The following is a 72,089-nucleotide window of genomic DNA, read 5'->3' as shown; positions in this document are numbered from 1 at the left end:
GATATTCTACCGACGCAGGGCTTCGCCTAAGCACCGCTACGATATTATCAAGGTGTAATATGGTGGAGGGGGCACCACACACGGCTAAGAGATCAATGATCAATTGTTGTGTCTTTGGGGTGCCCTCCTGCCCCCGTATATAAAGGAGCAAGGGGGAGGCCGCCGGCCTAGGAGGAGGACGCGCCAAGGGGGGAGTCCTACTCCCACCGGGAGTAGGACTCCTTCTTTCCTTGTTGGAGTAGGAGAGAAGGAAAGAGGGGGAGAGGGAGAAGGAAAAGGGAGTTGCACCCCTTGTCCAATTCGGACCAGAGGGGGGGTGCGCGCCTCCTTCCTTTTGGCCTCTCTCCTCTATTCCCGTATGGCCCAATAAGGCCCAATACTTCTCCCCGGCGAATTCCCGTAACTCTCCGGTACTCCAATAAATACCCGAATCACTCGGAACCTTTCCGAAGTCCGAATATAGTCGTCCAATATATCGATCTTTATGCCTCGGCCATTTCGAGACTCCTTGTCATGTCCCTGATCTCATCCGGGACTCCGAACTACCTTCGGTACATCAAAACACATAAACTCATAATATAACCGTCATCGAACTTTAAGCGTGCGGACCCTACGGGTTCGAGAACTATGTAGACATGACCGAGACACGTCTCCGGTCAATAACCAATAGCGGGACCTGGATGCTCATATTGGCTCCCACATATTCTACGAAGATCTTTATCGGTCAAACCGCATAACAACATACGTTGTTCCCTTTGTCATCGGTATGTTACTTGCCCGAGATTCGATCGTCGGTATCTCAATACCTAGTTCAATCTCGTTACCGGCAAGTCTCTTTACTCATTCCGTAATACATCATCCCGCAACTAGCTCATTAGTTGCAATGCTTGCAAGGCTTATAGTGATGTGCATTACCGAGTGGGCCCAGAGATACCTCTCCGACAATCGGAGTGACAAATCCTAATCTTGAAATACGCCAACCCAACAAGTACCTTCGGAGACACCTGTAGAGCACCTTTATAATCACCCAGTTACGTTGTGATGTTTGGTAGCACACAAAGTGTTCCTCCGGTAAACGGGACTTGCATAATCTCATAGTCATAGGTGAAGGAAATATGCCCTAGAGGCAATAATAAAGTTATTATTTATTTCCTTGTATCATGATAAATGTTTATTATTCATGCTAGAATTGTATTAACCGGAAACATGATACATGTGTGAATACATAGACAAACAGAGTGTCACTAGTATGTCTCTACTAGACGAGCTCGTTGTTCAAAGATGGTTATGTTTCCTAGCCATAGACATGAGTTGTCATTTGATTAACGGGATCACATCATTAGGAGAATGATGTGATTGACTTGACCCGTTCCGTTAGCTTAGCACTTGATCGTTTAGTATGTTGCTACTGCTTTCTTCATGACTTATACATGTTCCTATGACTATGAGATTATACAACTCCCGTTTACCGGAGGAACACTTTGTGTGCTACCAAACGTCACAACGTAACTGGGTGATTATAAAGGTACTCTACAGGTGTCTCCGAAGGTACTTGTTGGGTTGGCGTATTTCGAGATTAGGATTTGTCACTCCGATTGTCGGAAAGGTATCTCTGGGCCCTCTCGGTAATACACATCACTTAAGCAATGCAAGCATTGCAACTAATGAGTTTGTTGCGGGATGATGTATTACGGAACGAGTAAAGAGACTTGCCGGTAACGAGATTGAACTAGGTATTGAGATACCGATGATCAAATCTCGGGCAAGTAACATACCGATAACAAAGGGAACAACGTATGTTGTTATGCGGTCTGACCGATAAAGATCTTCGTAGAATATGTGGGAGCCAATATGAGCATCCAGGTTCCGCTATTGGTTATTGTTATGTACGACTACATCAACCGTGTTGTGTTAACGCTTCCGCTTTCGGTCTACGAGGGTACGTCGACAACACTCTCCCCTCTTGTTGCTATGCATCACCATGATCTTGTGTGTGCGTAGGAAATTTTTTGAAATTACTATGTTCCCCAACAGTGGCATCCGAGCCTGGTTTTATGCGTTGATGTTATATGCACGAGTAGAACACAAGTGAGTTGTGGGCGATATAAGTCATACTTCTTACCAGCATGTCATACTTTGGTTCGCCGGTATTGTTGGATGAAGCGGCCCGGACCGACATTACGCGTACGCTTACGCGAGACTGGTTCTTCCGACGTGCTTTGCACAGAGGTGGCTGGCGGGTGTCAGTTTCTCCAACTTTAGTTGAACCGAGTGTGGCTACGCCCGGTCCTTGCGAAGGTTAAAACAGCACCAACTTGACAAACTATCGTTGTGGTTTTGATGCGTAGGTAAGAACGGTTCTTGCTAAGCCCAGTAGCAGCCACGTAAAACTTGCAACAACAAAGTTGAGGACGTCTAACTTGTTTTTGCAGGGCATGTTGTGATGTGATATGGTCAAGACATGATGCTAAATTTTATTGTATGAGATGATCATGTTTTGTAACCGAGTTATCGGCAACTGGCAGGAGCCATATGGTTGTCGCTTTATTGTATGCAATGCAATCGCCCTGTAATGCTTTACTTTATCACTAAGCGGTAGCGATAGTCGTAGAAGCATAAGATTGGCGAGACGACAACGATGCTACAATGGAGATCAAGGTGTCGCGCCGATGACGATCGTGATCATGACGGTGATTCGGAGATGGAGATCACAAGCACAAGATGATGATGGCCATATCATATCACTTATATTGATTGCATGTGATGTTTATCTTTTATGCATCTTATCTTGCTTTGATTGACGGTAGCATTATAAGATGATCCCTCACTAAATTATCAAAGTATAAGTGTTCTCCCTGAGTATGCACCGTTGCGAAAGTTCTTCGTGCTGAGACACCACGTAATGATCGGGTGTCATAGGCTCTACATTCAAATACAACGGGTGCAAAACAGTTGCACACGCGGAATACTCAGGTTAAACTTGACGAGCCTAGCATATAACAGATATGGCCTCGGAACACGGAGACCGAAAAGTCGAGCGTGAATCATATAGTGGATATGATCAACATAGTGATGTTCACCATTGAAACTACTCCATCTCACGTGATGATCGGACATGGTTTAGTTGATATGGATCACGTGATCACTTAGAGGATTAGAGGGGTGTCTATCTAAGTGGGAGTTCTTAAGTAATATGATTAATTGAACTTAAATTTATCATGAACTTAGTCCTGATAGTATTTTGCAAATTATGTTGTAGATCAATAGCTCGCGTTGTTGCTTCCCTGTGTTTATTTTGATATATTCCTAGAGAAAAATTATGTTGAAAGATGTTAGTAGCAATGATGCTGATTAGATCCGTGATCTGAGGATTATCCTCATTGCTGCATAGAAGAATTATGTCCTTGATGCACCGCTAGGTGACAGACCTATTGCAGGAGCAGATGCAGACGTTATGAACGTTTGGCTAGCTCAATATGATGACTACTTGATAGTTTAGTGCACCATGCTTAACGGCTTAGAATCGGGACTTCAAAGACGTTTTGAACGTCATGGACCATATGAGATGTTCCAGGAGTTGAAGTTAATATTTCAAGCAAACATCCGAGTTGAGAGATATGAAGTCTCCAACAAGTTCTATAGCTAAAAGATGGAGGAGAATAGCTCAAGCAGTGAGCATGTGCTCAGATTGTCTGGGTACTACAATCGCTTGAATCAAGTGGGAGTTAATCTTCCAGATAAAATAGTGATTGACAGAATTCTCTAGTCACCATCACCAAGTTAGTAGAACTTCGTGATGAACTATAGTATGCAAGGGATGACGAAAGTAATTCCCGAGCTCTTCGCGATGCTGAAATCGACGAAGGTAGAAATCAAGAAAGAGCATCAAGTGTTGATGGTTAACAAGACCACTAGTTTCAAGAAAAGGGCAAAGGGATAGAAGGGGAACTTCAAGAAGAACGGCAAGCAAGTTGCTGCTCAAGTGAAGAAGCCCAAGTCTGGACCTAAGCCTGAGACTAAGTGCTTCTACTGCAAAGGTACTGGTCACTGGAAGCGGAACTGCCCCAAGTATTTGGTGGATAAGAAGGATGGCAAAGTGAACAAAGGTATATTTGATATACAGATTATTGATGTGTATTTTACTAGTGTTCGTAGCAACCCCTCGGTATTTGATACTGGTTCAGTTGCTAAAGAGTAGTAACTCGAAACAGGAGTTGCATAATGAACAGAAACTAGTTAAGGATGAAGTGACGATGTGTATTGGAAGTGGTTCCAAGATTGATATGATCATCATCGCACACTCCCTATACTTTTGGGATTAGTGTTGAACCTAAATAAGTGTTATTTGGTGTTTGCGTTGAGCATGAATATGATTTGATCATGTTTATTGCAATACTGTTATTCATTTAAGTTAGAGAATAATTGTTGTTCTGTTTACATAAAACCTTATATGGTTACACACCCAATGAAAATGGTTCGTTGGATCTCGATCGTAGTGATACACATATTCATAATATTGAAGCCAAAAGATGCAAAGTTAATAATGATAGTGCAACTTATTTGTGGCACTGCCGTTTAGGTCATATTGGTGTAAAGCGCATGAAGAAACTCCATGCTGATGGGCTTTTGAATCACTTGATTATGAATCACTTGATGCTAGCAAACCATGCCATATGGGCAAGATGACTAAGACTCCGTTCTCCGGAACAATGGAGCGAGCAACTGACTTATTGGAAATAATACATACTGATGTATGCGATCCGATGAGTGTTGAGGCTCACGGCGGGTATCGTTATTTTCTGACCTTCATAGATGATTTGAGCAGATATGGGTATATCTACTTGATGAAACATAAGTCTGAAGCATTTGAAAAGTTTAAAGAATTTCAGAGTGAAGTGGAAAATCATCATGACAAGAAAATAAGGTTTCTACGATCTGATCGCGGAGACAAATATTTGAGTTACGAGTTTGGTCTTCAATTAAAAAAATGTGGAATAGATTCACAAATTCGTGCCACCTAGAACACCACAGCATAATGGTGTGTCCGAACGTCATAACCGTAATTTATTGGATATAGTGCAATCTATGATGTTTCTTACCGATTTACCACTATAGTTTTGGGGTTATGCATTAGAGACAGTTGCATTCACGTAAAAAAGGGCACCATCTAAATCCGTTTGAGACGACACCGTATGAACTGTGGTTTGGCAAGAAACCAAAGTTGTCGTTTCTTAAAGTGTGGGGTTGCGATGCTTATAAGAAAAAGTTTCATCCTGATAAGCTCAAACCCAAATCGGAGAAATGTGTCTTCATGGGATACCCAAAGGAGACAATTGGGTACACCTTCTATCACAGATCCGAAGGCAAGATATTCGTTGCTAAGAATGGATCTTTTCTAGAGAAGGAGTTTCTCTCGAAAGAAGTGAGTGGGAGGAAAGTAGAACTTGATGAGGTAACTGTACCTTCTCCCGAATTAGAAAGTAGTTCATCACTGAAATCAGTTCCAGTGATGCTTACACGAATTAGTGAGGAAGTTAATGATGATGATCATGAAGCTTCGGATCAAGTTACTACCGAACCTCGTAGGTCAACCAGAGTGAGATCCGCACCAGAGTGGTACGGTAATCCTGTTCTGGAGGTCATGTTACTTGACCATGACGAACCTACGAACTATGAGGAAGCGATGGTGAGCCTAGATTCCGCAAAATGGCTTGAGGCCATGAAATCTGAGATGGGATCCATGAATGAGAACAAAGTGTGGACTTTGATTGACTTGCCCGATGATCGGCAAGCCATAGAAAATAAATGGATCTTCAAGAGGAAGACGGACGCTGATAGTAGTGTTACTATCTACAAAGCTAGAATTGTCGCAAAAAGGTTTTCGACAAGTTCAAGGTGTTGACTACGATGAGAGTTTCTCACTCGTATCTATGCTTAAGTCTGTCCGAATCATGTTAGCAATTGCCGCATTTTATGAAATCTGGCAAATGGATAAAAAAAATGTATTCCTTAATGGATTTATTAAAGAAGAGTTGTATATGATGCAACCAGAAGGTTTTGTCAATCCTAAAGGTGCTAACAAAATATGCAAGCTCCAGCGATCCATCTATGGACTGGTGCAAGCATCTCGGAGTTGGAATATACGCTTTGATAAGTTGATCAAAGGATATAGTTTTATACAGACTTGCGGTGAAGCCTGTATTTACAAGAAAGTGAGTGGGAGCACTACAGCATTTCTGATAAGTATATGTGAATGACATATTGTTGATCGGAAATAATGTAGAATTATTCTGCAAAGCATAAAGGAGTGTTTGAAAGGAGTTTTTTTAAAGAAAGACCTCGGTGAAGCTGCTTACATATTGAGCATCAAGATCTATACAGATAGATCAAGACGTTTGATAAGTTTTTCAATGAGTACATACCTTGACAAGATTTTGAAGTGGTTCAAAATGGAAAAGTCAAAGAAAGAGTTCTTGCCTGTGTTACAAGGTGTGAAATTGAGTAAGACTCAAAGCCCGACCACGGCAGAAGATAAAAAGAGAATGAAAGTCATTCCCTATGCCTTGGCCATAGGTTCTATAAAGTATGCCATGCTGTGTACCAGATCTATTGTATACCCTACACTGATTTTGGCAAGGGAGTACAATAGTGATCTAGGAGTAGATCACTGGACATCGGTCAAAATTATCCTTAATGGAATAAGGAAATATTTCTCGGTTATGGAGGTGACAAAAGGTTCGTCGTAAAGGGTTACGTCGATGCAAGTTTTTACACTAATCTAGATGACTCTAAGTCTCGGTCTAGATACATATTGAAAGTGAGAGCAATTAGCTAGAGTAGCTCCGTGCACAGCATTGTAGACATAGAAATTTGCAAAATACTTACGGATCTGAATGTGACTGACCCATTGACTAAAATTATCTCACAAGCAAAACATGATCACACCTTACTACTCTTTGGGTGTTAATCACATAGCGATGTGAACTAGATTACTGAATCTAGTAAACCCTTTGGGTGTTGGTCACATGTCGATGTGAACTATGGGTGTTAACCACATAAAGATGTGAACTATTAATGTTAAATCACATGGCGATGTGAACTATATTATTGACTCTAGTGCAAGTGGGAGACTGAAGGAAATATGCCCTAGAGGCAATAATAAAGTTATTATTTATTTCCTTATATCATGATAAATGTTTATTATTCATGCTAGAATTGTATTAACCGGAAACATGATACATGTGTGAATACATAGACAAACAGAGTGTCACTAGTATGCCTCTACTAGACTAGCTCGTTGATCAAAGATGGTTATGTTTCCTAGCCATAGACATGAGTTGTCATTTGATTAACGGGATAACATCATTAGGAGAATGATGTGATTGACTTGACCCATTCCGTTAGCTTAGCACTTGATCGTTTAGTATGTTGCTACTGCTTTCTTCATGACTTATACATGTTCCTATGACTATGAGATTATGCAACTCCCGTTTACTGGAGGAACACTTTGTGTGCTACCAGACGTCACAACGTAACTGGGTGATTATAAAGGTACTCTACAGGTGTCTCCGAAGGTACTTGTTGGGTTGGCGTATTTCGAGATTAGGATTTGTCACTCCGATTGTCGGAGAGGTATCTCAGGGCCCTCTCGGTAGTACACATCACTTAAGCCTTGCAAGCATTGCAACTAATGAGTTTGTTGCGGGATGATGTATTACGGAACGAGTAAAGAGACTTGCCGGTAACGAGATTGAACTAGGTATTGAGATACCGACGATCGAATCTCGGGCAAGTAACATACCGATAACAAAGGGAACAACGTATGTTGTTATGCGGTCTGACCGATAAAGATCTTCGTAGAATATGTGGGAGCCAATATGAGCATCCAGGTTCCGCTATTGGTTATTGACCGGAGACGTGTCTCGGTCATGTCTACATAGTTCTCGAACCCGTAGGGTCCGCACGCTTAAAGTTCGATGACGGTTATATTATGAGTTTATGTGTTTAGATGTACCAAAGGTTGTTCGGAGTCCCGGATGTGATCACGGACATGACGAGGAGTCTCGAAATGGTTGAGACATAAAGATTGATATATTGGAAGCCTATGTTTGGATATCGGAAGTGTTCCGGGTGAAATCGGGATTTTACCGGAGTACCGGGAGGTTACCGGAACCCCCCAGCAACATAATGGGCCTTAGTGGGCCTAGGTGGAAGAGAGGAGAGGCGGCTAGGACTGGGCCGTGCGCCCCTCCCCCCTAGTCCGAATAGGACAAGGAGAAGGGGGCGGCGCCCCCCTTCCTTCTTCTCCCTCTCCTCTTTCCCCCCTCCCAAGTCCTAATCCAACTAGAAAAAGGGGGGGAGTCCTACTCCCGGTGGGAGTAGGACTCCTCCTAGCGCGCCCCAAGCCTGGCCGCACCTCCCCCCCCTTTTGATCCTTTATATACGGGGGCAGGGGGCATCCCATAGACACAACAATTGATCATTGATCTCTTAGCCGTGTGCGGTGCTCCCCTCCACCATATTACACCTCGATAATATCGTAGTGGTGCTTAGGCGAAGCCCTGCGTCGGTAGAACATCATCATCGTCACCACGCCATCGTGCTGACGAAACTCTCCCTCAACACTCGGCTGGATTGGAGTTCGAGGGACGTCATCGAGCTGAACGTGTGCTGAACTCGGAGGTGTCGTGCGTTCGGTACTTGATCGGTCGGATCGTGAAGATGTACGACTACATCAACCGCGTTGTGTTAACGCTTCCGCTTTCGGTCTACGAGGGTACGTGGACAACACTCTCCCCTCTCGTTGCTATGCATCACCATGATCTTGCGTGTGCGTAGGAAATTTTTTGAAATTACTACGTTCCCCAACAATAGGAACATGTATAAGTCATGAAGAAAGCAATAGCAACATACTAAATGATCGAGTGCTAAGCTAACGGAATGGGTCAAGTCAATCACATCATTCTCCTAATGATGTGATCCCGTTAATCAAATGACAGCTCATGTGTATGGCTAGGAAACTTAACCATCTTTGATCAACGAGCTAGTCAAGTAGAGGCATACTAGTGACACTATGTTTGTCTATGTATTCACACATGTATTATGTTTCCGGTTAATACAATTCTAGCATGAATAATAAACATTTATCATGATATAAGGAAATAAATAATAACTTTATTATTGCCTCTAGGGCATATTTCCTTCAATGTGGGCCCTCACAGTTGTGATTCGACCCTCGACTTCCAACTAGGGCAATTACGAAACAACACACAAAACACAGCTGGTTTGCAAGTGTAGGGTTGACTTGCAAGTGACATCGAGTAAACACCCCAGTTGCAAGTTGATGGTCTACTTGCAAGTGATATGCGGGCCCTCACAGTTGTGAGTCGTCCTTGGACTTGCAACTAAGGCAATTATGAAACATCACAGAAAAAATAGACCAGTTGCGAGTCCAGGGTTGAGTTGCAAGTGGCATCAAGTAAACGCTCCCGGTTGCAAGTCGATGGTCGAGTTGCAAGTGGCATGTGGGCCCCACAGTTGCGAGACGATGGTGGACTTGCAACTGGAGCAATTACGAAAATAACACGCACAAAATAAACCACTTGCAAGTCCATGGTGGAGTCAACGGTCAACAACAACATGGTCTAATTGCAAGCGACATGCGGTCCTCACGTTTGCGAGTCGATGGTGGACTTGCAACTGAGGCAATTATGAAACACACACACACACACACACACACACACAACAACAACAACCTAGTTGCAAGTCCAGGGTTGGGTTTGCAAGTGAATTCGAGTAAACACCCCCACTTGCAAGTCGATGGTGGACTTGCAACTAGGGCAACAATAAGAACAACACACAAGAACAGTTGCAAGTCGATGGTCTACTTCCAAATGACATGCGGGCCCTCGCAGTTGCGAGTCGATGGTAGACTTGCAATTGGGGCAATTATGAAACATCACACAAAAAACTGCCTAGTTGCAAGTGACATCGAGTTGTTGTCGACATGCAACTGGCCCGACAACCCTTGCTTGACATCAGTTGCAGTATCTTTGTGTCCATGCAGTTGTTGTCGGGTTACAACACTTGCAAATGCATGTCTAGTGATGGACATCCAACTGGCCCTGGCAACCCCCCTCTCGACCCGAGTTGCATTGGCATTGTGCTCATGCGGTTGCAATCGGGTTATAACGCTTGCGGTTACGTGTCTTGCATTACGCTTTTTATTGCATGTGTGGTACGACGCTAGACAAAAGAACTTTTTAATAGATGAAGAAGAAAGAACGTCAATAAGAAAAATGAGAAAGGGAAGCACGAGTAAAAATATGAACTTGCAAAAAAAAGAACAACAAAACCCCAAAAATTTCAATGAAAAAAAGAAACTAGAACCACTACTCTTCCCTTGTACTGTAGTTGGAGGATATAAAGCAAATCATGGGAACCATAATTTCTTTCACGCTCTCTTCTATTCTTGAATGAATCTTGCTGTCATCTTCTTTGTGAGTCAAAAATGTGAATAATGATAAGCATAAAAAAGAAAACACAAATGAGAGAAAAAACTGGGAACACAAAAAAAGTACTATAAAGTATCTTCTAGTAAAATTCAAAAATTAACCAAATCTTATCTGCGTAGAAATTAGTCAAAAATATTTTTACGTGTTCTCTCCCAACCCAAAAATGAAAACCAAAAAAGTGAAGAAAAAAAAGATAAAAGAAAGGTAAAATTGAAAGTTAAATAGAAATAATGGATAAAAACTAAAACAGCAAAGAAAAACGAAATGCAGAAAAGGGCGTCACTTGTTCCCTGCACCCTGTAGGACAAAAAGTAAAAAAGAACAGACCCAATGTTACAGGCCCACACAAGCCCAGGGGACAAAATCCCATCACAGGCGTGCGACAAAACAAATGGGCCGCGCCTTGTCGCTACAAGCGTTCCGCGTGGACAAAACATGAATCGTGACGTGATTGGATTTAATGGTGGAAAAAGTGAATGAGACCAAAAAGTTTCTCAGCTGAATGAGTTTTAGCAAAACCGAACAACAAATACAATTTCGCCGTCGGGGTGGGCGCACCATCGGTCTTGCGAGCGAAACGCATAACCAATCCCTGGACTCGGACGACGTCATCAGTTTCGGCGTCAGGAAGGCTTCAGCAGTGGCGCTGCTATTCACGGAGGCGATCCACTCTAAGGCATTTAGTGATCACCAAATTCTTCTTATGCATGTACAGAACAAAAATGTACTCATCTTATTGTTATGTAACTCAGGAAATATGCAAATGTGTGATATCTAAAATGTGGCCAAGATTGTAACATCTTATGTGAACATCTAATTGGTTGAGATGATATTACGGAATTGAAACCTTTTAGCCTAACCTCAGGTATGAACATGAGAGGTTAGTTGTTAATAGTTACTCTTTGTTGGGTTTTTTTTAGAAAAGGAGGATGACCCCCGGCCTCTGCATCTGGGAGATGCATACGGCCACTTTATTAATTATTCTCGAGGACCTTACAAAGTATTGCAAACAATATACCTGAATCCACCATCTTGGCAACATATGCCGCTACTCTTATCCGTATGATGAAGGGATGCTAGCTGGGCCACTACCCAAACCACTCACCTAAACCTAACATCAAAAGCCGGAAGCCCCAGCCGAGCCACATACCGGGTCTGGGGCACAATCCGGTCAGACGCACTCTTGTGTCGTCGCCGCCATCTTCCACAGGTCCGTCTTCAGATTATAATGAGTCTTCTACCTTGTGAAGGCCACTTCTGCCATCGACTTCACCATGACGCCAGACAGCTACCTCCTCCTGCGCGAGTCCATCTCCGCGCATCGGACGCCGAGCCTCCACAGCACCATGCCGCCGAACTCCGCCGCCATCAATGAGTGAGATGAAGTAGCGCTCCACCACGGCAAGTACAAGGTGAGGAAGGGCGAGGTCGCCGTCGGAGACACGGCCGGAAGATAAGCACCGCAGTCACGAGACATGCCCGGAGCTGCGACGCGGTAGATCAGACGGGCCGCCACCAGGATCCAGACAATCTCGCCATGCACGCCCAGCATCCCCATGCCCAAGTCGGCGCCTTCAAGAAGGTGACGACGCTGTGGCGCCGCCGCCGCTTAACCACCGGGGCTAGGGTTTTCACCCGGGCGCAGGGGAAGGGGGAGGCAGGGGAGGTTTAGCCTCGGCGCCGCCACCAAGGAGGGAATGGCGTCCGGGACGCCATCGACGCCGTGACCGCCACCGGCGGCCAAGGGTTTCCCCCGGCCAAGCACCCTGCCGCCACCTCCGAACCAGCCACAACGTCAGCAGGCGCGTGCACGCCGGAGATCCAGGCCGGCCGGAGGTCATACATCACGAGCGGACCAGATCGCCTCCGATCTGACGAGGGGAGCCCGGGGCCTCCCCGCGCCATGACCAGTGCCCACCGGGACCTCGCTGCCCGCGCGGCCGAGGGGATCCGGCCTACCTCATCGACGAGCACTCCCCGCCGCCGGAGGAGCGCCGTCCGCACCAGCGAGGCCGCCGCCTCAGATCCGCCGCGAAGAACGCCGCGCCGCCACCGGCCCGCGCGCTCCAGTGACGTGCCGCCCCGGCCAGCAGGCCGCACCGCCCCGCACACTAGCACGCGCCACCCGATGCGCCGGCCGCCGAGCTCCGCCGCCACGCCCGAAGAAGCAGCCCCCCGCGGCCCCTGTTCTAGGCGAGGAAACGAGATCCCGCCGCCGCCGGCACCGCGCAGGCTTTGCCCGGCGGCGCCCGCCGGCGGCGGCGGGAGGAGAGGAAGGAGGTGGGGGCTGGGTTCGGCGGCAGCTAGGGTTGGGCGCCCGGGTCGCCCGCGGGGGGGCGACACGGGGCTGGTTAGAGGTCAGTTATGGATCCCCAAGATGCATCTATGGATCCTCTGATACCACTGTTGGGAATCGTAGCATAATTTTAAAATTTTCCTATGCTCACCAAGATGCATCTATGGAGTATACTAGCAACGAGGGGAAAGGAGTGCATCTACATACCCTTGTAGATCGCGAGCGGAAGCGTTCCAATGAACGTGGATGACGGAGTCGTACTCGCCGTGATTCAAATCACCGATGACCGAGTGCCGAACGGACGGCACCTCCGCGTTCAACACACGTACGGTGCAGCGACGTCTCCTCCTTCTTGATCCAGCAAGGGGGAAGGAGAGGTTGATGGAGATCCAGCAGCACGACGGCGTGGTGGTGGATGTAGCGGGTCTCGGCAGGGCTTCGCCGAGCTTCTGCGAGAGGGAGAGGTGTAGCAGGGGAGGAGGGAGGCGCCCAAGGCTGTAATATTGCTGCCCTCCCTCCCCCCCTTTATATAGGCCCCCTGGGAGGGGGCGCCGGCCAAGATCCCATCAAGGGAGGGGGCGGCGGCCAAGGGGGGATACTTGCCCCCCAAGGCAAGTGGGGCGCCCCCCCACCCTAGGGTTTCCAACCCTAGGCGCAGGGGGAAGGCCCATGAAGGGGCGCCCCAGCCCACTAAGGGCTGGTTTCCCTCCCACTTCAGCCCATGGGGCCCTCCGGGATAGGTGGCCCCACCCGGTGGACCCCCTGGACCCTTCCGGTGGTCCTGGTACAATACCGATAACCCCCGAAACTTTCCCGGTGGCCGAAACTGGACTTCCTATATATAATTCTTCACCTCCGGACCATTCCAGAACTCCTCGTGACATCCGGGATCTCATCCGGGACTCCGAACAACTTTCGGGTTTCCGCATACTCATATCTCTACAACCCTAGCGTCACCGAACCTTAAGTGTGTAGACCCTACGGGTTCGGGAGACATGCAGACATGACCGAGACGCCTCTCCGGTCAATAACCAACAGCGGGATCTGGATACCCATGTTGGCTCCCACATGTTCCACGATGATCTCATCGGATGAACCACGATGTCGAGGATTCAATCAATCCCGTATGCAATTCCCTTTGTCAATCGGTATGTTACTTGCCCGAGATTCGATCGTCGGTATCCCAATACCTTGTTCAATCTCGTTACCGGCAAGTCTCTTTACTCGTACCGCAATGCATGATCCCGTGACTAACGCCTTAGTCACATTGAGCTCATTATGATGATGCATTACCGAGTGGGCCCAGAGATACCTCTCCGTCACACGGAGTGACAAATCCCAGTCTCGATGCGTGCCAACCCAACAGACACTTTCGGAGATACCCGTAGTGCACCTTTATAGTCACCCAGTTACGTTGTGACGTTTGGCACACCCAAAGCACTCCTACGGTATCCGGGAGTTGCACGATCTCATGGTCTAAGGAAAAGATACTTGACATTGGAAAAGCTCTAGCAAACGAAACTACACGATCTTTTATGCTATGCTTAGGATTGGGTCTTGTCAATCACATCATTCTCCTAATGATGTGATCCCGTTATCAATGACATCCAATGTCCATAGTCAGGAAACCATGACTATCTGTTGATCAACGAGCTAGTCAACTAGAGGCTTACTAGGGACACGTTGTGGTCTATGTATTCACACATGTATTACGATTTCCGGATAACACAATTATAGCATGAACAATAGACAATTATCATGAACAAAGAAATATAATAATAACCATTTATTATTGCCTCTAGGGCATATTTCCAACAGTCTCCCACTTGCACTAGAGTCAATAATCTAGTTACATTGTGATGAATCGAACACCCATTGCGTCCTGGTGTTGATCATGTTTTGCCCTAGGGAGAGGTTTAGTCAACGGATCTGCTACATTCAGGTCCGTATGTACTTTACAAATATCCATGTCTCCATTTTGAACACTTCCACGAATGGAGTTGAAGCGACGCTTGATATGCCTGGTCTTCCTGTGAAACCTGGGCTCCTTCGCAAGGGCAATAGCTCCAGTGTTGTCACAGAAGAGAGTCATCGGGCCCGACGCATTGGGAATCACCCCTAGGTCGGTAATGAACTCCTTCATCCAGACTGCTTCCTGTGTTGCCTCCGAGGCCGCCATGTACTCCGCTTCACATGTAGATCCCGCCACGACGCTTTGCTTGCAACTGCACCAGCTTACTGCTCCTCCATTCAAAATATACACGTATCCGGTTTGTGACTTTGAGTCATCCAGATCTGTGTCGAAGCTAGCGTCGACGTAACCCTTTACGACGAGCTCTTCGTCACCTCCATAAACGAGAAACATATCCTTAGTCCTCTTCAGGTACTTCAGGATATTCTTGACCGCTGTCCAGTGTTCCATGCCGGGATTACTTTGGTACCTTCCTACCAAACTCACGGCAAGGTTTACATCAGGTCTGGTACCCAACAGTGGCATCATGAGCCAGGCCTATGCGTAGTTACTATGCACGAGTAGAACACAAAGTAGTTGTGGGCGTTGATGTTGCCAATTCTTCTTGCCGCTACTAGTCTTATCTTGTTTCGGCGGCATTGTGGGATGAAGCGGCCCGGACCGACCTTACACGTACGCTTACGTGAGACAGGTTCCACCGACTGACATGCACTAGTTGCATAAGGTGGCTAGCGGGTGTCTGTCTCTCCTACTTTAGTCGGAACGGATTCGATGAAAAGGGTCCTTATGAAGGGTAAATAGAAATTGGCAAATCACGTTGTGGTCATACGTAGGTAAGAAACGTTCTTGCTAGAAACCTACAAACCACGTAAAAACTTGCAACAACAATTAGAGGACGTCTAACTTGTTTTTGCAGCATGTGCTATGTGATGTGATATGGCCAGAAGATGTGATGAATGATATATGTGATGTATGAGATTGATCATATTCTTGTAATAGGAATCACGACTTGCATGTCGATGAGTATGACAACCGGCAGGAGCCATAGGAGTTGTCTTTATTATTTTGTATGACCTGCGTGTCATTGAATAACGCCATGTAAATTACTTTACTTTATTGCTAAACGCGTTAGCCATAGAAGTAGAAGTAACCGTTGGCGTGACAATTTCATGAAGACACAATGATGGAGATCATGATGATGGAGATCATGGTGTCATGCCGGTGACGAAGATGATCATGGTGCCCCGAAGATGGAGATCAAAGGAGCAAAATGATATTGGCCATATCATGTCACTATTTGATTGCATGTGATGTTTATCATGTTTTTGCATCTTATTTGCTTAGAACGACGGTAGTAAGTAAGATGATCCCTTATGATAATTTCAAGAAAGTGTTCCCCCTAACTGTGCACCGTTGCGAAGGTTCGTTGTTTCGAAGCACCACGTGATGATCGGGTGTGATAGATTCTAACGTTCGCATACAACGGGTGTTGACGAGCCTAGCATGTACAGACATGGCCTTGGAACACACGCAATACAATTAGGTTAACTTGACGAGCCTAGCATGTACAGACATGGCCTCGGAACACGGAGGACCGAAAGGTCGAGCATGAGTCGTATAGAAGAAACGATCAACATGGAGATGTTCACCGATCTTGACTAGTCCGTTTCACGTGATGATCGGACACGGCCTAGTTAACTCGGATCATGTTTCACTTAGATGACTAGAGGGATGTCTATCTGAGTGGGAGTTCATTGAGTAATTTGACTAGATGAACTTAATTATCATGAACTTAGTCTAAAACCTTTACACTATGTCTTGTAGATCAAATGGCCCACGTTGTCCTCAATTTCAACGCGTTCCTAGAGAAAACCAAGCTGAAAGATGATGGCAGCAACTATACGGACTGGGTCCGGAACCTGAGGATCATCCTCATAGCTGCCAAGAAAGAGTATGTCCTAGAAGCACCGCTAGGTGAAGCACCAATTACTCTTTGTTGGGTGACTTGAATTTTTTTCCTCAATGGTCGAAACGACATTTGGTGTGCTGATAATGCATACATGACACTTCCACATTAGTACATTATTTGCTATCACATAAGTATAATATAGTTGGTCTTTGTTTCCTTCAAATTAATTGCTATAAATTCCCGCCGCAATGTGCGGGGTATCATCTAGTTCTCTCAAAGCTCGGTCAAGAAGAAAAATCAAACGAAACCACACATATGGATTCCAAACCGCTGTCGGACTACATACCTAGATGGCTTGCACAGGGCACAACAACTGCCGGAGAGGGAAGTCAGAACCAAAAAGAAATGCATATAGACCTCTCCAACCCACTAGCCACATCATCCACTAGCAAGTTAACAAAAAAATGTGCTTTGTCTACCAAAAAAAACATTAATCAGACAACATATATAAAGTCATCTGCACTGAAAAACTGGAAGTACATGACACATATATGATGCTTCTAACATCCTTACATTTTGTCCGGTAATAAGTAGAGTGCTCTTACAAATAACACATGCGCACGGTTTGGGACCTTCCAGATGTGAGCACGATGCATCTTGAAGGCCATGAGTGGCCCCTTATGCTCCTTCGTGAACTAAATGAGGTACAACGCCTGATGGTACTGATGTTACTCTGGCATATATGGCATGTGCGGAATGAGCTAACACATGAGAAACTGATAGCCCCAGTGGATGCTTCAAAAACTTTCCTATCTAGCTATGCTGATACCCTGCTCGCAATTAAACAAAACCCACACCTCGACAATATAAAGGGGAAGCAAGTTATCTCTTATTCTGGCGGGACAAAGCGAATGCGAGATTCTGGAAGGAAGGTAACCAAGCTGCAGTGGAAGTCACCTGATGATGGTTATGTTAAGTTAAACATCGACGGTTCCTATATTGCTACGGATGGCTCGGCTGGAGCTGGCATGATTCTCTGGGGCTCTGAAGGAAAGGTCATTTTCGTGGCATGTCGTTGGTTACGACAATGCTCTGATTCGTTGGAGACAGAGCAGGTTGCATGCGATGAGGTGCTCCGGCTAGCGCTCCACTGGTCTCAGCTCCTGATTGTGATGGAGTCCGACTGTACTGTGGCTATTACACTGCTGAATGGTGCTCTTCCGGATAAGTCAAGGTATGTACATGTAGTGAATGAAGTCAAGGCCCTCATGGAAGAACGGCCGGTGAACCTTGTTAAGATTAGCCGTACTCAAAATCGTGCTAGATATGGTATGGCAGCAATAGGTAGAGGTCAACAGCGCACAGCCTGTTGGCTGGGAAATGTTCTATTGGCAGTTAGGCAGGCTATCCAGTACGATTGTAATCCTGTAATCCGTTAATGAAATCCTAATTTCCCCGCAAAAAAAAACACATGCGAGAAATTAGGCAGATCCTATTTGGCGCTTCAGGCGTCCGTTATAGGCCATTTTGCTAACGGGCGCCTGAAGCACACCCCCATCCTACGAGTTGGGCCGGCCCATTTAACTTTTTTCTCTTTTAGGTTAGAAGAAAAAAAAGACCGGGCATTGGAGTCGAACTCAGAACCTCTTCTTTCATTTCATGGCTATACCCAAATACTTTTCTTTCTGTTTTTCATCTTTCTACTGTTCAATAATCATTTACTCATTTTTTTTTCTTTTCGTTTTTTCTAATATTGAACCTTTTAAAATTCACAAAATTTTTCTTGAAAATTCGATGTACTTATTTTTTTTAATTGATTACTTTTTCCAGATTTCTGAACTTTTTTTTTAATTCAATGAACTTCTTAAAATTCAGTGAACTATTTTTCAAAATTGATAAACCTTTTTCAAATTCGATGAACTATTTTTTTAAATAAAATCATTTTTTAAATTTGATAAACATTTTTAAAAGTCAATGAACTTTTTCAATTTTGATGATCTTTTGGTAAATTTTATGAACTCTTTTCCAAATTTGATGAACTTTTTTTCAAGTACAAGAACTTTTTTCAAACTCATGATTATTTTTCATTTTTGTGAATTATTTTCTTAAATTATTGAACTGTTTTTCTATTTCATGAACTTATTTGAATACATGAACTTTTTTCTAATTCATGAACTTTTTTGCATTGGCCTACTTTTTTATGCATGTTCATGAAATTTCAAATTTTGTTTGCATTTTTTTCCAAAAATCACGTTTTTCATAATATTTTCAATTAATTCAAAAATCTGAGCAAGGGACACTGCACAATGAATAGCACGGCTATGCTGATTCTTAAAACAATTTTACGCTGAAGTGGTTCACAAGCATTCAGTAGTTGCAGTGTTTGGTCATAGTTGACCACTCCGCGAGTGTAAGGACGCTAGGTCGATTCCTGGAGTGCGCCATTTTTTGATGGTTTTTCGCAATATAATAGAATTCTCTGCGCTCATGCTCGTGGGCCAGACCTTCTGCGGCGCGGAATAGGCGCTCCGGAGAAATTAAGCTTCTTTTTAAAGTGGTCGTTGTATTGGACAAACTCTTGCAAATAAATCATGGCATTTACTTTTTAAACTTTAGAATACAACAATAAGAAAGGTAGTGGTACAAGATAGTAGATAAGGACAAGCAGTGACACTTCTGGGGAAGCGACTTTTTGGTGGACAGGGGCATTGGCTCCCATTTTTTGAAATGATTCAAAAATCATATTCCAAGTTTCAAAAAAATCAAAAAATACTGTGAAACTTATACATATTCACGATGGATCTGTGAATTTTTTCGTTCAAAAATATTATGATTTACAAGATGCACAAAAAAATCCCAGCCCAACAATAAAAAAAAAGATTGGCCCATTTTCATGTACATATTTTTTTTGTCTACACCACATATGAAAGTATATTGTTGTGAAAATTTTATTGAACGTGTTATATGTGTATTTGTGTATGTAGAATGTTTTTTATTTTTTTGCATTGTGGAAAAATGTTTCTTTGTAAGTCCACATAGTGCCCGTCCACTGTTGGGCATTTCCACTTCCTTGTGTCCTTTATCTGAGCCAGGTTTGCTCTGTTACAGCGGCTCACATGACCTGGGAGAATGACAGCACATGATGTGGTCGAAATTCTCAGAAAAAAACACGATGTGGTCGTGACGCTGAAGAAGATCAAAGCCGAGTACACCAGGAAACAAACAGCAACGGTGTCATGCGCAGCACAGTGATCGATCTCCTTCATACTCATATCCCATAATGTGTTTGAACTTGAAATTCCGCATGAGAATAGAACATCACTCTCTTAACATCCCCTATTTTTTTGAGATTTTTTTTAAACTTCAAAACATCATATTTATGTGGTTTTCATCAAATGTTGGTTTCCGTATGATATTTTCCCACATAAATATGTATGGATGCATCTGTTCTTCTGCAGTTAGAACAGACACATGCCTTATGCTTCTAGGACGGGGAGGACTGAATCAGACTATACACTGGGCCTGTTAGATTTTTGATTCTGATTTTCTTCTCTCCAACTGAAGAGTAGCGTTCTTTTTATACTACTCCCTCCGTTCCTAAATATATGTCTTTGTAGAGATTTCACTATGGACCACATACGGATATATCTAGATGCATTTTAGAGTATAGATTCACTCATTTTGCTCCGTATGTGGTTCATAGTGAAATCTCTCCAAAGACTTATATTTAGGAACGGAGGGAGTAGATGTTAAAGCACACCAAACAACACCTTAATCATGTCTCCTAGGATCTATATAACTTGGAAGCAAAGCAAAGTAAATCTGTGCAGATGCAACGGTGTGTCTTGCTGACATCACCTGTGTTACATATACTCGATACAGTTTCCGACAATGTCGAGCTTGGCCTCTCCAACCTCATTGCTCACAGTTGCAAGATTATTTTCCAAGAATGAATAGAATAGTACTACCAGTCTACAAGGGAGCAGACTGAGATACAGTGCTCTGTTTTGCGAGAACAGGGGTGCCCTGCTGTTGTTGAAGGGCGGAAGAATGGACATGCTGGACGCGCTCGAGATACAGCGGGGTCTGCATTTCTACGAGCCGAGATATCTGTGAACCAACAGTGTGGGTGGACAGTTAAAACCAGAAACATCATACAGCAGGCCCAGACAGTAATGTCAGTGATTCGAAATAATTACACGCAGTGAAAGTTTAACATTATAAGAAAGTAAAACCCAGAATTTAGCAAAATGAGTTGTCTCGAGCGAGCAACAAATAGTATGTAGGTACAAGAGGTGCTATATTAGTTACTTACCGCCCTTTGGAACGCGAACATCTCTTCTTGACCAGACAGCATTGACACTAGACCTCTAGTAGAGGGCCCTGCACCAACATTGCCTTCTGCGGAAACATCCCTCCTTAACTTTGACCCTTCGGCTTCAGTTTCAAACTGGAAACTGCATAATAACCTCTCATGTTAGTAATAAATTCCTGTTCCCGATTCTTTAGATTCAAATGCTTTGCATTAAAAAATATTACAGATGGATAAAAACATAATTCACAACAAAGCTCGCCAAGCCAAGACATTTTTATTCAGGAATTTTTTTTTCTTTTGGAAATCGGTAGCCCCTGACTAAATTTTGATTCAGAATACAGGATTGTTGTTATTCCTCTGGTTTCGTACAAGATGATGCCACAAGTAGCAATGCCTAAGATTATTAAGTACCACATTCAAAAGTTTGACCCTGCAAAGATGAAGATTTCAGAAGACCTACATGGTAGCTATCATATTACCACTGAATATAAAAGTACAACCTGCACATGTCGCATTGAAATATGCACAATTACAACTTCGATAATTTTGGGTCCGAAGAGGACTGCCCCCCCCCCCCCCCAGCCCCCGCGTCGCTCCCAAGGGCGACTCGGGAGGCGAAACCCTAGCCGATCGCCCAGGCTCCCTCCTTCCCTCGCTGTCGCCGGGAGGATGCCCGGCGGGCAAAGCCCCACACGGTGGACGGCGGCGGCGGGCCCTCGTTCGTGTGCTCGCGCGCTGCTGCTGGGCGCGCTGGAGCGGCGGGAGCGCGCGGTGGCGCGGCGGGCGGCCGTCTGCTCGCAGGGAGGTCGAGATGGCGTGGACTGTGTGCGCGGTGGCGCTGCCATGGCGGCCGCCGGCCGCTGATGCATGCGGCAGAGTTGAGGGCGCCCAGATCTGGGCCGCACGAGCCCGCCCAGGCCCGCGACAATCACTCTGCCCCCACCCACCCTTCTCCCTCCTCCCACCCCTCCCGGCCGCCGCCGGCGGTTGCCGCTGGGTTAGTAAGCACGCGCGCGGCGACCCTGACGGTTGCTGCTCTGCTGTGCCCCGGCGGATCCTGGCGGCGGAGGCTGCGGGCCAGCGCGGCAGCGGCGCGGTGCAGGTGGCTGCAGCCGCCTGCTGGACGCGCTCCCGGCGGTGGCCGGCCTGCTGGAGCTGCGCTGGTCGGTGCCCACTCCTGTGACGACAACGTTTCTAGGCTTCCCCCATGTGTGTTGGTCTTCTCCAACGATTCTTCGCCATGCCCGGTCTGCCACTGCATCTGAGGTCCTTCGTTCTTGGGTTGGGGCGAAATCCCCGCGCAGCGACGGCCTGCGCTGTCAGCAGCGACGCCCGAGGGTGCCGTCACCTCCTTGGAGGCGTTGGCATGACCCTGACCGGACCTCCTCCTCGAGCACCGGGAGAAATCCTAGGTCCGGCCTCCCGGACCGGGCAGCGGCGGCGTCTCAACGCCGGTCCCCTCTTGATGGCGCTGCTTTGGCTGCAAGTGGAGTACTTGATGCGGCAGATGGTGGTTGGCGATGCATCGCTCTGGCGTAGACTGCTACACAAGGAGCAGGTCACAACGTTTGCCTGCGCCGGCGCTCCCCAATGAATGCTACAACAGTTCCAATCAGGCCCTTCCTTTCACCCGCCGACTCTCTAGGCACATGGGTGCGAGGTACGTCGGCCTGGGCAGTCCTGAAGCTGCATTCGTTCCTGGAAGTGCCTGGCAATGGCAGTGATGCTGCCCTGTTGCCCCGAGTCTCGGTGCTTCGCCATTTTGGCTGGAGGCAAGGCTGGGCGAGGCCTAATGTCGTTGCGTGTCTGTAGTTGAGGGCACCTCCTCACCTAGCTGTAGTCACTTGGTGAGGACGGTCGGGTGTGTGTGTGTGTGTGTGTCCCTCCTTTCTGGAGGTTGTACCCCCGAAATCTTCCTGTTCAATGCAATGAAACGCAACTCTTTTGCGTTTTCTCGAAAAAAGAAAATTTTAACTGCAGTTCACTAATGTGGTTAGAGGATCATGCATCCAACTATCCAAGTATAAACGTAGATGTTCTCTGAAAATCATCAACACTTTACATGATCAGGTAAGCGCTCTGCAGTTCACCAATGAGTTAAGAGGGTCACGAGTATAAATGCAAATGTTACCTCTCTAAATCAAAAAGAGGCCCTTCCTCAGTTCCTTGAAATAGATTGTCAATGGGTAAGGTAGCTAAACATATAAGGCGGCAGTGATGATTGTACATCTCATCAATAAGGGTGATGAATCTTCTTGCCTAAATGAGGAATAATATTAGAAAAAACATAACACTTCATTTGGCATCAAAGAATTATTAAGTACTTGATAAAGTCAGAGGATAACGAAAAGCAACAGATGAAGGAGTACCTTGTCACGGATCTTCATACTCATAGCTGGAAGGTCTGATATGAAAATTGTATGGTAGTTCCTGGCTATTGCTATATAGTCTGCAGCTCCGACCTAAGTATTGGAATAAGGAATACAAGTAAATAAATAATATAACCAAAGCAAGTCTTATGGTTCATTTAAAACATCTTTCACTGCATAGAATTAGAATTCAGTTCCAAATTCATACAGTTAAAGGAAGCAAGATACTACTCCATATATATTTTCTTCAAGCCAACAGTGCCATGATCATGAATAACATCTTGATTATCGAGAAATGTAAATTCAAAGAGTGGGATATTACTGGGCGTCCACATAAATACTCGAAGTCAAACCTTGCCACACCACTACAACTTTGAGGAATCTCAATAGACCTGTTCATGTAATATTAAAGTTAATACAGTTCAAGCTTATGTATATTGGTATAGAGATGATTTTAGGACACACCTTCCAAACATTACAGGAATAGTAACTGCAGTAATGTTTCCTCCTGTCTGGTTAGTTATGTCATGCCACATAGCCTCAAACATACTCCTTGTGTCAGGATTGGTAGGCCAATAATAGTGAATCTGCATACAAATATGCAAATTAGTTGTTACATGAAAAAATACCAGATAACGCATATGACATCCAAGAATAAGGTAATAAATACAGGCAGAATAAATATCAAATTTCCAAGCAAAACGAGAGTAAGCATGCAGTGTATTCACAAAAGGATACACCTTACTGGTTTCATATTAGAGTTATCATAGGGATCAAAAAATGTAACTTAAGGTATATTTGACTTGACATGTACAAGTAGATGCTTGAATCTCTGTCCTAACAACCAAATTGATAACTACAACTTTATTGAGTGTCACCAAAGATGAATATATTTTTACAGGCCCTGTTAATTTATTAACCTCAAGGTAGTAAAGGGAGTTGATGTTTTCTTGTTTATGCAATAGCCTGAATAACTACACGACAAACCCCTATCAAACTTCAACAATGAGATTAAGTCTATGTAACTACAGTGGATCAAGGCAGAAGATTTCAAGAGAATGCCGAGTGGGAGATTTTGCAAATTAAATTAAGATCTTCAAATAATGTGATTTAATCACCTGAACTTGTCAGTCCAGTAACTGATTTCTAGACAGTTTAAGCATCTGTACACAGTGAATCACAATATCATGGGGAACTACTTATTTTCAACCTGCTAACACTGCTATCATCTAGTAAGCACCATGTTTATCTCCAGAACATGTAACGCAGATGTTTTATGCGGTCCTAAGACCAAGTGTCATAAATTCCCTATGTCATTACAAGTCAACCTGAGTTGAGCCATCTGTTGGAATAAGGCGGCGATAATCCGTTTCAGTTCCAACAAGAATCTTATTGCAGGTCTCGTCTAGCTTAGATAATAACTCAAGGAAGATTTCTCGTTGCATCCCATCCTACAAAACCAACGGAGAAGGGTGAAAAGATCAAAACAAGTACAGAGTTATTTTAACTCAAAGGTACCTATTATCAATTCAGGTAATAATGTATGCTGTCATTCTTATGTCATATAAAAAATCCGGAAGACAAAAAACTAAGCTTCAGAAAGTCTCTTGTCATTTCTTGTAGATGGATGATGTGCTTCTGAATAGTTAAACTACAAGAAACCCAGGTGCAAATAAGTAGTCCACAGCCATTAGCCATGTATCCTTTTTCAATGAATTTTCTGTATCTAGGATAAGGAAAAAGAGCAATAAGCTCTAGTTTAGCTCCCCTACACATTCTCCACATTGTTATTCATCCATAACATGATAGCAACCTGGTGTTTTACCACTTTAGCTTCTTTCAAATTGTATGTTCAAATGGTGAGAAGTCGTTCCTGTTTGTGGGAACAAAGTTCTAGCCTTCTAGGTAGTGTACTTCAAAATGAATATTCCCAGCAGGTCAGAATGTGGTTATGCCTTTCACTCCGATCTTCTTTTGGTGAAATGTAAGTGTTTATTATATTTAAAAAAGAAAGAAAAGAGAAATAATCACAAAAGGGTGTACCTGATTCAGATCTTCCGGTGCTTTATTGCTGGTAGCAACAAGCACAGTCCCAGTGCTTAATAGTCTGCTGAGAATACCAGACAGGGCAACAATAGCGAATACATCAATAGTCTGCACAGATGCAGTTTCTTAGTACATTTCAAAACTATAGGCTGCAGAGTTTATTGTATTTACACTTTTACAGTGACAGCTAAATATTTCTTAGTAACAGCAAGCATACCATGGTAGACAGAGTGAAGTAGCACGAGGTGTTTATAAGAGTTTTTTTTTAAGTGCATATCTCACATTAAGGCACAAGGTTGACATTGTCTGTCAGCTGTATTAGCCTCATGGAATCTTACTCAGAAGTTAAGTTAAAATTATGCTAAGTCATGTGCGTACCTGTGTCTAATCCAATTTACTATCAATAATATTAACTGTCACTTTTTTTTTACAAATGTACTGTATACGGTAATAACTATTGAAGGCATGAGCTGAATAGGGAAAATAAATTTCAGAACAATTTCCTACAAAACTATACTTGATGTAATCGCATTGGATTAATAAACTACGGCAGTAATCTGATAAGCATGATGTCAAGTGTGATATAGAAATGGCAGTTTCCTCCAATAAGTTGGAAATGCACACCATAGAAGTGTTAATTACATGTACCTGTATCTCGTCAAAGCATAGAATGCTTGCACCACATTTATTTGCTTGTCTATCGACAAGGAACTTGTCAGCGACAGCTAGCAGGATATGTTTTTGATGTTTATCTTGTTTATACTTTTCCTCCCCGATCAGCCATTCCTTAATTTTTGCATCAAAAGGGAGGCCTGATATCCAACTGAAAGCACTTGATTCCATAGACTTGCCATCATCACGTCTCTTCCACACATCATGCATATGGTCGTGTATTTCAAGCATAGCCTGCATGAGAAGGTGTAATTCAATTTTATTCAAATGCTAGACAACAGGATCCTGACTGAAATATGATAGTCAACAAGTTAATTAACAGAACTCTTGTCAAGCCACACATACACTCTGTTTTCTCAGCTTGCCAAGCCACACGTACATGAGTTTTGCATAATTTACCTCATGAAAGTGAAACCTCCTCCTGTGTTTGATGACACCTTCTGTGGCCCCATAAAACATGTCCATCAACATTGTCTTGCCTGTGTTACAAGTTGCTCCCTAAAGTTAGCATAATAATTGCAGATAGCTAGATAATATTATCATCATCTCATTATCATTAAACAAATGTATCATCACAAACAGCACATGACTATTTTGAAAGAACAGCGTAATGAACCAAGTGAAGTATTTAGTTACTACTGTATGTAGATACTGTTAAGACATAATTCATTAGCTTACCACTTCCAACATTCCCGTAAAGGTATAATCCTTTTGGAGCAACAGGTGCAACTGGTTTCTGGCCAACCAAATTATCTAGTTTTCTCTCTCTATTCAAATATGAAACCCATCTTCCAACTCCAGGTTCTATATTAGCTCTTCTTTTCCTGGTTTAATCGGCAACAGACAAGTCAAACAGCAACTTTCAATGCAGTGCAACACGACAGTTAAACAGACTTATAGGTCGCTGATCTGCTTAGTTGCACAATTCTTGGAAAAGGAGATTTCCCATATCTAAACAAAAAAAATCTACAGAGCATGCAAAAATTTCCACATAATTTCTAATATTCTTTTACCTTCAACTAAGTTATCCAAATGTTCTTGATGGAGATGGTAGCCAAGAACGAACTTGGTAAATAAATGATGAGAACTTCATCTATTTGCACGAACACCTTACTAAAGAGTTATCAGTAGGAAAAATTTACATCATTTGGCAGAGGATATATAGTCATATATGAACAGCAGCACTGGAAGTTAGAATACAAAACTATTGGTATCAATTATTTGATGGTTTTACACCGAACGTACCCAGTCAGGAGAAGAAATATTACCGTGAAATCAACTTATCGAGAAATCCCCTTTTCTCATCTATCCACACCCCATCGTGCTGCTTATCCTCGGCTTCTTCAAGGAGAAGCCTCCGCCGTTCGTTCTCCCGGGTACTGTCCCACATAGACAGCTTTGTCTGCACTTCACGCAAAGGCACTCACTCAGACGCCACGAAACAATCTCCCTGAATAACAAAAAATGCACCTAGTGCTACTCAGAGCAAGCTGTCTAACTCGGAGCCGTCGGCAACTTACATGGTAATCCTCCATCTCCATCTCGTACCGCTCGAGCCTCCCGAGCAGGCTGTCTAACTCGGAGGCAACGTTTTCCTGGTACACGTCATGCCGGAGCTTCCCTTGGCTCACCAGGTCCCTGTAGAGCGTAAGAGGACCCCCTTCAGGTGCAGAACAGAACAGAACAGCATGAGAAATTACCAAGAGTAAACTGTCATGAAATTTTCAAAAAAATACGGGCATCAGCAGCTCGGAGAGCAGATATAGATGATCAGCTTTCCATGAGATTTCAGAAAGTATCAGATGAAATTTCTGCATCACTCGGTCGGTGGCGAACAGAGGGGGGCGGTGGAATTAAAATCATGGAGTGATCGGCAGAGGCGCGGAGCATTGAGCTACGGAAGTGCTACTGCGCGGCCACTCTAGATTCATGGGGGTGGTGGTTAAGGGGGAGATCACGCCAGTACCTGGTTTCGGGCGGTGATCGGCGGCGTCGTGGAGGCGACGGGGGAGGGGGAGCGGCGGGCGCGCGGGAGGATCGGCGCGGGGGGCGGCCGCGAGGAGGGCCGCGGACCGGCGGGTGACGCCGACGCGTAGCCGGAGCAGCATCGCCGGGGAAGTGCGGTGGTGGGGCGAGGCGGACGGCGAGGTGGTGGTGGCTTAACTCCCCGCCGCGCCCATGTCGGGGTGACGCGGCCGCTCTTCTCACCGCACGCCGTGGGCTCGAGCGCTTTTCGCCGGGCTACCTACCACCGAGCTGGGCCGGGCCGTTGGCACGCCAGCACGCGTGCTAAACAGGTCGTGCCCGGCACGGGGCACGCCAGGGGGCCGTGCTTGGGCTACTAAGCTGGGCACGCGGGCCGGCATGGCACGGCCCGTTTATATTTTATATTTTTTTATTTTTTAGATAAATATGGCCTACCAGCCTAGTAGGTAAAAAGTTGCCCAAAAAACACCTAGCAGGCCAAACTGCACGTGAGCCGTCGTGCCTGGCGTGTCGGCGGGCCGACCTGCATAGCATCTGGGCGTGCCTGGGCTGGCGGCTGAAGCACGCGGGCTGGCATGGTACGACCCGTCTATCAAGTGTGTCACAGGTCGCGCCATGCCAGGAACGATTAAGGCGGGTCGGGCTGTATTGTGCCGTGCAGGCCAGTTTGGCCAGCTCTGGCACCGAGAGGCGAGAAAGCCCATGCGGGCCAGGCACATTTTTCCTTGATAAAGTCAGGCCCATTCAAATGATAGGCCATCACATGTGGGCTGACATAGTGCACAAATGCTATGTCTCGCCCGTACTGATTTCTATTAGTAGAAATCGCCTACGGGCGGACTAGCATCGGGCCGGCCATTTACCTGTTATTCATTCGTTCCAATCCTCATCCTCACTCGATCGATAGGTTCGGTTTGGTTTCTTCGTCTTTTTTGTTTTCGTTCTCTTTTGTTCTTCTTTTATTCTTTCTGTTTTTTCATCGGTTGTTTGGTTTTCTTTTTTCCTTCTTTTATGCTTGTGTTTCCTTTTTCTAGAATATTTTTCCGTTCTTCTTTATGCTTTGGTTTTATTATGATTCTATTTTGTTTTCTTGGGTTTTTTTGGTTTCTTTGCTTTCCTTTTTGTTTCTCTTGTCGGTTTTCATTGGGTTGTTTTTTCAATACATGTCTAGTTTCTTTCATACATGTTTCTACATTTTTCTTACATATTTCAAACACTGTTTCATACCCATCAAACATTTTTCAAATAAACATTTAACATTTTATACAAAAATATGTTTTGAATATTATTTCAAATGCATGTTAATTTTTTTTCAAATACATGTCGAGATCTTTTCCAAATGATAAAAACATTTGTTTGAACTATGCAAACATTTTTGTACATTGTAAAAACTTTTTTAGAAAATATTTTGAACACATTTTTTAAACATGTGTAGATGTTTTTTAAAAATGTAACATATATTTTTTAATGTAAACATTATTTTTATTTAATTACAATAAGTTTTCTACATTTTCAAAACTTTTTTGTAAAATTCCATCAATTTATTTTGAAATGTTTCACATTTTATAATTGTCAAAAACATTTTTCAAACATACGATTAACATTATTTCTGTATGTGATTATCATCTTCTAATTAATGCATTCGCATTTATACATTTTTCTTGTATAACAGAAACATTTTTCTATATATGTTTAACATTTTGTAAATTCAAGATTAACATTTTTCAAAATTTTATGTCTAGAGTTTTTGTAATATATATTTAAAATATTTCAAAACATAAGCAAAAGTAAAAAAAATTGAAGAAATAAAAACCAAAAACATGCATGATGTTATCATGACTTCAGCAATGACATCAGCACAATGCGTTAGTTGGTTACTAGGTCGGCCCAGTAATTGCTCCCTGCAGGCGAGCCGAAACTGGGGATCGCAGCGAGCGGCACATAGCCGCGCCCGACTTAGTTGTTTGTGAACTTTTTGCCCTTGGTTCCGATACTACTCACTGTTTGTGATTCATCTTCCCTTCTGTCTGTTCTTTAGTTATTGTTTTCCTTTGGTTTTTTTATAGCAGCATCGATGAGACGATGGCGGTGATGACATTGAAATAAGTTTAAAAAATGTAAGTTAGATTTGTGAACACCTGTTTCAAAAATGGCATTGTGAACACCTGTTTCAAGAATGGCATTATAAAGACCAGATTGGCCCCCTTGAAAAAGAAAGAGAAATAAGTTTTCTTTGACCTCTTTTTACCTTGACGACGACCAATCTGGCGGGAACAAAGGGTTTGTGAAGGTACGTGTCGTTAGATTTGTTGCCTCTCTTCATATCTTGGTGGTTGATGTGTCTATTAAGGAAAACAGTTGGCTGGATCTTGGTATGACGATTTTGACTTATTCTTTCAAGTTGTTATGTGACATGGCTTGGTTTCTCCAACCCTCTAGACAAGTGATGAAGGATTACAAGCCTGTATTTGCATGAGGTGGTGTCCCAACCAATACTTCTTCAACGGCTACTATATCGCATTTCTAGTGGCGAGTGACTATTGTGGTCTTCAAAGTCTACAATGGTAAGGGCATTTGTAGGTGTCTGTTTCCCTTATTGTTGGTTCAGTGCATTTTTAAAACTTTGTCGACATGTATACAATTGAAAAAAGAAGATGGTCATTATGGTTTTCGGATGTAATTTTTTTGCTGATCATTTTGTGTTTCATTATCCATGTATTGTATTGTCCATTGTTTTCCTTGATAAGTGTCAGCTATAAAATTTCTTTTGGTTTCTCAAAAAAAATAGCAGCCATGCTAGAGTTTTTTAATATTCTGTTCTCCACACACCTTGGGAACCATGAGTTACCCGAGATTTGGTCATCAATGTATATCTAGACTTGTTTTGTAGAATTTGTTCTTCATGTGACCACATGATATGTTGTTGATGTTTAAGTTATTAAGTTGTGGTGAGCACTCTAATCTCTAGATTGTGATAGGACGGCAATTGATAAATTGCTTTATGCTCTACGTGCAAAGGTTTGGACTTTACATTGATTGATAGGATGAAGATTAATATGAAGATATAATTTCAAGAAATACTAGAAAGAATATTCTTTTCAGTATAGCATGAGGTCACTTTAGCACATTAGTATTACCTTTAGTCTTTTAGCTTTAATATTTGATACATTTCAAAATATTGTTTGAAATCATATCGTTGAATGAGAGTATGTTTTATTTATATTAGTTCATAATAATTATTTGAGTTTTCTAAACTTAGAGGCCAACTTCGCAATTCTTCCCGGGGCCTCAACGGAGACAGCCTCGCTCGATGTCGGCACACCGGAGGCTGCCCAGACAGCCACCTCCTTCAACCATGCTACATACATACTAGACTGTAAGTCAAGTTTCATTCATCAGCTGGTGTGAGCCAAGTGGGCGAACTGTAAATGCCCGGTTTCTAATGGATGAATTTACTAATATCTTCATCTCTCTCTTATTCGAATTGGCATCTTTATCTTTGTATAGGAGCAAAAAGAATCGGTCAGAGTGCATTTTAGTCTTCTTGCATAAGAAAAAATAGAGTGCATTTTAGTCTTTATGCTAGAAACGTCGTAAAAACATCTACGGATGAAATCTCTACCTAATAATAAAGGGACTATTGCTTCTGGCGGCACATCACTGGGATTGCCCCTAAAGTCCCAATAATTACCCCCGAGCCACCGGTAAGTGAAGAAAACGATTTGAATTTTCTTTGTCAAAGTCGCCGCCTGATTCGGTTCTTATAGGGTGAGACTTTGAAATATCACAAACGCATGTGAATCGTAGTGGCTAAAGTCCAATGCCCGGTTCTTTTTAGCTTTTCATTCTCTAGAATCAGCTTTTGGGAAACCTCCCACAGAAACAGCCAGAATCAGCCATCGAGTTCTTTTCTAAGATTGTGATTTGAGATTATGGGATGGGTTGTTGAAGGAAATATGCCCTAGAGGCAATAATAAAGATATTATTTATTTCCTTATTTCATGATAAATGTTTATTATTCATGCTAGAATTGTATTAACCGGAAACTTGATACATGTGTGAATGCATAGACAAAACAAAGTGTCCCTAGTATGCCTCTACTTGACTAGCTCGTTAATCAAAGATGGTTAAGTTTCCTGACCATAGACATGTGTTGTCATTTGATGAACGGGATCACATCATTAGAGAATGATGTGATGGACAAGACCCATCCGTTAGCTTAGCATTATGATCGTTAAGTTTTATTGCTATTGCCTTCTTCATGACTTATACATGTTCCTCTGACTATGAGATTATGCAACTCCCGAATACCGGAGGAACACCTTGTGTGCTTTCAAACGTCACAACGTAACTGGGCGATTATAAAGATGCTCTACAGGTGTCTCCAAAGGTGTTTGTTGGGTTGGCATAGATCGAGATTATGATTTGTCACTCCGTGTATTGGAGAGGTATCTCTGGGCCCTCTCGGTAATGCACATCACTATAAGCCTTGCAAGCAATGTGACTAATGAGTTAGTTGCGGGATGATGCATTACGGAACGAGTAAAGAGACTTGCCGGTAACGAGATTGAACTAGGTATATGATACCGACGATCGAATCTCAGGCAAGTAACATACCGATGGCAAAGGGAACAACGTATGTTGTTATGCGGTTTGACCGATAAAGATCTTCGTAGAATATGTGGGAGCCAATATGAGCATCCAGGTTCCGCTATTGGTTATTGACCGGAGATGAGTCTCGGTCATGTCTACATAGTTCTTGAACCCGTAGGGTCCGCACGCTTAACGTTCGATGATGATCGGTATTATGAGTTTATGTGTTTTGATGTACCAAAGGTTGTTCGGAGTCCCGGATGAGATCAAAGACATGACGAGGAGTCTCGGAATGGTCGGGACATAAAGATTCATATATAGGACGATAGTATTTGGACACCGGGAGTGTTCTGGGGGTACCGGGAACGTATCGCCTCACCGGAAAGGGGTTCCGGGCACCCCGGGCCAAGATATGGGCCTTATTGGGCCTAGGGCGGGACAGACCAGCCCCTAGTGCGCTGGTGGGGAAAGGAAAGGGAGAGGAGAGAAAGGAAGGGGCAATTCGGCCTCCCCTTTCCTTCTCTCCCCCTCCTCTTTCCTTCTCCCTCCGGAAAACATGGAAAGAGGGGAGGCCGAACAGGATTAGGCCCCAAGTAGGATTCCTCCTACTTGGGGCGCGCCTCCTGCTGCTCCCTCCCCCTCCCACCTATATATATATGTGGGAGGGCACTGCTAGAACACACAACAGACAATCTCTTAGCCGTGTGCAGTGCCCCCCTCCACAGTTATACACCTTGGTCATATCGTCATAGTGCTTAGGTGAAGCCCTGCGCCAGTAACTTCATCATCACCGTCGCCACGCCGTCGTGCTGACGAAACTCTCCCTCGGCCTCAACTATATCAAGAGTACGAGGGACGTCATCGAGCTGACCGTGTGCTGAACACGGAGGTGCCGTACGTTCGGTGCTAGGATCGGTCGGATCGTGAAGACGTACGACTACATCAACCGCGTTGATAAAACGCTTCCGCTTTCGGTCTACGAGGGTACGTGGACACACTCTCCCCGCTCGTTGCTATGCTTCTCCTAGATAGATCTTGTGTGATCGTAGGAAATTTTTTGAAATTACTGCGTTCCCCAACAGTTGTGTGCTGAAATGTCTATAATGTCCCTGAGCCGAAGAATGACTATGGTTGAATGTTGCATGTCTCCCTTCATAGTTCCATTGATGATAGCATTCACATTAAAAATAGCATTCAAATTTGCACCTAGCAGCAGCAAAAAAATACCGTTCACAGTTGCTAAGAGCAATCAAAGCAAACTTTTTTAACCAAACCATCTTCCCTTCACAGTAACATTAAGCATTCATAGTAGCCAGAAAAATTACATGATTGGTCCATTAATCCATCCATCTACGAAATACCTAGCACCATTCATCCATCCATCAAGGAAATCATGTACTAAGCATCTACATACATACATCTTATCCAACTTCCATCGTTCCATGTACAGGACAGAAAAGAAATAGATGAACAACCACCGAAGGAGGAGAGGCTCACCAGGCAGCAGTGGAAGGAGAGTTGCGGCCAGCAGGATGGGCTCGTTGGGGACGGCGGACGAAGGAGGCGGCCGGCGGGATGGGCTCGTCGGGGCCGGGGGAGGACTTGTGGCCGTCGGTTTAGGATTGGGGCGTAGGAGGCGGGGAGTATGACTCCTTCGGCCGACGGGATGGTGCGTGGGGGACGTGCTCGCCGGCTCCTGTAGGGCGGCGGGGAGGACGCCGGTAGATGGAGGGAGGAGGAGAGGTACGGGCGACGGGGCCTGTTACCTGGCGGCGGCCCAGCATTGGGCTGCAAGGCAGTTTGTGGAAGGGCATTTTGCTTGTAAATTTGTGCTGAAACAGGGGTATTTCTTAAAATCGAAACATTTTCTTTTGAGGGAGCTCCAGAATCGCTAGAATCGACCCAAAACGTTCCTTCTGTGTTACACTAGCGATTATGCTTCGATTTTGACAGTTCTACATAATCAAATCCAGTTTTTTCTAGTTTCTGATTTTCCACACACAAATTCTTCATAATCGGGTTAAAAGAACTGGGCCCAAGTCCTCCACGCAGGAGACCTAGGTTTGGTCCCTGGTTCCCACAAAATTTTCACCCCTTTTTCTCTCTTTACAGCAGCAAGGCACCTCCTCCTCCCAACACGGGTTCATGGGCCGGCCCATGTGCCCCTGTTCTTTTATTTCAAATTTTTTGCCTTCTCTTTTCTCATTTCAATTTTTGTTTTCCTTTCTTTACATTAACTCGGGATTTCCCAAAATTCCAAATTTAAAAATTAGTGAGTTTTGGAAAAAAATGTTTGTGAAATCATAAAATGTTCGAGAATTCAAAAAAATGTTTGGAAAATCATAAAATGTTCATGGACTGAAAAAATGTTGGTGATTTCAAAAAATTGTTCGCATATTATTAAAGAATTCATGATTTAGAAAAATATATTTGGAAAATAAAAATGTTCATGATTTTGAAAATGATCATGTATTCAAAACATATTCATGAATTCAAAGAAAATGTCTATGAAATTTTAAAAATGTTCAAAAAACTCAAAAAATCCTGAATTTCAAAACTTGTTCCCCAATTTCAAAAATCGTTTCAAAATTGTTCACCGAGTAAAAAACTGTCATGCATTTCACAAAATGTTCGTCTAAACAAAACAAATATTCGTGAATTTTAAAAATTGTTCCCAAATTTCAGGAATATGTTTGTCGATTCAAAAGTTTCCAAAAAAATTCACAAATTCGAAAAATAGTTGTGTTTTCATAAAATGTTTGGGACTTTGTAAAAAATCATGAATTTGAAAAATGTTTGCTATTTCAAAAAACATTCATGATTTCGAAAACAATTGTGGATCTAAAAAATGGTGAGAATTTCAAATATTATTCAAGAATTTATAAGATGTTCACAAAATGAAAAGAAAGAAAAAAAGGAAATGTAAATAAAAGAAAAGACATGAAAAAACTTGAAAAAAGAAAAGATAAACTAAAAATTAAATTAAAAGAAAAAGGGAAACCGGAAAGAAAAGGTAAAAACGTAAAATAATAAAAATAAAAACCAGGCAAAAAATGGTTCATTTCCCGAAAGCAGTGTACACTAAACTAATAATATGAGGTTTATGTAAACCTGTGGCTTAATGTTGATTTCCATATTGTTTGAAATTGTGTTCATAATGATTTTTTAATACTATCATGTGGTCTATTTGAGTAGTTCTAAATAGCTCAAGACTTTGAGCGACTAAGTATTTTATGTCTAGGTTTTAATTATTTTTTGGAAAGTATTTATATGTCTAGGGTTGGGAGTAGTTCGTGGTCGACGAGATTAGTTGTTAAAGTTTTAAACATTCTCTTGCACTACACAATGACAAGTGTGGCGTGGAGTGGCAGGCTCGTAGCCTTGGGATTTACCACGTCGAATGCATTGTGATCACATGGGCACCGGAGCCCTCATTAGCAAGGGTGGAAAAAAAGATAAGTGGCAACATGGCGGGGCACCGTGTTAAATAGAACAATAGAGGACGCTCATATGTCAAGGATATTGAGCCATACTTATTTGGCTAGCGCGTAATATTTTTGTCTCCCGAGCATATTTGCTAGTGTATTCTATGTATGTTGCCTGCGTTTCCTCCCTTAGTTGAGCTATGTGGGCCGTTCATGTCACAAAAAAGAAAAATAATAAGCTATGGGCCGTTGCAATGGCCACGAGTCCGTGTTTATTTCTTCAAGGGCCTGCGTTATTTTTCTTGTGGATGTCGATGGAGTCCCGTCCCGGTTTCAACCGTCAGCATCACACACACACGGTGGTCGCTCGTCCTCCACGCGTGTGTTTTTTTTTTTTTGCGGGGTCTCCACGCGTGTGTATACATCAGCAGTTCAGCACCCAGACTTTGTTTGTGGCCGACTTTGCTTGACCCATTCCAATAATAATGGTACAAAAAGCGCTATCATCAAAGTAGTAATAACTTTGGTATTCTCAGTTCATCGGAATTCAAGTCCTGGTGCTCGCATTATTTCTGAAATTATTTTAGAATTTCCGGCGATGCGCTTTCAGTGGGAGAGGACGTTCCCGTCGACGATGAGGCGCCTACGGTGACTTCATAAATACCAATATGATATGCCGTCTCAGTCTCTTGAAGGTCCTCATATAGGGGTAGGGTGTGTGTGTTTATATAGGTGACGCGCATACGTATGAATGCTTGCGTCTGTACTATGTTAAAAAATAGTACATGTAAACTGAGCGTCACTCGAACGGCTAGATTCTCTATGGTCAAATTAGTTCATTGGGGTCAAGTCCTAGGCATACTAGTAGAATGCCCGTGTGTTGCTACGAGCAAAAACCGAATACCTATACTTTGCCATGGAATATAAAAATATGGACACATAGATCAAATTTTTTTAAATTGAAATATACACATTAAGCATTGTGTCTTCCTATTTTCATCATACTCTTTCACATTTTTCCTTCTCGGCAATCTCCCTATCTTCTTAACATGCCAAATCGCTCACCATCCAAGAACTTATAACTTGATATATACCACCCATGATTAAATAGCATAGTAGAATGCCCGGTAGCGTGAGCTACAATACATATAAATGACTTAAACAAATGATTAAGGTCGTCTTCATGGTCGAAACTCATTTCTCCTTCGTATGTTTGGGCAGGTTCAAACATCAAATGGGCGCCCAGTGGGCTCCCCAAAATTCAACCGTCTAGATAGTCAAGGCTTTCTCAAATCTAGCTCATGTGGGGGTGAAATGTGGTTTCCCGGTATATCCCAACACACACAAAAAACCACCCCGCAACGCACCCTTCCCTTTCCCTGCCGAACCGTCTCCTTTCTACTCGGTTTTCCGCCATAGCACGGCATTTCTCGCTGAAGCCCTCTCCTTTAAAATCAGATGACGCCCATCTTCGTCATGGCACCCTCTCTCCATCACACCATAACTAAACAAACCAACTTCAACCCTTATTCCGGTCATTCTCAACCCTCACTCTTATCACAAAATCCACTAATTCGTGGTCTAATTGAGCCAGCGATCGACGTCGTCGTGGCAGGCCAACAACAAGGGACATGGGCGGCAACCGCCTCCCCATCTTAGTGCTAGGAGGTGAGCTAGAGCACCCAATGCCCTCCCCTCGCCGGCCAGCAAAAAACAGAGCACTGTGGAGTGCTCTGCTCGCCGGCGATGGGGCATATATAGGCAACTCATTGGTCTCGGTTCGTGGCTGGAACCGGGACTAAAGGGCATCCTTCTGTCCCGGTTCCTGCCACGAACCGAGACCAATGGTTGTGGGCCAGGTGCGAGGCCCATTGGTCGCGGTTCGTGCCAAGAACCGGGACAAATGGGCCCAGACGAACCGGGACCAATGCCCACGAGGCCCCGGCGGGCCCCCTGGCCTCACGAACCGGGACAAATGCCTCCATTGGTCCCGGTTTGTGGCAGAACCGGGACTAATGGGCTGGCCAAGCCCGAACGAAAGCCCCTTTTTCTACTTGTGTCGCCCACACAGCTAGCCAGCCGTTGGCCGTTTGCCGCATCATCATACCCCCAAGCTATCAAACAATATTGCTGACACTGCATATTTGGCTTCACGCAAAACTTTAGATCTCGTGTTGAATCTAACCTCATAGATTGAGTATGAAAACATTTACAAATATGTTGATACTAATGATAATAATATAATATATGATTCTGTCTACACCCGAGCATCTTCTCTAGCAGAATGCTCGGGTGTTGCCATAGAACAATATAAGAGAAATGCATCCAACTAAGTGTTTCATCTTAATATTAACAGGTATAATGCAAGGGAGGGTGATATGCCCCAATACCAACATGTGTCATTGATTGGTTGATGTGTGAAGTGTGATACTCTTGTTCTTATCTATGTCTTCAATAATGTGGATCGAGGTCCTTGCTTCCTCCTTCTATGTGCTTCACATCTCTTTGTCCTCATGGGTTTACTCTTCTATGTCCATCACATCTCTTTCACCTCATTGTGTCTCCTACATCATCACCTCATAAGGTGACTCGTGCTTGTGTCCTAGTTTTTTTAATTTTCGCAAACCCCTTGGTGTGTACTTTCATATATTCGTAGTAAAATTAAGGGATAGTGTACGAATGGCGAAAAACAACTCATAATTGCCACAAATGATTGTTGAGTAAAATAAGAAACAACACATAGTTGCATGAGACCAAGAAAATATCAAGTCTGTATGATTTATTAACTATTTAAAAATATTCCTAGATGAAATGACAAATGTTTTTGTAGTGCCAAATTAATTTTGATAAAATTGTAGAACCAGATCCTGTTTTACGAATTAGTCATTCGATTCCAGAGAGGGCATCACAACTTACATGTTTTGAGACAGCAAATCGCTCCGCAGTTATTCGCTAAAAAAAGTATCCAGTAATTATCCTTCCACATGTTGTTGCCCAATCACTGGACTTTCCTTGTTGGGAAGTAAGTTCCTATTGTAGATGAATTCCTTAATCGTTATCTTCAAAATTCAATTAATACAAGATATATAGCATAACAGCAGAAACAACGCTAAGGCAAAAAACTGGTGCATAACAGGGGTAGGTTCTTTTGAGCACATATCACCTAGCTTCCTAGTCAAATAGCCTTAATTGGACCTTCAAGGGTTCACGTCAAATTACTAAATACTATATTTGCAACAAAATAATCAACAACTTTGAATATGTTTAGGCATGTACGCTGTCATTCGAAAATTCAAGAAAGGAAACAGCCAAAGACGACACTAATACTACAAGAAAGCAGTGACAGTAAGCCATGCCTGTGCACTTAAGATTACGTCGGAGACAGTGATCGACGCTGTTTTATTTCATGAAATTCATTGCATAAAAAGGAGATATTTATCTACTGATATTATTCATTGTGCAATATGATGGAGAAATAAGCACACAGTGGAATCTTTGATCAAGCTAGATGTCAAGACTTCATGCAAGATACTGATTTAAATAATTGTAGTTATAAATTATAAATCATGTGACCATGAGCAGCAGTAAGGCATGCTTTTGCAGATCAGATAATAATTCAACATTGAGCATGAATCCATGAACCGCAAAAAAATGGCATGTTTCTTTTACTAACAGGAAAACTCAAGTCAACACATAGAAAGTTACGGTAAGTATACTTCATTCCCGAGTGGTTTGCGTTAGCCTGATAGTATGCGTGTCTAATAGATATTGCTTATCTCTCATGACAATTGATGCTCTCCTTTAGCTTAGGGCCTTCCAAGATTGAAAGGTAAATGATTTCTGCAAAAAGAAAGAAACATGAAAAATCTATTAGATAACAATAATCTTGGATATTGCCAAATGTGACTATATCAGAATTCTAAGCGCACATGCATTCTGTAGTTTTTTATGGACAAACAGGTATTTCCAAAACCAACATACAGCCTCCTGCCCTCCTGCATAAAGCTATCAGTTTTAAGCCCCAGACAAACCAGGCAGTAAAACACGCTTTTATTGTATGAATTATTAATGAATGAAAGGGAGATGTACATTTTTAAGAAAAAATGCATAACAAATAGAACAACACTAGCAGAGGACTCAAAAAAGTTAATACAGATTTTTTTTGGGGGGGGGGGGGGGGGGGGGGGCATTACATACCCAGTGGTCATTCACATTGGCTGCCTCGGCCTCGCGTCGTTGTCCAACAGCACATCGTCCATGGCCGCGGGCCGCGCAACATCATCCAGGGTTGAATCGGCAACATGAGAGATGACATCCGATTTGTTATTAGTGCAGTTTACCTGTCATAAATTCAGAGAAACATCAATTAGATCACAGGGCTGTGTTGTAAATGAACAGGAACCGGTGCACTAAACATCTGTAAAATTAGGCCTGCTCATGAGAGCTCAGCAATAATACATAAAATCTTCCCAGTACCAATATGTAACAACGACATCAATATTAATCAAAAAAATATTCATAGCTAAGTGTTCCAAACTGAAAATTAAGACAACCCAATAATGCACAAGGAACCAGAGGAGGAGACATGGAGCATCTACCAGTGGTGGCCAACAAATCTAACCAGGTCTCTTCGCGCACCTCTCCAGGGTCTCCGGCAGCGACAAGCTCGAACTGCCCCCACTTTCGTCTTCGTCGCCCCCGCCTGCTCTGGAGTCTCACAGTCCAGCTCGTAGTTGGTGACGAGATCGAAGTGCGTCTTGTCGAGCTCGAGCACGAGCACGAGCCCCTCGCCCTAGTCAAGCTCATACACGTCACGGGTGTTCTGGGACCCGCCAAGCATACGAACGGCGGGGCGTACCCACTGACGCCATACTCGTCGGAGATGAGTCGGGCGATGGGGGAATCGACCCCACCAAGACGGGCGGGGTCGTTGAAGCAAGCAAGGGCGAGGGAATCAATTTCCTACTTTGTGTTGTTCTCCCTCCAGACTCCACTTGCTAACACCACCAATGGAGTAGTGCTTTCATCGTCTTTGACTCGTCGTGGTATGTAGTCACGGAAGATTCTTTTATTGTTTTCTCATAAGTAATGTCTGCTCTTTTGCTCATGGCAGCAGTCTTGATTAGTTTGCACCCGCAGCATTTCATCAGACGTAAATATAAGGGTATGCCCGAACATTGCTTGTCAGATTATCCATTCCTTTCCTCTCATCCGAGATGCATCAAGAAAGTGAGCCAAAACTGGGAACTAAAGGTGCATATAGTGAATTAGTAATGCACATAGATAGACATATAAAATGTGGCAAACTAACCATGAGGAACTCTTTGCCTCTTAGAAATGAAATAACAACTTGGTTCAGGTAGAAAATGAAATACTCCCTCTGTCCCAAAATAAGTGTCACGGATTTAGTACAATTTTAGTGCAAAGGTGTACTAAGTTAACGGCACTTATTTTCGAACAAAGGTAGTAGTAAGTTACCTGAGATAATGTACGTATGATTTAATGATTAAATGACCTGACAAAAGGGCTCCCTCTGTATTAATCATTCTGCAGAAAAAACAAAATTATGAGTTCCTTGCTCTGAAGCACCTAACTGCAGTTTTGTAGTAAATGTCTGAAAAGTAAAATCATGCTAAAATACATGATATATGTCAGCAAATACAAACTTTTTTTCATTTATATGTTTAGTAGAACTAAATCAACATATATAAATGGCAGGCATTACATCCATCAGAGTCCAAGGCTCTTTTTGGTGTCTTCAAATGCTGCACCCACTACTACCGGTTGGCTGGAACAATTGCTGATTTTTAATGACTCCCTCCATCTTAATCTTTCAGTATAACTACAATTGATTAAGAGCTCCTAGCTGTGAAGAACCTAACTGCAGTTTTTTTTAATAAATGTCTGAAAAGTAAAATCATACTAAAATGGATGATATATGTTGCAAATATGAAGTATAAAAAGAAAGTTAATAATATACCATACAGTAATATGAGTAAACTCTGCAGATCTGAACATGCAGGCTTTAGCATCAGGGATTATAGCTTTGGCAGTGAGTTTCTCCTTCCAGCACACAGACATTGCCTTGTATCTCTTTGTACAGACCTCAACATGAGAATCTTGTGAACTTATTTCCATTACCTTGGGATGGTGAAATCTTTATGATACAAAGCTGATGCATGTATTAGTTAACCTGCAGAGAATTCCATATTTTGATCTATATAAGTAAGAAAGCGTACAAATGAGGAATAGCTTTATTTAGGGCTTCTCATATAGGCCATTGAGTAAATTGCATGAAAAAGAGTCTTATGTATTAAAATAGAAATACACAATTCATAAAATATTCAGGAACAAACAAAATATAGGAAACAAATAGAAACATGTAGTTGGTAAAGGAATCACACAAATAAATTATGATATATGATAGAAATTGCCAATGGCCTTAGTTACTGCTATCCAATATTCTGATTTCTGCAGTTAACTACTAACCCATGACCTGTAATCCAATATTACTACTCCGGATTAGTAGCATCCTCCTCATTCCCATCTTGTTCATCGTCCCTGTTACAAAGAAACATCATCTCGATGTAAAATCATAGTGCTTGAAACTAATTCGTATCTCTAGCAGTACATTACATCCGATGTACTGACTGAAAAAAAATATAATCAATTTCTAGCAGTACATTACATCAATGTTAGGAAAAATGTGTAGTTGGCTATGTCGCATGTCCGTTGCTGGAAAAGGGCCAGAAGAATACCTTGGTCCAGAGAAATGGGGTTCAGTGCACACAACCCTCGTAAAATAACCTGGCTGAAAGGATATTAGAGTATCAGGTACCCACAGCGACACACATCCTAATTAAAACGTTGGATAACCTGATAAAAGTGTTTCTCCGTGTACCAGAAGCACGGGTGCATGAGATGGACTAACTATGAGATGCAAAACTCTGTGTATTTGTAGGCATCTTTTGATTTTCTCAAGCATCAAGAAGAAAATGGGGAATACGCGAAATACACTTCAAGTTTTATGTGTGGAAAATACCTGAGAGCACAACCAAAGCACGCCCCTCAATTTTTTCGCTCAGATATTACTCTGCTCAACTCCTTCACCGGGTCCAGTGAAACATCAACCTAAAACAGCAATTACAACCAGTAAACCAAATGCTTGATACTTTTATTATTCAGAAAACACACAAAAGTTAGGTGGAGGGTTAAGACTACATCTCATGTTTGAGTTGTACCGAAGGCCAAGGGTGGAAACAGTTTGACAGAGCACATAGTTAGAACCAAGAGGGTGGAAGAAATTAGTAGTTAGTACCTTGGGGAGATTAGGCATTGGTCCATTGACGAACTGCAAAACACAGTATCACATATTGGGCAAGTCTGAAACCACATTAGCATGGCAAATCAGAGCGGAAAACACGATTTTGGATGAGGATGGTTTTGTACCTGCACATGTGCAAAGGGACCCGTGAGATCAGGCTGCGCGCGGTCCAGCAGCGTGTCCTCCTCGTCCTCGGCCGCCTCCGTCTCCTCCTCCTTCTCCTTCTCCTCGTCCACAGGCTCGGCGGCGGCGACGGGGTCGGCCACCGCTGCTCGGGCTCCATCAGCGCGGCTCAAGCGGCGAGGCAGCGAGGCATGGCGGGATAGGGTTCGGGTTGCGTGCGGGAGCCGCGCTTGGGGGCGGAGTCGCGGCAAAGGGTCGTGAGGCAGGAGGTGGCGGCGGCGCCCGTGGCAGGAGGTGCTGCTCCACCGACGTGGAGGCTCTACGGCGGCTCCCCCGGCCGGATCTGGCACTCTCTCCGTCAGATCGGATTGGGGAGGGAAGCTCCGCAGGGATCGGCGGCAGATCGATGGGAGGGCGGCGGAGAACGATCTGCTGTGGGCACGAGGCATCGATCGTAGGTTTTTTTTTTGGCATGGTTTTTTTCACGGGGGATTGCGAGTTAACGGAGGTGGGAGGATGACGAAAAAAACCGGAGGTGGAAGGATGACGAAAAAAAACCAGCGAAATTAAACCGCGTAGACTATTCACCAAGTCGTCCATTAGGAGTAGAGATTATTGGGAGGGTGAGTGTCGGTGCATGTATATAGGCGTACGCATTTATATTGCATTTCTCTAAAAAAATAAAAAATGATAAAAAATAAAATACTTCTCTAAAATGTAATAGTATTTTTTTAATTTCATAAAATATATTTTTTCCCAGCTTCACCATATCATAAAAAGACTCCCAAACAAAGGCGAACGAAGGCCAGATTTCAAATAGATCCACCGAAGACCAGCACCAACCGAATCATGTGAGATCCGATGGATAAACACCTTCACACGCGCTCACTAGACACACCATTGGGACGGGGATAAAATGTGGGAGACATTATTTCTATTGAGGGACATCATCGTTGCCACACAACCCCAACCAAGATGTTGAACTTAACAAGAACGAGAACAGGGTCCCTCCCGCCGGGGGGGGGGGGGGGGGTCCTCTGCACCTCCATGGCCCAAAGGCCATCAAAGATGGGATGGACCGGCGGCAACGCCGACGGGAGGGAGGAGGAAAGCCTGAGGTATGTTCTTGGGGAGGAGCTAAGGGATATGTTGGATGTCTTCTATGTGGTCTGGCATGACTCGCCCATGTTAACATAGTCATATCGACTATCGACTGCGTTGTGCGCATGGTGGAGGATAACATGTGTTTGGCATGAGTTGTGGTGATATCGCTTCTAGGACCTTGGGGGTAGAAATGAGGCATTTTATGCCATATTGTTACAAAAGAGCCAACCTAGGGAGATGGTCTTAGGCTATGAAGTTAAAGCAGCCGTTTGATTCATGCGAGAATCAAATTTTCCGAGTATATTATAAAACATGTTAAATCTCTAGTTCTCATGCGAGTTCTAATGGTGACACAACGACGGAGAAACGTAGTTAGGGGTGAAAATTAATCATATAAGGACCAGGTAGTGTTGTTTCCCTTTCCTTTACATATTTTCAAGTGAAGTGCATAATGCGATTAGGGATGAAATCAAATACGAATGCGAAGTAAATGTGACTGAGATATGGTAAGATGTTTAGTCAATTTAGATTACATACAATATCTTACAATTTTAGCAACATAAACGATAATGATATGTTCTCCATAGATATAATCTTAGTACAGTAATGGTTTATAGGCCCGATAGATATAGAAGAACAGTTGACCATCCTTTTAGTTTTCCCATGTCGGAGAATTGGGCGTAGAATTATATTTGCCAAAATTGGCTAGCGTAACTTTATTGATCACTGATATATCCATATCCATACTTGGTTCAATATGCATCACCACACTTATCATAGTTGTCTCAATAAAACAAGTTCGTGTTACCCACTTTTATTTTACCAAAACGCTAAGAAGCACATCATTTGTTTTAGTAAATAACTAGCAAGTTATAGTTAGGAACTTCTTTTTTACTCTTCAATCCCCGCAAATAACCTTGCTAAACTTATATTTACCTCCCTCTTGTACTAGGTAACGGTATGGATTATAACCATTATTATTTCTAGTAATGGTGTTTGTGTAACTAAAAGATAGCTATCAAAACAATGGGGAACAAACAATGTCATTTTAGTAATAGAGCCATGAAAACATTGGTTTCTTACAGTACAACTAGGTATGGGTCATAGGTATGGCCCGCAAAAGAAACTAGGTATAGGTATGATAGATATAGAAGAGCACTGACCACTAATTTGGATTTCACGCTCGATAATTTAGGTGTAGGGCTATAGTAGAATTTGCTAAAACTAGCTAGTGCAACTTTATTTGGTCATAGATATATCCATATCTATGTCCATATCCACATTTGGTTCAATATGCGTAAACATATTTATAGTACTTGTCTTCGTCATACAAATTCGGATACCCACTTTCATCTTAATTCAAATACACATGGACGCAAATTTGGTGAATATGGTTCTACACGCATCTCTTATGAAAAGTAAATTAAAAAATAATACTCCAAATGATCCGAACTTTGTTTTGCGAGAAAATCTTTCGATCTATTCATCAATTGTCAATACAAAGAACAGTAGAAGTAAAATTTACATCCAGGTTCATAGACCACCTAGCGACGACTACAAGTGTCGGACCGAACCGAAGGCTCGCCCCCGTCATCTCCCCTCCCTCGTCGGAGCCGGGCAAACATTGTTGCAGTAGACAGTCGGGAAGTCGTCGTGCTAAGGCCACATAGGGCCAGCGCACCAGAACACAACTGTGACGCCCCCGATTCAATCGTACACTAATCATACACGCAAACGTGTACGATTAAGATCAGGGACTCACGGGAAGATATCACAACACAACTCTAAAAATAAAATAAGTCATACAAGCATCATAATATAAGCCAGGGGCCTCGAGGGCTCGAATACAATTGCTCGATCATAGACGAGTCAGCGGAAGCAACAATATCTGAGTACAGACATAAGTTAAACAAGTTTGCATAATCCTACCCGGCGATCCCCTCCTCGTCGCCCCGTTAGAGAGCGATCACCGGGTTGTATCTAGCACTTGGAAGGGTGTGTTTTATTAAGTATCCGGTTCTAGTTGTCATAAGGTCAAGGTACAACTCCAAGTCGTCCTGTTACCGAAGATCACGGCTATTCGAATAGATAAACTTCCCTGCAGGGGTGCACCACATAACCCAACACGCTCGATCCCATTTGGTCGGACACACTTTTCTGGGTCATGCCCGGCCGCGGAAGATCAACACGTCGCAGCCCCACCTAGGCACAACAGAGAGGTCAACACGCCAGTCTAAATCCTATGGCGCAGGGGTCTGGACCCATCGCCCATTGCACACCTGCACGTTGCGAAAGCGGCCGGAAGCAGACCTAGCCTAGCAGGCGTTCCAGTCCAATCAGGCGCGCGCCGCTCAGTCGCTGACGTCACGAAGGCTTCGGCTGATACCACGACGCCGAGTGCCCATAACTGTTCCCGCGTAGTTGGTTAGTGCGTATAGACCAAATGGCCAGACTCAGATCAAATACCAAGAACTCGTTAAGCATGTTATTTTGAAGTAACCGCGGACGCCGACCAGGGCCAGGCCCACCTCTCTCCTAGGTGGTCTCAACCTGCCCTATCGCTCCGCCACAAAGTAACAGTTGGGGGCCGTCGGGAACCCAGGCCCACCTCTACCGGGATGGAGCCACCTGCCCCTTCAGCCCCCATCTCCGAACAGTATCATAAGTAATGAAACAGTATCAAGTACATAGCATATGCCCGTGATCACCTCCCGAGTGATCACGGCCCAGTAGTATAGCATGACAGACGGACAAGAGTGTAGGGCCACTGATGGAACACTAGCACCCTATACTAAGTAGTAGGATAGCAGGTAAGGGTAACAACTGTAGCAACAATGACAGGCTATGCATCAGAATAGGATTAACTGAAAGCAGTAACATGCTACACTACTCTAATGCAAGCAGTATAAAGAAGGAATAGGCGATATCTGGTGATCAAGGGGGGGCTTGCCTGGTTGCTCTGGCAAGTAGGGGTCGTCAACAACGTAGTCGATCGGGGCACCAGCAGCGGCGTCAGTCTCGTAGTCTAACGGAGAGAAGAGGGGGAAGAAACAATGAATACAATGCAAACAGATGCATAACGATGCATGACAAGACAACAAACAGTGCTAGGCGTGCCCTAACGCGGTAGGAGGCGATACCGGCGAAGGGGGGAAACATCCGGGAAAGTATCCCCGGTGTTTCGCGTTTTCGGACAGGTGAACCGGAGGGGGAAAGTTACGTGTTTGCTATGCTAGGTATGTGTGGCGGACGAACGGGCTGCGTATCCGGATTCGTCTCGTCGTTCTGAGCAACTTTCATGTACAAAGTTTTTCCATCCGAGCTACGGTTCATTTTATATTAATTTAAAAAGGATTTTATCTTTTTCTAGAATTAACAGAATTAATTTAATTAGAAAAAGGTAATTATGACGTCAGCATGATGTTAGCAGTCAATGTTGACCGTTGACCTGGTCAACCTGACAGGTGGGTCCCACCTGTTAGGGACTGCTTAACTAATTAACAGTAATTAATTAGGTTAACTAGTTATTAGGTTAATTAATCTTAATTAGTTAATTTAAACAAAATTAATTAGGTTAATTAATTAACTAATATTTTATTTATTATTATTATTTTTAATTCTTTTTTTATTTAAAACGTTCTGGCCATGGGCCCCACATGTCAAAGGCCAATAGGCCTAGCGGGTCGGGCGTGCAGGCGACGGGCGCCAGCCCGAATGGGCGCATGCCCAGGGGCGGGCAAATCCGGCGCGGCGCCGGAGCAGGGGGAGGCCGGTGGCCACGGCGTCGGCCAGGGAAGGCGCGGGCCTGGCGTGGGGAGCGGCACAGCAGCGCTAACCGGGCGGCGTGCGGTAGCGGGAGGCCGCGGCGGAGCGGGACAATGGGAGCAGGGGGCGCGGTCATGCGCGGGGCGCTGGCACTCGGCCAGGCCGCGGCGCGGCTATGCGGCGAGGCGGGCGCGTGCAGGGGAAGGTGGGGCAAGCGACGGGCATGCGCCAACGTCAACGGGCGCTTGCGGGGCAAGGGTATGGCGAGCAGGGGGCAAGCGCGACCGGACGCTAGCGGGCGACGAGGAGCTGAGGCAGAACGCGGGCGGCGACAGCGGGCGAGCGGCGTGGGTGGCGACAGTAGGCAAGGCCAGCAAAGCCGGCGCGCGGGCGCGCGGGCGGCGGTACTGGCCACGGTGACCGAACGAGGAAAGAGGAGGAGGGGAGGACGGGGCTCACCGAGCCCTGTAGTTGAGCAAAGCGGGCTCGAGGAGGAGTCGGGGAGGTCCGGCGAGGCGGCACCGGCGACGGAGAGGACGGCGGGACAGCTCCGGCGATGTGGCTGGTGGTGCTCCGCCGGTCGACGGCGTCGTGGTGGCGGCGGCGTTGTCCAGGGGCGATGGGCGACGCGGGCGGCGCGACGAGCGGGCCGATCCCGCAAGGGAGAGGCACGGAAGGTCCGGCGACGGCAGTGGTCACCGGGGCGCCGGCGAGGTGGCGCGCGGCATCGGCGTTGACGGGGTCGGGGGTGCGGTTGCCCCGATCCAGACGGGGGAGGGGAGCGAGGGGAGTGTGGGATCGAGGGGAGTGGGGGTAGCAGTTAGGGTTTCGGTCGGGTGTGGGGAAATAGGCCATATAGGCCAGGGGCAACGGGGTGGGCCGGCTGGCTGCCGGTTGGGCCGAGAGGCCCAGGGAGAGGAGGGTTTCAGCCTTTCTTTTATTATTATTTCTTGTTTGTTTTATTTTCTTTATTTTATTCTGTTTTATCTTAGTTTCCTATTGTTTTAGTTTTTTGTAAAATATATACTTGGCATCTAATTTAGTATTTCAGTTTAGTCCATTGTCACAAAAAGTCTAGCCCCCAAATAATTTAGTTTGATACTTTATTAATTAGTAAAGGCATTTAAATAATTAGGTTTGCTACTATTTAAATTATTTTAGTGCAGTTAAGCATTTCATAAAAGTTTGGTTTCACCACCATAATCACCTATGCATTATCTGGCACAACCCAAACATTTTAGTTTTAAAGTTTGAAAACTTTTACCGTTTGATTTGATTTTGATTTTGAATTTGAATTTGAATCGGTTTCGAACTAACGCGAGATTAGCAACAGTAACCGTGGTGACGTGGCACCATTAGCAGAGAATTACTGTAGCTTAATTATCCGGGCGTCACAATTCTCCTCCACTACAAGAAATCTGGTCCCGAGATTTTAAGAAGGGGAGTAAGGGGGAAAGGTCTGGTTACGATATTCTAACGGATCTTCTCGTCTTGGTTGAGCTTCTCAAAGAGGTCTATCCACTATGTTGATGTCTTCACTTCTCTGCTTCAGGTCATCATGATGAAGCCGACATCCTTTCTTAAGGATCTCCATCGTACTTACGAATAGGAAAGGGGCAGCTTGACAACGATAGCACGCTACCAGGGGTAATCACCGGGGGTTATCCCACGAATGAACATATGAGTATCTCTCGAGTTGAACAAATGAAACACATCGAGAGCAAAGTAGGACAGTGCAATAAGAAGTTTCGAGCGGATAGGCAATCGTTCATTGCCTGAAACAGAGTGTGAAAGGGGTTCAGAGCAACGGGAATAAGTATTGTGTCCGATACTAGAATTGATCGCTAGGAAGGTGGCTCGCAAATTACATACGAAACGAAGCGCAAGGGATAACTTCGAACAGGGATGTACAGGAGAGTCAGGTTTCGATCCTGTGGAACTGTGGGTTATGGGCCCACAATGTGGGTTAAAATTAGAAAGGGGGCTGACATGTTGCACGGTCATGATAGCAAGGCTTGTCAGAGGGTAGCCTGCCAGCTATGTTGGCAACAACGTTGGTACCAAGGGCGAGGGACGAAGAGAACCATTTTCCTGCTCGTTGAACGAGGCGGACCAATAGGCAAGGTTCTCGTCCATCGGTGGCTACCGGAATGTCATCAACAATAGTAACAGGGTCTTATTGACAGAGTAGTACACCGAGGTGTTTACATAAGCAGTGAATTATTACTGCTTAGATCATATAGATCACAAGAAAGATTAAATAAAATAATGGAAAGGAAAAGGGTGATCATCAGATTAAACAGAACAATGGAAAGGAAAATGTGTTTAAACACATATTTCAAGGGTATATCCTTCCCAAGGACAAGCTGAGCATGATATCCATGACAGGATATAATGTAGAAAACTCTTTAGGCAGGGGAGAGAAATTTCATGACATTACCCATACAACGGTGTTTGGATAATTGAGCAAGAATCATTTAGCATTGGGCTTCAAATGTTCTTGTAAAAAAAATCGGAGTACCACAGACATGCTTCGAGATAGCATTGGCATGGTCTTCAAGCAAAGGTCAGACTTTGGATACAAAGGATCCATCAGGAACAACTTGTAGAATAAGTTTTACAATTCCTCATGGAAGAATGGATAACCTTGCTGAAAGGAAGAACTATAACAATAGGTCCTCCGGTCAAGTGTGCTAGGCATGACATCACCTTACTGGGTCATATAAAGACCAATGTTATAACTCTCGAAAATATGCTCCAACCATCATAGCTGACCGAGATTCAGATATGATCGGTGTTAGGAAACCTCAGACTCAGGATGCCTGAGAAGAAAAGGTGCCAGACAAATTGACGGGATGACACTGTAAGATTCTCAGGAAATGAACTATGAAGTGATTTCCGTTAACAAGAGTTCATCATTAACCCAAGGAGAGGACAAGGAGGTGGCTGATGGGCTAAGGACAATTCATCGAGATTTCCAAAAGATGGATTTCCACAATTATGTGAACAAGGAGATAACATTCGTCAGATCAAATGATATAATGATGTATGCTCGAGGAAAACATACACAATCAAACATTGATTGAAAGGTGCACCCGAAATATGGGCTTTGGTAGCAAGATCAATGTTAGAAGGGTGATACGATATCCAATACACAAAGAATGTAACTAACGTTCATGAACTTACAAGCAATAGGGTTGCTAGAAGTTTTGACTTCACACATCATAGTTAAATGGCTGGTATCCCGGTTAGAAACAACACGGGGACCAAAATATGAACGGAGATGGCGAGAAGTATTACTATATCAAGAATTCTTAAGAGGTGGTGAAATTCTCACGACATTCTTGACATAAAAGATGGTAATACTCCAAGGTAAAGAACAAATGCTGGATAGGAAGGATCCTAAGGTATAACACGAAACACGAACAAGTTTGTGTTGGAGGGAAGGCAGTAAAGTGGCCGATGATAACACAAATCATCGAGGGAAAGGATGGTCTTTCTCATCATGAATTCAATTGATATTCTGGAAGGACTCAGAATGCTCATGATGATCACGACATATTTGTCGAGAGATTCCATGAAGATGTAATCGATCGGCGATGACATCAAGTCAAATGAATGATGAAGCGAAAGGTTATTGGAACCCTGGGTATGACACAAACTCGAAATCAAGTTTGCTGTTCAAGGAGGAATGATATGACGAGGAAGATCGACGTAAGATTAGCTCACCGTCGAAGGTTGTGCTCCGTGATTAAGGACCATGTAGCACAGTTAAAATTAGCACGATAATGATGTAGCCGAGTAGGCTAGGAATGACGTGATCGAGTTCAAACTCGTAAGTAATGAAGGTTACCAAGAGATGTTGAATCGCAGTGCGGACTCGATTCAGTTGTCGGTGTCCTTGAGGGGTTCTAACAACTCAGAACCCGTTGGAAAAATGGAATCGGCAAGAATATTAGTTGATGAAGAACTCATAAGAAGTTATGTTGCTCCTGATAATCTCGAGATACCAGGGGGTAATACTTGACAACAGATCAAAGTAGAGGTTGGACTGGGGTATTGCTCCGTAGAAGACAAGTGCTTAAACTTGTCCGCGAAATGGGATCAAAGAAGAACAATCATGGTCAAAACCACGATTGCAAAGGACCAAAACAAAATACAAGATAATTTTAAAACAAGGGAAAAATTATTATTACAAGAAGCTTTCATGATAAGTTCCACATCAGGTCCATGGGCATGAACACAAAGTTCAAGGTCGACTCCCACTTCTTCAATGCCTAACCTATCATTTACTTCTCGTCTTTGAAGAAGTTGTAGAGCAGAAAAATATCTGGTAAAACACCAGAATGGTATGACTTGTGTAAACTTTCGGGTGCATACGGTTTTAGGGAAGGTATAGGCTCAACCCATCGGGGCATCTTAGAAACATATACTACAAAGTTCAGAAGTAAATAACTCAAGCTCGAAAGCAGAGCATCGTTGGCCATATCAAAGAATAGGATTTAGCAATGGCATTATGTATCAGGGAAAGAACTTCTCGAGGTTTTTGTGTACAAAGGACACTGTCGGATGAAAATTCAACAAAGGATCTGACGGTCCATAACGGAGTTGATGTGAGCATTTGCACACCATCAATGGAAGAAACAATGCAAAGGTATTTAATTATAGAAACAACTGACTACATCAAAGCTCAAAGGCAAAGGAATTAAGATTTCCAGATCAAGGGATCAGAAGCAATTGTTCTGATCGAAAATGAATAAGTTCAATAGACTTAGAAGCACAACCGATCAAGGCATTGATTGGTCAAGAACCAGCTCATATCCAAATGACGTCTGAGCCGGAAGGATAATCCTAGGATTCGACTGATGATGGTGAACATTCGCAACTTATTGAATCAACAGACTCAAAATGATAATGACAAAGGATGCCAATAAGATTACTAGACTTATGGGGTTAACCATAATGCAAGCAAGTAAGAATTTCAAGAGCAATAGGCTCCTGAGGATTTTCGGAAGATTGAATGGTATTTCGAAGATTGGTGACATACATGAATCAACTGGGGATGAGTGGATACTCGGTGAGTGCGAGAAATTATCCATAGGGATATTCATGTGGCAAGAACTGCAAGGCAGTAGGCACAAAGTATTCTCGGAACATTAGAGAGAATTTCGGGGTATCTTGGAATAACAAGATCAACTGGGAATAAAAGTAAGAACGACAGGTGTAAGTATTTATCCATAGGGATGTTTCGGTGGTAGGGAATTGCAAAAGCAGCAGGCACAAAGTCTCGAGAGAACATCGGAGAGTATCTTCGAAATCCTTCGGTGGACCAAGTAATCATCTGGAGTAAGGGGCTCTCCGGGTGGAAGTAGTTACGAGAACCTAGAGTCGGCGTTAGTAAAATCATTTAACCCGAATAGAAGAGAGATCAGAGTCCCAGAGTATAGATCGAGGAATAAAAGATCCTAATACCACCCAATGGCGACGTGGGCCCGTAAGCCGCACAGCCATGTTAGTAAAAACTTTTTCAATGACTAGACTCGACTTCGGCCAAGGAGTTGGAAAGGGGATTCCTACAAGCAGTTGTCTCTGATACCAACTTGTGACGCCCCCGATTCAATCGTACACTAATCATACACGCAAACGTGTACAATCAAGATCAGGGACTCACGGGAAGATATCACAACACAACTCTAAAAATAAAATAAGTCATACAAGCATCATGATACAAGCCAGGGGCCTCGAGGGCTCGAATACAATCGCTCGATCATAGATGAGTCAGCGGAAGCAACAATATCTGAGTACAGACATAAGTTAAACAAGTTTGCCTTAAGAAGGCTAGCACAAACTGGGATACAGATCGAAAGAGGCGCAGGCCTCCTGCCTGGGATCCTCCTAAACTACTCCTGGTCGTCGTCAGCGGCCTGCACGTAGTAGTAGGCACCTCCGGTATAGTAAGAGTCGTCGTCGACGGTGGCTTCTGGCTCCTGGGCTCCAGCATCTGGTTGCGACAACCAGGTAGAATGGAAAGGGGGAAAAGAGGGAGAAAAGCAACCATGAGTACTCATCCAAAGTACTCGCAAGCAAGGATCTACACTACATATGCATGAGTATATGTGTAAAGGGCCATATCGGTTGACTGAACTGCGGAATGCCAGAATAAAAGGGGGATAGCTAATCCTGTCCAAGACTACGCTTCTGGCCACCTCCATCTTGCAGCATGTAGGAGAGAGTAGATGGTAAGTTCACCAAGTAGCATCGCATAGCATAATCCTACCCGGCGATCCCCTCCTCGTCGCCCCGTTAGAGAGCGATCACCGGGTTGTATCTAGCACTTGGAAGGGTGTGTTTTATTAAGTATCCGGTTCTAGTTGTCATAAGGTCAAGGTACAACTCCAAGTCGTCCTGTTACCGAAGATCACGGCTATTCGAATAGATAAACTTCCCTGCAAGGGTGCACCACATAACCCAACACGCTCGATCCCATTTGGCCGGACACACTTTTCTGGGTCATGCCCGGCCGCAGAAGATCAACACGTCGCAGCCCCACCTAGGCACAACAAAGAGGTCAGCACGCCGGTCTAAATCCTATGGCGCAGGGGTCTGGACCCATCGCCCATTGCACACCTGCACGTTGCGAACGCGGCCGGAAGCAGACCTAGCCTAGCAGGCGTTCCAGTCCAATCCGGCGCGCGTCGCTCAGTCGCTAACGTCACGAAGGCTTCGGCTGATACCACGACGCCGAGTGCCCATAACTGTTCCCACGTAGTTGGTTCGTGCGTATAGACCAAATGGCCAGACTCAGATCAAATACCAAGAACTCGTTAAGCGTGTTATTTTGAAGTAACCGCGGACGCCGACCAGGGCCAGGCCCACCTCTCTCCTAGGTGGTCTCAACCTTCCCTATCGCTCCGCCACAAAGTAACAGTCGGGGGCCGTCGGGAACCTAGGCCCACCTCTACCGGGATGGAGCCACCTGCCCCTTCAGCCCCCATCTCCGAACAGTATCATAAGTAATGAAACAGTATCAAGTATATAGCATATGCCCGTGATCACCTCCCGAGTGATCACGGCCCAGTAGTATAGCATGACAGACGGACAAGAGTGTAGGGCCACTGATGGAACACTAGCATCCTATACTAAGCAGTAGGATAGCAGGTAAGGGTAACAACTGTAGCAACAATGACAAGCTATGCATCAGAATAGGATTAACCGAAAGTAGTAACATGCTACACTACTCTAATGCAAGCGGTATAGAGAAGGAATTGGCGATATCTGGTGATCAAGAGGGGGGGGCTTGCCTGGTTGCTCTGGCAAGTAGGGGTCGTCAACAACGTAGTCGATCGGGGCACCAGCAGCGGCGTCAGTCTCGTAGTCTAACGGAGAGAAGAGGGGGAAGAAACAATGAATACAATGCAAACAGATGCATAACGATGCATGACAGGACAACAAACAGTGCTAGGCGTGCCCTAACGCGGTAGGAGGCGATACCGGCGAAGGGGGGAAACATCCGGGAAAGTATCCCCGGTGTTTCGCGTTTTCGGACAGGTGAATCGGAGGGGGAAAGTTGCGTGTTTGCTATGCTAGGTATGTGTGGCGGACGAACGGGCTGCGTATCCGGATTCGTCTCGTCGTTCTGAGCAACTTTCATGTACAAAGTTTTTCCATCCGAGCTACGGTTCATTTTATATTAATTTAAAAAGGATTTTATCTTTTTCTAGAATTAACAGAACTAATTTAATTAGAAAAAGGTAATTATGACGTCAGCATGATGTCAACATGACGTCAGCAGTCAACGTTGACCGTTGACCTGGTCAACCTGACAGGTGGGTCCCACCTGTTAGGGACTGCTTAACTAATTAACAGTAGTTAATTAGGTTAATTAATCTTAATTAGTTAATTTAAATAGAATTAATTAAGTTAATTAATTAATTGATATTTTATTTATTTATTATTATTTTTAATTCTTTTTTGTTTAAAACGTTCTGGGCATGGGCCCCACATGTCAAAGGCCCATAGGCCTAGCGGGTCGGGCGTGCAGGCGACGGGCGCCAGCCCGAATGGGCGCACGCCCAGGGGCGGGCAAATCCGGCGCGGCGCCGGAGCAGGGGGAGGCCGATGGCCACGGCGTCGGCCAGGGAAGGCGCGGGCCTGGCGTGGGGAGCGGCACAGCAGCGCTAACCGGGCGGTGTGCGGCAGCGGGAGGCCGCGGCGGAGCGGGACAAGGGGAGCAGGGGGCGCGGTCATGCGCGGGGCGCTGGCACTCGGCCAGGCCGCGGCTCGGCTATGAGGCGAGGCGGGCGCGTGCAGGGGAAGGTGGGGCAAGCGACGGGCATGCGCCAGCGTCAACGGGCGCTCGCGGGGCAAGGGTATGGCGAGCAGGGGGCAAGCGCGACTGGACGCTAGCGGGCGACGAGGAGCCGAGGCAGAACGCGGGCGGCGACAGCGGGGGAGCGGCGTGGGTGGCGACAGTAGGCGAGGCCAGCGAGGCCAGCGCGTGGGCGCGCGGGCGGCGATACTGGTCGCGGTGACCGAACGAGGAAAGAGGTGGAGGGGAGGACGGGGCTCACCGAGCCCTGTAGTTGAGCAAAGCGGGCTCGAGGAGGAGTCGGGGAGGTCCGGCGAGGCGGCACCGGCAACGGAGAGGACGGCGGGACAGCTCCGGCGATGTGGCTGGTGGTGCTCCGGCGGTCGACGTCGTCGTGGTGGTGGTGGCGTTGTCCAGGGGCGATGGGCGATGCGGGCGGCGTGACGAGCGGGCCGATCCCGCAAGGGAGAGGCACGGAAGGTCCGGCGACGGCAGTGGTCACCGGGGCGCTGGCGAGGTGGCGCGCGGCATCGGGGTTGACGGGGTCGGGGGTGCGGTTGCCCTGATCCAGACAGGGGAGGGGAGCGAGGGGAGTGGGGGATCGAGGGGAGTGGGGGTAGCAGTTAGGGTTTCGGTCGGGTGTGGGGAAATAGGCCATATAGGCCAGGGGCAACGGGGTGGGCCGGCTGGCTGCCGGTTGGGCCGAGAGGCCCAGGGAGAGGGGGGTTTCGGCCTTTCTTTTATTATTATTTCTTGTTTTGTTTTATTTTCTTTATTTTATTCTGTTTTATCTTTGTTTTCTATTGTTTTAGTTTTTGTAAAAAATATACTTGGCATCTAATTTAGTATTTCAGTTTAGTCCACTGTCACAAAAAGTCTAGTCCCCAAATAATTTAGTTTGATACTTTATTAATTAATAAAGGCATTTAAATAATTAGGTTTGCTACTATTTAAATTATTTTTGTGGAGTTAAGCATTTCATAAAAGTTTGGTTTCACCACCATAATCACCTATGCATTATCTGGCACAACCCAAACATTTTAGTTTTAAAGTTTGAAAACTTTTATCGTTTGATTTGATTTTGATTTTGAATTTGAATTTGAATCGGTTTCGAACTAACGCGAGATTAGCAACAGTAACTGTGGTGACGTGGCACCATTAGCAGAGAATTTATGTAGCTTAATTATCCGGGCGTCACAACAACTGCCGCCGACGAACAGAAATATAGATCGGAAGGATCCAACCTGCAGACACACATATGTAGAAGAACGAAGACCAGATCCAGTCGGATCAACCGAAGACAAATGCCGACCGAATCACCTCCACACGTCTTCCGGCGACGCTTGAAACATCACCGAGACGGAGGCTAGGCAGAGAGGACCTTATTCCATATTCAAGAAGTCACCGCCACCTCGTGTTCTTGAGCATGACACAAATCCTAACAAAACTCAGAAAAGCACCTAAAAACAGAGCCCTCCCGTCGGCAAGGACCGGGAACCACCACCCCTCCATGATCCAAGGACCATAGGAGGCGAGGCGGACCGGCGGCGGCACCGACGAGAGGCAGAGAAACCCTAGAAAAGAGTTTGCGCGAGAGCCAGAGGGAAGGGATATGATGCGCACCACGATCCAAACTTATCGATGCTCCTTTAATACAACTCAATTAAGTCAATTAATTTGGATCGAAGGGAGTACTAGAAAAAAAATCAAAAGATTTCTTTCTGTAATATACATAGTCGATTGATATACTCATTTATGAAGTTCACGTGAAAATAAAATCCGTGGTATTCTGGGAAAAAATATATGAAAAAGACTCAAAGCTATATTTAAAACACTGTTTGATGAATAGTAATGTCCAAATTATATTTTTCTTCACTGAGAATACACGGATGCCAATACTTCATGAAATATCACAGGTGAGTAGAATCCAAGTTTAGTATTTTTTTATAACTTCTGATTTATTCATCAACTGTCAATGTAGTATAAAGAATACAAGAAGTAAAAAATACGTCTAGGTCCGTAGACCACTTAGCGACGACTTCTAGCACTGGAGCGAGCCGAAGGCGTGCCGCCGTCTTCGCCCCTCCCTCACCTGAGCCGGGCAAATCTTGTTGTAGTAAACAGTCGGGAAGTCGTCGTGCTAAGGCCCCATAGGACCAGCGCACCAGAACAACAACCACCGCCGACGGAGAGAAGTGTAGATCAGAAGGATCCAACCTGTAGACACACGGACACATACGAACGAGACGAGATCCACATGGATCCACCGAAGACAAACGCTGACAAAATCCCACGAGATTCGCCGGAGACAGACCTCCACACGTCCCCGTACGACGCTAGAAACACCATCGAAACGGGGAGAACCTTATTCCATTTCCAGAGAACCTCCGCCGCCTCGCCTCTTTGAGTAGGACACAAACCCTAAAAAATCTCAAAAGAGCATGAAAAAACATAGTCCTCCCGCCGGCATGGACTGTGATCCACCACGCCTCCATGGCTCTAAGACCACGGAGACGAGGTAGACCGACGACGGCACCGGCGGGAGGCACAAGAAACCCTAGCCAAAGGGTTTGTGTGTTTCTCTTGTTGGATGTTCCTAGTATTATTTTCAGATTTACTGCACGTGGAAACATGTTCACCTTTTATATTTTTTGATTATACATGAGGCTGTCTCGGTAAGATTATCAACTAGACTATGTTGTGCCGGCTCAATAACTTGTAGGTGCTCATAAGATAGGGTGTGTGTGCGTCCATTCATGTTTTTAAGCATTTATAGGGATAAATGTATGTGTGTATGTATGAACGTATGCGTTTGTTGTGTTTAGAGAAAAACTAAGCTCTCTCAGAAGAGAGGAAAAAATAATTTCAATTTTGTTACAACACAGGTACAATTGAAGTCGCTCCGAAGTGAGTAACCGAATCCATTTCTCATCGCAATTACTAGTAGAAAACACATTAAAAAAATCAAGCAAATAAAAAAAGGAAAAGAGAAAACACGCTTCCCCGGTTGTCTTCGTCTCCTTTTCCCCACCGCACCGCACCGCGTCTCGTCTCCGTTCCTCTTTCTCCTCATCTTCCCACCTCCTTCGTCAAACCCCAGGGCCAAGCAACCGCCGCCGCCGCCCCGCCCCGCCCCTCCCCCCGCCGAATCCGCCGCCCCCGCGCTCCCCCGGCCTGCCCCCCGCGCCGATCCGCCGGAATCCGCCGCAAAGGCGGCGCCTTTCCAGCTCTCCCCCGATGTACAGCAACTTCAAGGAGCAGGCGATCGAGTACGTGAAGCAGGCCGTCCAGGAGGACAATGCCGGCAACTACGTCAAGGCGTTCCCGCTCTACATGAACGCGCTCGAGTACTTCAAGACCCACCTCAAGTACGAGAAGAACCCCAAGATCAAGGAGGCCATCACCGCCAAGTTCACCGAGTACCTCCGCCGCGCCGAGGAGATCCGGGCCGTCCTCGACGAGGGCGGCGGCGGCCCCCCCGGCGCGCCCAACGGCGGCGACGCCGCCGTCGCCACCCGGCCCAAGACCAAGGGGAAGGACGGCGGAGGCGACGGCGCCGGCGGGGACGACTCGGAGCAGTCCAAGCTGAGGGCCGGCCTCAACTCGGCCATCATCACCGAGAAGCCCAACATCAAGTGGAACGACGTCGCCGGGCTCGAGAGCGCCAAGCAGGCGCTGCAGGAGGCCGTCATATTGCCCGTCAAGTTCCCCCAGTTCTTCACAGGTGAGCCTCTGCAGTAATTCTACCTAATTATTTGTTGCCAAGGATGAGGCGATTGCAGCCCTTGCGGATCTTATACATAGGCCCTGTGCATCTTCATCTCGATTGAATCTGATTGGGTCGAAAGTAGGCAACGCATGCTGGTTTTTGTATGTGGATAAGCAAAGTTTTGAACCACCTTGAGTGCGAATACTAGATCGATTTGTGCTCAACAAACTTAGTTGGTTTAGAGCCCTATGCATCTTGATCTAGATTGAATCTGATTGGGTGAGCATGGATTATAAGGGTTCCGGAGTACAGGTTCAAAGTACGCCACACAAGCTGGTTTTTGTCTGTAAATAAGCATACCCTTTGAACCACCATGAGCGCGTACTAGATCGATTTGTATCGAATAACCATAGCCGGTGTAGCGTTCAGTAACTATTTTGACTCTTCAATCCTGGGAAAGAACCGTACTAAACTTATAATTACCTTGTTCTTGTACCAGATAACAGTAAGGAGTAGAGCCAATTCTTTTGAATAATGGTGGCAGTGTGAATTAAAAGATGATTATCAAACCAAGGGGAATAAAAAACACCATCTGAACCATAGAGTTATATAGACTTTGGTTTCTTATATAGTACAGCTAAGAAAGACCAATTTTGGAAGATAGGGAAAACCCTTTCAATTAAAAGTATATCAGAATCAATCAGGTGGTCAAAATGAAATAAAAATGTAACTGATGAATTAAAAGTATATCAGACCAATTTCTGTCCTTAACTAGTTAGCTATCATATACTGGAGGGTGCTTTTCTTTAGGTAACTTCTGATATATGCAACTGATGGATTTTGCTTTTCTTTAGGCAAAAGGAGGCCATGGAGGGCTTTTCTTCTGTACGGTCCACCAGGAACAGGAAAGTCATATTTGGCTAAAGCCGTTGCAACCGAGGCTGATTCGACTTTCTTCAGGTAGTTATAGTATATTTTCACCTACACAGTATCATTTATTCTCACTGATTTCATCCTTGAATGATTTTTGGTCTGATGTCTTTTACCTCTGTCTAATCAGTTATCTGTTGATTTAGAGAGTACGTGCCAAGTTAACTAACTAACAGAATCAGTTGCCTATTGTTTATGCTACCTAGATTTATTGCAAAATTTCAATTTGCAGGATATTATTCTGTGGTGTAATAGTTAACAAAAACAAATCCTATGTGATTGAAACAGTAGATAAGTGATTACTCAATTAGTATAGACAATCAATAAGCTACTAAAATTTTCAAAATTATTTACTGTTCTGTCCCAAATAATTATAGAGCTGGTACACTTATGATTGTTCTAGTTCAACCAGCTTGTGTTATATACTCCTGCACGAGAGCATAGTATGCATTGGAATGGATTTTTTTTCTTTTTCTACATTCGACTTCTCTTTTATGATGATGACACAATTGCTAGTTGCTCTCTCTCTCTCTCTTCATCGAGTACCATGCACTATCTCTTACTTTCCATGTGTTGATAATTGACTATGCCGTAATAAAAAATGGCCAAATGGGCCGGTCTTAGTGTGCCGGCCTGATAGTCCGCGTGCCTGGCCCGGCACGTCTATAAACGGGCCGTGCCAGCACGTGGCCCGCCTAGGGCCGTGCCTAGGCCGCGAGGCTGGGCACGAGTGCCGGCATGGCACGGCCCATTTAATTTTTTATTTGTACAGATTTTTTTACATATATTAGCCTAAAAACAGCTGAAATAGGCTCAAAATAGCCAAAATCAGACGTGCTGATGGGCCGACCCATTTCCTTACTGTGCCGTGCCTGGGCCAGGGAGTCCAGCACGCTGTGTAGTTAGCGTGCCTGGTTGGACTGTGCCGTGCCGTGCCGGGCCGGCCCATCTGGCCAGGTCTGGCCGTAATGTAAGAAAATCTCCCTTCACTCACAATATAAAGTGGTATATGCCAACAAGGACACACACACACACACCTGCAATTCGTTTTTGGGGCATCATTCAGGTTTCCAAATGCCTCTTTGTAGTAGTTCATCATCTGCAGCAACTAGTGTTTTCACTTTTTTGGTACCGCTGTGAATTTTGAATTTCTAGTGGTGTTTTATTTGCGCATGGTTGATAATATTGACAAGAGAACATGTATGTTTTTAGTACACATGTCTGGGTAATGAGTTAAGGTATTCATGTATCTACACCAGCCTATCCACGAAAATGGAAGGAAGATGCCTTGTTCACGAAAATTGTATTTGATGCAGGCAAGAGCGTTTTTGCTAAAAATATCTTTTTGCAAAACTAGCAATGTTCTCTACTGTAAGGTGTGTCCTAAGATAGCAGCTTTAACAAGTTACACTTGGTTTAAGTGTTGCTTTTCATGTGCCGTAGAGTATATGTTTAACCCATAGGCTGAAGTTGGGAACTTTTGATGTCTACATGCAATTTGTCTAGAAAATGACGCAGTAGCCATGGTATTAGCATATTAACATACCAAAGGATATCAGTGTATTATACTTCCATTTGTTTATGCGCACTGAAATGAAATTTGCGAGAACAAGAGATATAGTCCTATAATAATTGATGGGTCAAATCAACTATGCATCGAAATATCGAATAAATAATTTTGCAGTCAGTTTGAATAGTAAAATATCAACTTCAGATTTGAGGTCTTCGTAAACATTACCTGATGAGCTGTGTTCAGCCAGACCAAGAAAACACATATACATTTGGTGAATATGTGGGCTGAGCACATTGCAGGTTTTACAATAGTATGTAATTATGTCTGAACAAGCTGGCATGTTCTTTCTTTTGACCTTGATGTGCTCATGTATTTTGCTAATCTTCATATCCTACTAGTTTCCATTTCCTTTGTACTGCTAATACAATATTTTTGAGGTTATCCTATATTTATGGGTTCAATTTGCCTGCAGTATATCTTCATCCGATCTTGTTTCAAAATGGATGGGAGAGAGTGAGAAACTGGTTGCTAATCTTTTCCAAATGGCTCGTGAAAATGCCCCTTCAATCATCTTCATTGATGAAATTGATTCTTTATGCGGTACACGTGGGGAAGGCAATGAAAGTGAAGCATCTAGGAGAATAAAAACAGAACTTCTTGTACAGATGCAGGTGAGTTTTTGCAGTCTATAATGTTGTGAACTGTTTTTGAATATGTGTTCTGCTGTAGAATATGGTGACATGCTTAGTTGGAATTCTATACTTAGGATTGTATAATGATTCAAATAATTCCGACATGGAGAAGTGATAGCAAGACGAATTCTGTGTCCAGAGCATGGAATTCATAGTGAGCCTAGTATCTTTTTAAACTTTGCCACTATTGTTGCATGCTAAGTAAAAGGTTAAGGGCATTATTTAATTTAATTTTGGTCAAGTCATTGGCCTCACAGATTCCTTAGCACACATCTGTGGGTAATAGTGTACCAGCTATTGCATAACACTGGATATCTCACAAAACAGAGTAGTTGTACTAATTCCTCCCCATAACAGTTTTCGCTAATACAGTTGCTTTGTTTTCCTGTAACTGCCCAGGGTGTTGGCCATAATGATGATAAAGTTCTTGTTCTTGCTGCGACAAATACGCCATATGCTCTGGACCAGGTATATGGAAGCTTGTCAAATGCAGTGCTGTGCTATTTATGCTTTATAAAGATTTTCTTGATATTTCTTGTACTGTTTGGCACTTTACTTGTATTCATTATTACTTCAGGCTGTGCGGCGACGGTTTGACAAGCGTATTTACATTCCTCTACCTGACGCGAAAGCTAGGCAGCATATGTTTAAGGTACTTCAGAAATGTCTCTGCAGCATTGCATAAAAAAGTTCTGTTTGGCAAAGTTGTCATGATCCTTTGCTTAAAGCTGGCAACTTCAATTCATTCAGGTACATCTTGGGGATACGCCGCACAGCTTATCGGAAAGTGATTTTGAGGTCTTGGGTCGTCGTACAGAAGGGTTCTCTGGTTCCGATGTTGCTGTCTGTGTAAGTAATTTTTGCACAACCCACATGTGTCTGTACATTGTGATATGCGTCTGATTCTTCTTCTTCTTAACAGGTGAAAGATGTGTTGTTCGAGCCTGTGCGCAAAACACAGGATGCTATGTACTTCTTCAAGACAGATGGTGACATGTGGATGCCCTGTGGATCGAAGCAACCAGGTGCTGTGCAGACCACGATGCAGGAGCTTGCATCCAAAGGCCTTGCCTCACAGGTAGGATAGATATCATTTGTTTCTTCCAAAAGGCCTCTGTTGAACTGAATTTTTTGAATTACTAATGCGTATTGCTTGGCTGCAGATTCTTCCACCCCCGATCTCGAAGAATGATTTCGAGAAGGTCCTTGCGAGGCAGAGACCAACCGTTGGCAAGAAGGACCTGGAAGTGCACGAGAAGTTCACCAAGGAGTTCGGTGAGGAGGGTTGAGTGGTATGCCGCCGTGAGAACGCTCTCGACCCATGCACAGCCGCACCACAGAAATGTATATTGTTTACAACTTTGATTTGTTGCGCTTGGGACTTAGATTCACAGATCTGTACACTCTGGTAGCCCGACGACGGCAGCCTTGTTATGCCGGGCTATCATTGTGCCTCTGTTGTCAACTCTATTTCATTTTTACACTGTCATGCTTGGAATTTAATGCAAGTGTATTAAGGAATAATGATGATTATTGAGCTGGGTAGTCCTTGTGGTGCAGCTTGTATAGTTCTAAAATTTTCTGGTATCTATTTTAGATTCATTTTCTTTTCTTTTCTTTTTGTAGTGTTTATTAGATCCTATATTTTTGTTTTTGTTCTAACTAAATTTTCTTCTTTTTTCCTTCATTTGGTGCAATGAGACCTGCAGCATGTAAGTTCGACTTGACAAGTGAAATCTGCCTTGTGCGGATTAGGATTAGATAAAAATAACACATAAATGTGATAGGAATACAAGTGCAAAACAAATGGCTGGAAAACATTGGAGATTTCAAGCGATTTTGAGGTCTTGGGTTGTCGGATGGGGGTTTTCTGGTTCCAACATTGATGTCTCTGTAAGTACGTTTGCAAAACCATGAAATTTGTCTGTACAATGTCAAATGTGTTTACCCTCATCAAGATATGTATGATAATGTTGCGACTGTTCGGACAAGTGATGATGAAACGATGAGTTTCCAATTAAAATATGACTGCAGCAAGGGTCAGTTTCGAGCCCTTGTCTTTTTTGCTTTGATGCTGGACGAGATCACAAGGAGATATCTCATGGTGTATGATTTTTGTTGATGATGTGGTGCTAGTTGAAGATAGTCTGACGGGGGTTAACAGAAAGCTAAGTTGTAGAGACAAACCTTGAAATCAAAATGTTTTAGGTTTAGTAGAACTACTAAAACGAAGCACATAAAGTGCAATTTCAGTACTACTGGCGTCAAGGAGGAGCAAGTGCTAGACATGTGGTACATTGGAAGGACACCTTTCAATATGTTGGGTCAATGCTGCAAAGGATGATGACACCAATGAAGATGTGAATCATCGAAACAAAGCTGGATAGATGAGTGGCGTCAAGCTTTTGGCATTCTTTCTGACAAGAGAGTGCTACAAGAGCTAAAAGGTATGTTCTATAGGACAACGATTCGATCTGCGTTGTTGTATGGTGTTGAATGTTGGTCAACTAAAAGACAACATATCCAACAATTAGGTGTAGCAGAAATGCACATGTTGGGATGGAGCCACACAAGAAAGGATCGTGTGCATATGATGATATACATGGTAGAGTTGGGGTAACATCGATTGACGAGAATCTTGTCCAACATCATCTGAGATGGTTTGAACATGTACAACGCACCCCCAAAAGCATCGGTGCATAGCAACCAGTTAAAGCATGTTGATAATGTTAAGAGAGGTTGGGGTAAACCAAACTTAACATGAGATGAGTCTGTAAAGAGAGAAACGAAGGACATGAATATCCCAAAATAAACGAGCCATGGAGAGGGATGTGTGGAATTTAGCTATCCACATGTCAGAACCATGACTTGGTTTCGAGATCTTATGGGTTTTAACTCTAGCCTACCCTAATTTGTTTGGGACTAAATACTTTGTTATTTTGTTACCATGGGGAAGGATCTCCACCTGAATACATTACTCAAAAGGACCGCAAGTGATCAGATTACAAGTTTGCGTTAGAGCGCGAGGACCGAGGAGAGGTATTGATGCCATGGCATGGCATCGACCTTTTGTTGCTGAACCCTAAATTTGCTAGTTATGAGGGTGACAGAGACAATGTTCCTAAATATTACATCAGGAGAATAGAGCGGGTGCCAATAATCAGGCATTCCGAGTGTCCCAAAATTTCCAAAGAATGGAGAGTGCGACTGAGGGTCAGATGTCGAGTTGAGGCCATTGGGAGGAGGAACCTCCTAAATCCAGTCTATAAAGGTGAGGACGACTTGGCAGATCTTTGCCCCAAACCTGCATTGCGACTAGGAAGTGGAGGAAAATGTGCAGCGCATCCTCATAGGGGAGTCACATATTGTGTTGAGGACGATGCTCTTAAGGAAGAGATCCTCCTTGGAATTTAGATGGTCCTTGAAGAGTAGCCAACCGAAGATTTGTACCTTGATACGTACGCGGGATGTCGAAATGAGCTGGCGTTTTCGTCTAACTCAAGCTCTGAGGAGAACATACGATGCATATTCCTGGAGGAAGAAGGCATCTCGTGGGTGCCTGTCATCGAGGACGTCACTATGTTGGAAATCTTGCAACTAATACAAAACAAGAGGCAACTTGGTGGAGACAACCACGGTAGGGCAATTCTGCAAGTTAAGAGCTGACCATCATGCATGATTTGCGAGATTAATATAATGGGGTTGGTGAATGGGAGTGTAGGTTTGGGAAGGCTGTGGCAAGGGGGTCAGAGAGGATCCAAGTGTCGTTTGAGAAAAAAGGTGGAGCGGCCCTTATTGGAGAAAACAAAGGAATTTTTTGTAAGATTGGATACTAAGTGTTTATCGTTTTCCATAGAAAGGATGGGTTGGAGGTTTTGTCAGCAATGGCGGCGGAGTATCGTCTGTGGTACCAATGCACCCAATGTAGGTAAGGAATGTGTAGAATCTTGAAAGAAAAGTTCATCAGTAGACATTTATTTTAGAGAAACAGGTTTTTCATCCCTAGACTACCATATTGTTTTGGTTTGCAAACATTTTTTCAAGCAATAAGGCATTGAGCCACATACATATATCTTTAACAGCCCAGAAAAAGCCCTATGAATCGCCTGTAACTTTCATATCATTAAATACATCAATGCGTATTTAAAAAATGTTTAATACCTATTAAAAAATTGTTCAAAAACATGCATTTAAAAATATTAAAGATGCATAAAAATAATGTTTAAGATGTATAGGAAAAGTGTACAACGTGTTTGCAAAAAAGTAGACATCAAAACATATTTTTGAAAAAAAGCTAGCATGCATTTGAAAAATATTAAACATGTATAAATTAATGTTTCAAATTTATACAAAAAATGTACAATGTGTATGAAAAAAGTTCATGTGTTGTAAAACATAATAAAAATCATAATAAAAAGTAAAGAAAAAATAAGAAAAACCAGAATAAAAGGTAAAGAAACATAGAAAACCAAAACCTAACAGAAAACCATTGAAAACTGACACAAAAACCCGAGAAAAGAGAAGAAAATCCGAAAAATAAAAAAACAAAAAAAACCCAAGGAAAACCACTGAAGAAACACAGAAAGCTAAAAACCACAAGAAAAACAGATGAAAACCAATACAAAAAACACATGAAAAAAATGGAAAAATAATAACTCTTAGAACCAAATTGCGCAGTAACCCAAACTTGGCCGACCATAGCCCCTCGCCTATTACCGTCTTGCAAACGACGAGAAATGGGAGATCAACTAATCAAGGGGTACTATCTTTCAAAGGGTCGCTTTGATGGGTTGAGAGTGCGCTACCTGGCGCTCTCAGCTGCCGCCACGTGTCGCATGCTGGGCGCTCCCTAGGATTTTGTTTTTTCTATACTTGTTTTCGACAGTGTTCAGGAATTCGTCCGATTAATCAGTTAATGGGCCAGTTAATCGCTACTCGCAGGATGACCGAATCGAATAGCACGAATTCCTCGCGTTAACTTCCCAGACCGATTAACTTTCTTGTGAGACCAATTAATCACCGCTGGCCCATTAACTTACGGGAAAGAAAGCCCAAACTTTTGGCCCGTAACCCCTCCCATCCCCCTCTCACTCCTCAATAGTTAGGGTTCGACCAAATCATAACATATTTTGGTATATTACATAGCTGAAAGCATGAGAGTATGGTATAATACATAAAATATAAGATATATGTTGGCAGGTTCCTATTTAATCTACCGATTAAAGGTTGACCAATTAATCCAGTTAATAGGTCGATTCACGGATTAATCGCTACTCCCAAGCCGACCGAGCAGCTACCAGTGATTTCATTAACAATGTTTTGGGTTTTAGATGGTTTATTTTCCTTCTTTTCTGATTTCCGTAGGTCTTGGAGAAAATACAATTCGACTTTTTTTGCATCCACGAATAGCACATATTTGCTTGTCATGGATGCACATATTTGCTTTCACGGGAGGCACAATTGTACCTCTCGGAAAGAAAAAAAAACATTATTTTTGCTTCCACGAGAGACACATAGTTGATTCTTGTGGAGGCACAAATTTACTTCGAAAAGGAAAAAGAGGTATTTTTTTGCTTCCACAAGAGGCACAAATGTACCCCTCAAAAAAGGAAAAAATATATTTTTTCGCTTCTTGTGGAGGCGCCGATTTACTTCCCCGGGAGGCGTAACTATGCCTCTTGGAAACAAAAAATAAATAAATACATTTTTTGCTTCCACGAGAAGCACATATTTGCTTCCCGCGGAGGCACAAATTTGCTTACGCGAGAAGCACAACTATGCCTCTCGAAAATGGAATTTTGTTTTGAAAAAAAACATGCTTCTGGCCCGGTTTTTATTTGATTTTTTCTTGAAAAAAGTTTGTCAAAACTTATTAACATGGGATCTAGTTTCGCAGATCTCGACGTGAGAAATCCAACCGTGAAAACAGTCTAAGATTTGGACGCATGATTCAAGAGATAAAACATTTTGAAAAATGAGAACTCCCAGACACTGGTTAGTATGTGGGAAGGTGGGAGTGACTGTAACCCTTAATTAGCTTTTTATGGGTTGTAACTATACCTGGCCATGGGCCGGGCCGGGCCTAAAAAAGCCCACGGCAGAAAACTAAGGCCCAGGCCCTCCCAGGCCCTACCATCGGGCCTACTTTTCAAGCCCAAGCCCGGCCCATCTGGTATAAAGCCCTGAAAAGCCCTTAGGGCTTAGGGCCATGGGTCGGGCCTCTTCCTTAAAATGCCAATATGCCAAGCCCAAGCCCGTCCAGGCCTGCTGGTGGGCTCAAAACTCAGGCCCAAACCCAGCCCATGGGCAAGCCCATCGGGCCTAGGCCCTGGATTTTAGGGTCGGGCCTGGGTGGGTCGACAGGGCCGGGCCGGAGATGGCCAGGACTAGTTGTAACCCTTAATTAGTTCCCACGGAATTGCACACCTGAAGTCTGGGGGACCTCCTTTCGAGAACTCCTATATGCCGCTCTTTGCGGCAAACAACCGCAAGTTCGCATAGGCGGGTGTCTACCCGGGCCGGCCCATGAAGAAAACAGCTGCGAGCACGTACTGCAGTAGCTAAAAAATGAGAACTCCCAGACACTGGTTACTTGGTTAGCATGTGGGAAGGTGGGAGTGACTGTAACCCTTAATTAGTTTTTTAGGGGCTGTAACCCTTAATTAGTGATCTGGTAAAATAGTTCCCACGGAATTGCACACCCGAAGTCTGGGGGACCTTCTATTCGGGGACTCCTATATGCCGCTCTTTGCGGCAAACAGCCGCAGGTTCACATAGGCGGGTGTCTATCTAGGCCGGCCCATGAAGAAAACAGCTGCGAGCACGTACTATAGTAGCTAAAAAATAACAGTCACAGGTTCGCATAGGCGGACGTACTGTAGTAACTAGAAACTTAAGCCGCTCTCACATGGGATCAAACACAGGATATCTTGGAAGAGTACACGCGCCACAACCAGTTGGGCTAGCGAAGGTTATTGAATAGAGAGCAGCGTAAAGCATTAAATACCAAACATCCATCACAGATCCAACCTATTTTTAGAAATTCAGAACACAATTTTTTTCTGAAACAACCCTGAGTGTTTTATGAAACACAAACACTTCTCAACTTTGTAAAAAAACTGAAATTTATTCAAAAAAAGAATATTGTCTGAATTTCTGAACAAATTTGGAAAACATGAACATTTTCTGAAAATCCCAAACATATTTTAGTTTGTGAAAAAAATTGGAAACATGAATTTTTTTAATTTGTGAACAAATTTGGAAAACAGGAACAATTTTGCAAAATTCTCAAACATTTTTTAATTCGCAAACAATATTTAAAAACGAGAAAGTTTTCTGAATTTGTGAACAAATTTTGCAAACTGGAACATTTTTCGAATTTTGAGAACAATTTTCGAAAATGATTTTTTAAATCCTGAACAAATTCTAATTTGTGAACAAAATTTTATAGCGCAAGATTTTTTTGAATTTAGGAAGTAGAGAATTTTTTTTTTTGAAATTGAGAACAAAATTTGAACATGGGACATAAAATATTTGACATCCTGAACATTTTTTTGAGACAATGAAAATTTTCTAATTTAGAGAAAAACATTGAACATGGGAGCAAAAAATTGAATATGCCGAACATTTTTTGAATTTACAGAACAAAAAATTTAAATCAAGAACAATTTGAAAATCCTAAAAACAAAATTGAAAATGCGAACAGTTTTTCATACAAAAAAAAGGAAATAATGGAACCATTTTTGAAAATTAGGAAATTCTAAACATTTTCCAGTTTTAGATCATTTTTTAAAATGAAGTAAACAATCTTTGAACTTCTGAACATTTATTAAAATCAGTGAACAAAATTTGAGAAACTGAAATATTTTTTTAATTTCTAAAGATTTGTTAAGAAATGAAAATGACATACAAAAGAAAAAAGAAACAAAGAAACTAAAAAAGGAAAAGGAATGAAAATTGAAAAAAGTATAGAAAAAACAGGAAAATAACAAAAAAGAAACAGAGAAAGGCATAAAACCGGTTCACAAACCTCCCCTTACCTTCTAGAAGGTTCTTAAAACGAGAAAAAACCGGCTGGAACCTTCCCAAAACCACCCGACACTATAGCACATACTTTGCTAATAATTGGGCTGACCCATGTTGATCGCTGGTGGCTGCCGTGTGTGCGAAGTGTCGACAATCTACTGCAGAATGCGGCAGATAGGATTTTCCCTCCTATTCCCCGCATATGACGATGGGAGGGCAGCAAACGCGCACCCCACACGTGAGCTATGGGCCGGCTCATTGGAGGCACGGGGCTCTATTGTTTTTTCATTTCGTCTTTATTTTTTTCACTAAACTTTCCTGTTCTTCTTTTGTATTTTGCTTCTTTATTATCAACGTTCAGGATTTAAAAACTAAATTAGAATTTAAGAAAATCTACATGAGAAGTTTTTCTACTTACCAGCGGCAGGCACTCGTGGTGGGATTTTGGTGGCTTGGGATAACTCCATCACCCAACTATCAAATCCACATTACACTAACC

The 72,089-nt window shown here is 43.9% G+C and overlaps 2 protein-coding genes and 1 long non-coding RNA gene across 16 annotated transcripts; 1 reads left to right on the top strand and 2 right to left on the bottom strand.

Annotated features, from left to right (window-relative positions):
* Positions 1-20,462: 20,462 nt before the first annotated feature.
* Positions 20,463-28,334, bottom strand: LOC123076990 (AFG1-like ATPase). 2 transcript variants are annotated; one of them, XM_044499162.1, is made up of 14 exons: positions 28,060-28,334; positions 27,614-27,753; positions 27,362-27,495; positions 26,772-26,917; positions 26,493-26,572; positions 26,070-26,327; positions 25,419-25,529; positions 24,704-24,826; positions 23,841-23,962; positions 23,698-23,767; positions 23,376-23,468; positions 23,138-23,265; positions 21,007-21,148; positions 20,463-20,801 (listed from the first exon to the last, which is right to left on the bottom strand). In XM_044499162.1, the coding sequence occupies exons 1-14, from the start codon at positions 28,199-28,201 to the stop codon at positions 20,664-20,666; spliced, it is 1,827 nt and encodes a 608-aa protein (XP_044355097.1). In that variant the 5' UTR covers positions 28,202-28,334; the 3' UTR covers positions 20,463-20,663. The 2 variants fall into 2 exon arrangements, with proteins under 2 accessions (XP_044355097.1, XP_044355098.1); XM_044499163.1 differs by lacking the exon at positions 28,060-28,334 and having other exon boundaries at positions 27,362-27,500; positions 27,614-27,744.
* Positions 28,335-38,268: 9,934 nt separating this feature from the next.
* LOC123076988 (uncharacterized) lies at positions 38,269-44,013 on the bottom strand. Of its 13 annotated transcripts, none has more exons than XR_006436336.1 (10): positions 43,547-44,013; positions 43,416-43,448; positions 43,140-43,228; positions 42,856-42,908; positions 42,078-42,658; positions 40,696-41,644; positions 40,295-40,437; positions 39,814-39,937; positions 39,014-39,127; positions 38,269-38,661 (listed from the first exon to the last, which is right to left on the bottom strand). It is a non-coding gene; the product is annotated as an uncharacterized lncRNA (long non-coding RNA). The 13 variants fall into 13 exon arrangements; XR_006436340.1 differs by lacking the exons at positions 38,269-38,661; positions 39,014-39,127 and having other exon boundaries at positions 39,633-39,937; positions 40,696-41,344; positions 41,409-41,477; positions 41,576-41,644; positions 43,547-44,012; XR_006436335.1 differs by lacking the exon at positions 38,269-38,661 and having other exon boundaries at positions 38,865-39,127; positions 43,547-44,012.
* A 15,781-nt stretch (positions 44,014-59,794) lies between these two features.
* On the top strand, positions 59,795-65,110 carry LOC123076987 (protein SUPPRESSOR OF K(+) TRANSPORT GROWTH DEFECT 1). Its single transcript, XM_044499161.1, has 8 exons — positions 59,795-60,445; positions 61,285-61,390; positions 63,346-63,544; positions 63,965-64,033; positions 64,143-64,217; positions 64,316-64,414; positions 64,488-64,643; positions 64,729-65,110. Exons 1-8 carry the CDS (start codon positions 59,959-59,961, stop codon positions 64,852-64,854), a joined length of 1,317 nt encoding a protein of 438 aa, XP_044355096.1. The 5' UTR covers positions 59,795-59,958; the 3' UTR covers positions 64,855-65,110.
* Positions 65,111-72,089: the final 6,979 nt, after the last annotated feature.

Source organism: Triticum aestivum, chromosome 3D (assembly GCF_018294505.1).
Source record: "Triticum aestivum cultivar Chinese Spring chromosome 3D, IWGSC CS RefSeq v2.1, whole genome shotgun sequence".
Taxonomy (NCBI): domain Eukaryota; kingdom Viridiplantae; phylum Streptophyta; class Magnoliopsida; order Poales; family Poaceae; genus Triticum; species Triticum aestivum.
This window is presented reverse-complemented; position numbering and strand designations above follow the sequence as displayed.

Excerpts from the sequence above, each read along its gene's own strand:
- LOC123076987 (XM_044499161.1), top strand. The coding sequence starts at position 59,959 with ATGTACAGCAACTTCAAGGAGCAGGCGATCGAGTACGTGAAGCAGGCC. Across the intron at positions 60,446-61,284 it reads GTTCCCCCAGTTCTTCACAG|GCAAAAGGAGGCCATGGAGG; the intron begins GTGAGCCTCTGC and ends GCTTTTCTTTAG. Across the intron at positions 63,545-63,964 it reads AACTTCTTGTACAGATGCAG|GGTGTTGGCCATAATGATGA; the intron begins GTGAGTTTTTGC and ends GTAACTGCCCAG.
- LOC123076990 (XM_044499162.1), bottom strand. The coding sequence starts at position 28,201 with ATGCTGCTCCGGCTACGCGTCGGCGTCACCCGCCGGTCCGCGGCCCTC. Across the intron at positions 26,328-26,492 it reads GGAGGTTTCACTTTCATGAG|GCTATGCTTGAAATACACGA; the intron begins GTAAATTATGCA and ends CTTCTCATGCAG. Across the intron at positions 23,963-24,703 it reads CAACAGATGGCTCAACTCAG|ATTCACTATTATTGGCCTAC; the intron begins GTTGACTTGTAA and ends ATTTGTATGCAG.